Source organism: Neofelis nebulosa, chromosome 11 (assembly GCF_028018385.1).
Source record: "Neofelis nebulosa isolate mNeoNeb1 chromosome 11, mNeoNeb1.pri, whole genome shotgun sequence".
Lineage (NCBI taxonomy): Eukaryota > Metazoa > Chordata > Mammalia > Carnivora > Felidae > Neofelis > Neofelis nebulosa.
In genome coordinates, this window is record NC_080792.1 from 43875616 (window position 1) to 43947704 (window position 72089).

The 72089-nt window shown below is 36.4% G+C and overlaps 1 pseudogene; it reads left to right on the forward strand.

Moving 5' to 3' along the window:
• The first annotated feature begins 26440 nt into the window (after positions 1–26440).
• On the forward strand, positions 26441–27334 carry LOC131489788 (U2 small nuclear ribonucleoprotein B''-like; annotated as a pseudogene).
• Positions 27335–72089: the final 44755 nt, after the last annotated feature.

The following is a 72089-nucleotide window of genomic DNA, read 5'->3' on the forward strand; positions in this document are numbered from 1 at the left end:
ACTCCTTGGTTTTTTTATTTGAGACAAATGGTCCCATTTACTGAGATGGAGAAGAAAAAGAGCAATAGGGGTTTTTTTGTTTTAATTTTTTAATGTGTATTTATTTTTGAGAGGGAGATAGAGAGACAGAGCATGAGCAGGGGAGGGGCAGAGAGAGGAAGACACAGAATCCGAAGCAGGCTCCAGACTCTGAGCTGTTAGTACAGAGCCCAACCTGGGCCTCGAACTCACAAACCGTGACATCATGACCTGAGTTGAAGTCGAATGTTTAACCGACTGAGACACCCAGGTGCGCCAAGAGCAGTAGGTTTTACGTCTGTCCGTGGAAGGAGGAAGTAAAGTGAGAATTAAGAATTCCATTCGACCATACCAAAGTTTGGTTAGCTATAACACATTACAGTCACAGTTGGCAAGTAGAGAGCCATAATGAATCACAGAAACTCTGAAGATGACTAGAAAAGAAACAAAGGTAAGTTGAATCTGATCACAAATATACCATCAGTGATCAAATATCCTCCATGAGGTGTAATGAGAATGAGAGTTGTGGAAGAGGCAGGTAGCTCACCCTAGGCTCCAGAGCATCTGATGGTCTATGGTCCCTAGGAGCTCCTCCTGCTTGATAGAGAGAAAAGCACACTTCCTGCCCAGAGCTTTGGAAAATGGTAGCCTCAGAAAGAAATAAAATTAAAAACAAAAGTTTCGAGAGATTGAAAATATTTTTTAACTGCATTCTGCCCCAGAAGCTAGGTTTGTTTAAAAACCAATATATAGAAAATGTTTACAAACTTCCCACCCGATCTGGTCACCAGTAGACTAAGTATAGGACTCAGTCTAAGGAAAAATGTAGAAAACTCTTCAAGAGCAGAAGCCACTTGTTATCATCTCATTGTTTTGTTTGTTTGTTTGTTTGTTTGTCTTTCAATCTGGGAGAAAAGCTGGGAAGGGAAGACAGAAGGAAGAAAATCCCAAAAGCTAAGTTATCTCCAGCAGTGAATTCAAACTCACCAAAAGGCAAGACCAACAAAGAACAGAAGAATCTTTATGCTAATAAAAGTTGAGCAGAGGATATAAGAAAAAAGTACATGATAGCCCACATTGTGAGTCCCCCCTATCCACTATGGGTTAATAATCCTTGCACAAATCCTTAGGTTTTCTGTGTTTCCCCTGTTTATTCAGGAAGAGAGTGGGAGAAGGTCCTGCAGAGTAGCAGCTGGGGATGTGCATGCAAGCTGACATTCTGGGCGGTCTCTGAATTCCTCAGTTAAGAGTGTACTCTCACCTTGAAGTAGGAGAACGGTACAAGCCCAAAGATAACTCCCGTGGAATAATACACACTCAGCTATGAGCTATAATCTTCAACGTGTTGTATGGTTTAAATGAGCTAATGCATAATCAAGTGCTTGGAACATGTCCAGGCACATAGTAAATATTCAAGAGCTATCAGTTAACAGTATTATTTCTATTTTAGAGTTGCTGATTTCCTTGACTTCAATTATGTTTTTTCTTACTTTTATTTCTTCACGATGACACAGGCATTTACAGCTTCAAATCTGATGCCCTAGCCTGTGAGAAGTGACACTCCGCTAGAAATTATTTTAGAGCTGGTAAAAACAAGCCCTCACAGTAGAAAGCAAATGTCTGAAGACAGGAATGTGTACTAGAAAAGACAGTGTACACATGTCTAAATTCAGCTTCTCCTCATCTCACTAAATGTGGACACAAGTGCTGAAATAATACATTCAGATGCTTTCCCCTGAATGCACTGTAACAACATTTCAAACATTTTCAAAAATACTCTTTTTCTGCTTCAAGAAAGAGCTCCAAATTTTGATGATGAACAGAGATGCCCATTTGCTTGCTTGGATTTTCATCTTCACATTTGCTGAAACCTAGGTAAATGAGATTTAGGAAGACACAATACAAATAGCCTTGCACAAAAGATTTCAAATCAAATGCCTCTGGTTCTATTTCCAGCTGTCTACATGTACCTTTTTATAGTTGTCAACTTCACTATTCCTTTTAGAAAAAGGAAGGGAGTCCAGCTGCCCTGATTCATAGTTCCTCAGGCTTCACCCCAGGAATTTCTCTGCTCTGGCCAAGACTGAAAATGACTTGAGGGCCTTATGCCAGTAGCCTGTTAGTGAGCATAAATGATAACCCTAGAGATATCATCTTCAATGGTCCAGGTGCCAGGAGGGTTTGCTTTATGTATAAGTGACATAGATGTTGGCCCATATTGTATGATTTCAAAGGAATTAAAAATGACCTTTTGGGATTTCCTGAATCTCTTCTGCATATTTTCTGATCACAGAAATTTTTCATAGAAGGAATAAAAACTCAGAGACAATAACTAAAGAATCAGGGTTGGAAACAAGCATGTCTACTTAAATTCACATTCTGGTCATTTTACATATATGGGTCATATAATGACTTGTGTATATAACATAGATTATATACCATACAATGGAACCTCTCCCTAATAACATGTATTGCCATGGGAGGGGGAAAACACAACAAGGTTCCCACATCTCTGGGCTGGAGAAAACGTGGGGGAAGAAAGCAAATATCACATTGGGAAATAAGGAAAGGATGGGACAGAGGGGAGGATGAAGACAGGCATAAAGAGGGGAAATTCGGAGCATGGAAAACAGATTCGGCCTTTGTGAGATGATAGGAAGGACTTATCAGTCTTTGACCTATTCCTGATAAAGAGCTCCTGAAACCCTTGCAATTTCTTGTGATAAGAGCACTAGGAGCATCTTTGGTTCTAATATTTGATACTTGGTCCTTGACCCCAGGTTCCTGATAAAGAGCTCCTGAAATCCTTGCAATTTCCGGGGTGATAAGAATGTCTTTTGTTCTAATGAGTTGACTCTGGATGGGCTCCCAGATGGCTCCTGGATGAGGAATGGTCACTGGAAAGACTAAACCATGCTTAGAAGCTTAGAATTTTCATCCACCTCCCTCCTTCTCTGGAGAAGGGAGAAGAGCTGAAAATGGAGTTAGTGATCATCATGCCTGTGTAATGAAGCTTCCATAAAATCCTCAACAGATAGGTTTTGGAAAGCTTCCAGGTTGGCAAACACATCCATACTGAGAAGGTGATGTACCCAACTCCCTTAGAGACAGAAGTTCTTGCTCTCAGGACCCTCCCAGACCTCTACCTATGTATCCTCTCCTCTGGCTGCTCATCTACATATGCATCCTTTATAACATCCTTTAATAAACTGGTAATTTTAAGTGTTCCCCTAAGCTCTGTGAGCTGCCCTATCTAGCAAATTAATAAAACCCAAGTAGGGAGTCATGGGAACCTTCAATTTGTTACCAAGCCGGACAGCAGTAGTGACTAGCCTGGGGAACTATTCCTTATGATTGGCATCTGAGATGGGGAAGGTCTCATGGAACTAAGCCTTTAGTTGTGGGATCTGATGCTATCTCCATGGAGATACCATCTCAGTGTCAGAACTGAGTTAAATCATAGGATATCTAGCTGGTGTTGTAGAGAACTGCTTGGTGTTGGACCACACATTTGGTGACCAGAAGTGTCAGAAGTGTTCTGTGTAAGTAGTAAAGAGTAAAAGCTTGGATGAAGTGGCCCATAGAATCAGAGCTGAGAGTTGCAATTTGGGAAGTCATTGCACTCTCACTAACAGGTCAGGTATACATGTTTTCCACAGGACAGATGTGGAATGAAAGAAAGAACAATGGAACCAGCACTGAGTCTTATAAAAGGGACTTTTTCTAAGATGGCAATGGGACTCCTTCTGAGAAAGTCTGAATGAGAATGAACTTTCAAGAAATCAAGGGCAAAGAGAGAGGGCATAATCCCTTCTTTAAAAAAAAACAGCAAGTAAAGAAACCTCAGTGTCTGGTGTCTCTGAAAACCCACAGCAATGCCCATGCGTGAAAGAGCATAAAACATCCACTGTGGTTGACATAATCAAATCTATGGCATTCGTTTGGAACTTAACAACCCCTTAACCTTTCCTTCTTTCCTTAGGCACCTTTCTATATAGACTTCTAAAACCTAGGTTGCAAGATGGCATTCCACAGTAGGGTGAAATGCACAGCCCTTTACCCACTGCAAAAGTTCTGCTGCTGATGGCTGGCCCAAGTTGGTGGAGAGGAGGAATTTTGACTGAAGTTCTGAATATTAATTACATGGTACTGGACATAATGATTTATTGATCAAGGGTGAAAGGGGCTTGGGGGCAATATGCTGTCTGAAAGTGATCACTGAATCTGTCCTAGATTTCACCCAAGTGATCGGACACAACTAACCCAACAGTAAAGATATTAAGTGGATGTTATCAGGAAAGAGCAACACTGCTTACTCTCCCACTCTAAAACTCTGATTTTTTAACATAACAGCAACAACTACTTTGGTCTCAGGCTTTGATGCTGACAATTCATTGCTACTCTTTTTCTCTAAGCAGTTAATGGAAGCCCACTTAAGGACAGACTAGACCTCTCTAAAAGAAAGGCAGCTGTGGGTCACATGATGCAGTTCTCAGAGAGAAAAGAAGACCTAGGTAATAACCCTGTGCATCATCTTGTTGGGGTTGAGTAATATGTGGAAAGAGAAATGCCCTCTTCAAGGCAGGCAAAAAGAAGCAGAGGGAAAAGGGACGGAAGGACTCATTCTAGGGGTATCATGGTGAAAATACACATTATGAAAGGCACTGTGGAGATTAAATGTGTATCACACTATACCCTTTGAATTAATAAGGACATTGTTGTACCAGCTTTGGTTCCAGTGTTTACCACATTTCATCTATTGCAGCCAGCTGCACGGCTAGAAGACTAAAGAAGGTTTAATTTCAGACATTTGCAAAAGAGCGTACTAGAGTATTTGCAATAAATAGGTAGTTTGACATAAAACTCCAATTCCCTTGAGGCACCTGGGTGGCTCAGTTGTTTAGGCATCCGACTCTTGATTTTGGCTCAGGTCATGATCTCACAATTTGTGAGTTTGAGCCCTGCGCTGTGCTCTGCACTGAAGTGTGGAGCCTGCTTGGGATTCTCTTCCTCCCTCTCTCTCCGCCCCTCCCATTCTCTCTCTGTCTCTCAAAAATAAAGAAATAGAAAAAAAATAATAAAAAACTCAAATCCCCATGCATCTCAGGACAGTGCTTTTAAAGAACAGAAATAGCCCAGAGGATGCTTTCTCTTCTCCCAAGTTTTGAAATTATAAAACTTTTAGGTCTGGAAAAACATTTCCTAAACATTTCAGACTATGAGTGTGAGTCCATTATGTCTGCTCCAAGCCACATAGGCTAATCTTGTCATGAGGCTTCTGCTCACTTGTTTTTGTGTTCAGCCTGACAACCATGAACTGGCTGAAACTCGAGTCCCATATTTACCTGCTGTACTTGCCCAGCTTCTTGTCAATCTGTACTCCTACCCGGGCCACCACTGCCATCCAGCCTTCCTGCTCCCATTTTGCCTCAACAGCCTACTACCTACTAATTACAGAAGCCACTCATAGGACAGCATGAGTCAGAAGCTGCATCTCTAGCCACAGCTTCTGTCCTGGCCATCTATACCTGTGAATAGAAGAATTGCATGCTTATGGCCGCAGGGTCTCTTAGATTTGTACAAGTCTACCATACAGATGAATTGAAAAAGTTCAATCCTATCTGATTTCTAGAGGGATACAACCTAATCACATTTTTCCTGAACCAATTATCTTTTCACTAAGGCAGGAATCGGATTCTTTGCCAGTGGGCTTAACATTTTCTGCCAAAAAGTATTTTTTTTTCTCATTCCACATAAATCCTAAAAGCAAACCCTGATTTTTCTTTGCAGACTCAGATTCATTGATCATGTGACATCGTCTATTACTGGCAGTGCTATTATAAACAATGACTGACATGAAACGAATCACTAGATCTGATAGGTGCTAGTTGAGTGAGGTGATAATTCACCTTTGTTCGACCCCTGAATTTCCATTGCTTTAGGTGAGATATGTTATACACTTTATCTAAGCAGAAACACAGCCATAGAGGCAATTTGTGGGTTTTGTTGATGTTTTGAAACAGCACTGGCACTTTTCAAGACTTAATCGGAAAAACCGAAAGCTCTTGTTTTAATCAGATGGGAATTCATTTCCCCTCATTGGCACAAAACATAGTTGATGTATCTTTAAATAAAAGTTGGTGATTTCCTTTCACTTCCTGTTTCTTCTACTTGTAAATATAGATTCAATCAGATTATTACCATGACAAATTTGAATCTACGCTAATGTCTTCACCTGGCAAATATCCTTTACCAAGAAAACTTAGCTAATATCACTCATTTCACTATCACACCTTGTTCTAACACATGTAGGTTGCATATGAATAAATTCTTGCTCTCAATCATTTTTTAATGAATCTTTCTAGTTTTACTGATAAATAATTGACACGCAACACCATGTAAGTTTAGGGTATATAGCATAATGACTTTATTTATATATATTATGAAATGATTACCATAAGAAGTTAAATCCATTATCTCATATAGACACACACAAAAAAGAAAAAGAATGTTTTTTTCTTACAATGAGAATTCTTAGGATCTACTCTCTGAATAACTTTCAAATGCACCATGCAGAAGTGTTAACTATGGTTATCACATCATACATTACAACCCCAGTACTTGTTTATTTTATAGTTAGAAGTTTGTACTTTTTGACCACTTTTATCCAACTCATCCAACAGTTTCTCAAGGCATAAAAAATATTAATACACACTTTGGGTCAAATGCAGATATGAATATACATACAGGATGACATTTTGGTTTCATAACATTTATTCCATCTATAAACCTCAAGACACTGTGGGCAATGAGTTTTAAACAAGTTAAAGAATAGTCAAATGTTCATTTGGATACTTTTTTTTTCCTTACAAATCTTCACTAGATTATTTCCTAAAGAGTAGTGGATGAAGACTTTTCCATTCCATTTAGATGTTACCCAGTGAGAATTTCTGTGGCTTGTATGAAACTTAAGACCAGTCCATGCATTGGATCAGACTGACGATGGTCAAAGGCAACAAAAAGTTGACCAGAAAGTGTGTTTTCCACAGGTGAGCCATGAGAAGGGTGTGTGCATGTGCAGCCTCAGCCACAGTGTTGGCTGTTACATTGGTGCAGTGCCTGATCCCGTAGAGGATGTGACTTGAAAAGCCACAGTAAGTGGCCCAGACCTAAAATGAATCTTTCACCTATTAGTCACAGTCTAAAAAACCCACTCTTTTGGGAATAGTTCACTTAAATTAACCCCTATGATTTTTTAATAGCTCCTCTTAAAAATGCAAATTTCTCTGGCAGGGATAAAACCTCATGTCACTGACACTTCAGAAAAAGTGAGTTTATCTAATACTGCTTGTCCTGACAGGGGAAACATGGAGGCAGCAGTAGGTCACTAGCTGTCACAGGAGCATAAGTAGACTAGACAATGAAAAGCAGTACAAAAGCTGAAGATAAACTTTGCTAGCTTCACAGTTTTTCCCAAGATGGTCCTATTCAGCTGAATATGTCTCTGAGGAAAGATCACAAACTGCAACTTGTCTCAGCCTATTTTTCTTTCATAAAACTATGTTCTGTCTTGACTTCTGGGCAAGTCTATCCATGATTCCAAAACCCTAGTTGGTCTTAAATGTACCCCAAGCTTTGGGTCAGAGCAAATAGATGTGAATACCAACTTTGCCACCTGAAGACAGTATGATTTTGAACAAATTCTTCAGCCTTCCTTAACTCCAATTTGCTCAGGGATACTAATATCAACCTCTCTGGGTTGTTGTGAGGATTAAATAAAATGATGCCTATAAAGGGCTTAGCAGAGAGCCTAGAGAAGCTACTGGGAACAGAAGTAGTTACTAGATTTATCAGGGTCATGGATGGAGTGGGGAACAGGACAATGCAAGTGGTCAGGATAGTGGCCGGTAAAATGAAGAGAAAGAGGTTGAACAGACCCTTGAAAGAGGAGCAAAGATGTAAATCAGTCGTATTCATGGTGTTTGTCTTGTCTTAGGATCAATCACAGTACTGAAAATACTCTGCCTGTCTTCCCACATCCAAGAGCATCCCTGAAATTTCTTAATGGCAAACAACATTAAAGAGGCTGACCCCAACATGCCATGCAAGCTAATGGACCAACTGGAGCATTCTGCTATTGAAATAACTGTATGTGGTGTTTTCCTCCCCACCCTCTTCTCTTCACCATGGAGATAATTGCTTTGGAATAATCTATCCGCAGTCCCTATCCCTCACATCACTACCACAAGTACCACAAGCCCAAACACCACTTCCAATTACTTTTTAATGTAATTTAACCAAAAAATGAGGACTGAAGTAATTAGAAAACACATAAGAACATCACCTCAAAATAAAGGCCTCACACAGTTGATTAATAAAAAATTAATTCATCCAAATTATAAGGAATCCAGACATAAAATCATGGTTAATTTATATTTGCATGGACTTGGAAATCTATGGACAGATTCTGCTTTAAACGAATATGCAATTAGAAATATCAGTTACGCCACAGCGTGATGAATTTCATTAATGTTCTAATTTATATATCTCTGTGTTTTTTCATGTGGATACAAATGAAAAATATTAATAATTTTCACCAAGATATGTTTTTAAAAAGAAGGATCATTCTAAGAATCAATGTCCTAAGGAGAATTTTGAGATAGAAATATTTAAGCAGTAAATTATGTAGATGGCACAAAAGTGGTGGTGTCTGTGTCTGGTGACCATGATGTATAATACCAGACCAACAGCTTGTTGCTGAGGGTGGTCAGAAGCTTAGGGACCCAGGAAGTTTCTATTTCACAGAGAGACTGACATGATAATCATATATAAATTGACACTAATTGAAGTCATGATTATCTTTTCATTTGGTTTTGCAGTAGCTTATTTTCCTTCTTCCTGTCTCTACCTATTTAATTCCATCTTCATACCATGATCACACTAATTTTCCAATAAGGCATCTCCAACAAGTTTATTTCCTGTTCAAAAAACTTTGAGTGTCACCTATATAATATTGCTTCAATCTACCTGCCTTGTCCCAAATACACAAATACACTCAGCTGTCAAGAGCATTTAAATGACTCATTCTTGGGGCGCCTGGGTGGCGCAGTCGGTTAAGCGTCCGACTTCAGCCAGGTCACGATCTCGCCGTCCGTGAGTTCGAGCCCCGCGTCAGGCTCTGGGCTGATGGCTCCGAGGGTGGAGCCTGTTTCCGATTCTCTGTCTCCCTCTCTCTCTGCCCCTCCCCTGTTCATGCTCTGTCTCTCTCTGTCCCAAAAATAAATAAAAGACGTTGAAAAAAAAAAATTAAAAAAAAAAAAAATAAATAAATGACTCATTCTTCTTCATTGCCACCCCACCCCCATTCTAGGGTACTCTCTGTAGCTCCTACTTCCACTGAGTAAAGTTGAACGGAAAGACAGTACTAGTAATTACTAGTGTAGTTCCTGGTGTTAGACACCCTTGAGATCACACAGTGGTTCTACCTGATTATTTTCTTTCCATCCTGGAGACAAAGTTACAAAAAAAGACTTTATCACTTCTTACAAACATAAACTTGGACAAGTGGTAACCTCTGTATCTATGCATTCGAAATAACAACTTCTACTATTTATATGATTGCAGGGAGGATAAGTGAGCTATTTCATGCAAAGCTCTTGGTATAATACCTGGCACAGGTATTATTATTTTTTTTTTTTTGAATTTTTTTTTATTTTTGAGAGAGAGGGAGAGCATGAGTGGGGTTGAGGAAGAGAGAGAGGGAGACACAGAATCTGAAGTAGGCTCTAGGCTCTGAGCTGTCAGCACAGAGCCCGATGAGACCACGAGATCATGACCTGAGCTGAAGTCAGACGCTTAACCAACTGAGCCACCCAGGCGTCCCTTTACTCTAATTATTTATTTTGAAGCCCCCCTCCCCCACCTAAATCTTCACTCACAACAGTTAACTTACTCTTCCTCAAAGTGGTATGTGAACCTGTATCGTGAGAGGTAGACAAAGAAGCATGGTTGTCAGATTGAAGAGTTTAAACATTTTATTTTATTGGCAGTAATTGAGTTTTCTGGTAAAAAAGGGACATAAACACATCTGTAATGTTTAAAGACAATATTTAAAGCAGTGTATAAGGTATAGGAGAACAAAAAGAGATGAAATGAAGGCACACCAGTTAAGAGGTCAATAGAAAATTGCAGTAAAATGTAATTTATATCTGTCTGTTTGGCAGTGACAGAAGACATTGAAGAAGGATATAAAATATAGAAGTGAGGCAGAAAGAATAATATAATTCCTATGTTCCAAGCTTGAATAAAAACAAAATATCAGAGGATAAGGTGATGGGTGTGTACTTCATTGGGTTAAACTTCAGGAACCTCAGATTATCTATAATGGAGATGTGCAGCCAGCAGTTGGAAACAGGATTCTACATCAGAAGAAATAAATCAGTGCCAGAAACAAAATGTCACATGTATATATTGTTTGAAGCCATAGAATTGAACAAAGTCGCTGAAAACACTATAGTGTTCTGCTGAGGTAATCCAAGGCACTAGTTAAGAGGATCGAGTGTATCAGTCAGAGAGACTGTAAAAATAAGCAGAAAAGCAAAGTGTATGAAGACAAGAGAAAAGAGATTTTACAAGAACGTGTGGCAGAAACTTGGACCTGAATGTCTAAACCTGTGTTTCTTCTTTGTGGGCCCACATTTCCTCTCCCTGCCTCACAGTTTAATGTAGCCATAAAACTGGATTCTAGATAATGGAATTTGAGCCAATTCGTATACATAACTTCCACACCTGAGGCATAAAACCTGCCACTTGTGTTTCTCTAGGTTTGCGCAACTGAATGACAAGTCTGAGAGCAATCTAGACAACTTGTTGAAGATGATGAAGTGTTGAAGACAACAAAGCTGCTCTCAAACTGGGACCCAGAATGAAAGTGTGGAGCTGATCACACCAGTCCCAGACCCCACCTGGATGCCCATGGGTCCACAAAAGCCCACTAAATACTTCTATTTAGCTGCACCTGTAGTTGTACGGTTTCTTAGTCACAGCAGTGAAGCTTCCATAAGTGATACTGAAAGGCCATTTACAAGTCCTGACTGAAGAAGATGAGGGCTGAGAGGCCTGGAGATTTAAGGTTCTTCAGGAAACAGTTTCAAGAGAGTGAAGAGAAGAAACCTCTGTTTTTGCAAGTTCAAGAGTGATTGGGAAATGTAGAAATGGAAGCAATGAATGCAATTTTGGGGATGGGGAAAGATTCCTGCTAAATAAAAAGTAACAGATGGTACAAAATCCTGAGCAGAACACAGGGTGAGAAAGGCTTTGATAACTGGACGGTTTCACTTTGGGAATCCCTAGTCATCCCATAGATATTTCTGGAGTGGCTACCATGTGTCTGATGTTAGAAATACAGATATATTTGGGAAAAAGAAACACACAAATAATTATAGATTGTTAAGTTCTATGAGTGAAATGATCTGGTAAGTAATTTAAAGAGAACTAAGGGACTGTGGAAAAATCATCTTTCGATTACCCACCATCCTATATCAACACTGCTGTTACTTTAAATTGATCAATTGTGAAGGATGATGAGTGAAGCTGTAATCATTTCAGTGATTTGTCCAAAGTTATAACATTTTGACCATCCATCCTGATACCTGGCATTATCATTATAGCAAATTTAATTTCAATTAGACCGTGTTTGAACCCATATAGTTTCAGAAGATATAAAGTGGTTAAAAATTTGTTTTGCAGTGTGTTCCTTAAGAGCATATCTTGATAGAACCTTGTTGAGATACTATTCCATTGAAACAAGTGAGTACCTTTATTTTAAGAATTTTGTTTTGATAGCATGTGCTAATATTATGTGCATGCACACACATGCACATATAATGTAAACATGAATATATATTAATATTTAATAGTTAATATTGATAACAGCATGTAACAACATTGGTTGGACTGTTATTTGGCATCCTTTATCTCGGTGAAAACTTAAAATGTGCAATAACAATAACTCATACATTGCCCTCAACATATGTGAGTTTTAGAGAAAATTCTTTAGAAAGTCAGTTTTGCAATATATTTTTTACTTCATTTGCTGGAATTATAAGAGATAAATCGCAACACAGACAAAATAAGAAATAGATAATATTCCATATGTGATTGATTTACCTTTTATCTCTAGAAGCACTATTTTTCCTTTATGTGCTGTAAAGCTTTAGTCAAATGGCCAGGAATATAAACTGTTTATGGTTTTTTGGATTGGAATTACAGTTTCTTGACCTATCTTATTCAGGCTAGATCCTTGTCACAGCTTATGAATGAATAGAGAAAACTTCTGAAGATGTTTAGATTCTGATTTTCTTTTACACTGGAGCCTCAGAGAGCTTGAAAAGACATTTCTCTTCCAAACATAACTATGATTTCACAGATTATATTCATTTCCATAAAAGAATAGAGTACATTTCAAAGTAGCACTCTGATTTTCAATGGAATAAAATAATGAGTTATTTTGAGAATATCTCCAATTTTTAATATCATAAGCTTTACTTCCTTACCAAGTCTTTCAAACTAATATATAAAGAATTGAATATGTAAACAACTTCACCTGCTCTTTTCTTTTGCCTATAAGAATCTTCTCCCTGGTTTGAAATAGTTAATTTGAAGAAAATAAATCATGCCATATTTATTTGCTTTTACTATATTTACTATTTTCACTTAAATACAAGTTCCAAAAATGTAATTTACTTTGCTATTTTGTTTGCTATAATTTCAACCTCCTCTAGTATTAATTGTACATGTCACAAACTGACAGCTATAAGAACAAAAAGACTTACACAAAGATTTTTTTCAAATCTCAGGCCAAAAAAATTGTTTTAATTCTCAATATATGTTGCCTTTTCTACCCTGAAGTATTCTCCTTTTATAAATGTTCCTTAGCTGTGATGACAAAAAATTAATTATGGAGTCATAAATTTGAATTAAATATTATGTTAATATTACACATTATGTTTTTACTAGTAGTACTTTAAATTATGTTGTGCCAATTCTTATTAATCAGACATATATATATATACATATATATATATATATATATATATATGACATGTATGTGTAATGCATATAATATGTAAAACACATAAGATACTAAAAGCAGAAACATCAGTAAAACTAAGTAAGTTATGAAGATAGTTTGAAATCCCTCAATCAGATAAAGCTCCTGTAAGCTTTCCCTAGGCAAAACTAGAAGCCATTACACAGAGAGCTCTAAAAACAGATTCAGAACTATCTTATTATAACCTCTATAATGTCAGAGCCAAGACCGAATTTGAAATGGGGGCTATCACACATGCTGAAATTTCTTTTCATCAAGTTTTCCCCATCCATTGGCCTATCCTCAGTGATGTTGATAAGTTGGAGTTAAAAAGTATTTCATTAACTGCTCAGTGACCGCATATTTAAAAATAAAATATTAGAAACCTTTGAAATTCATGCCTAGATTGGATGACAACTGTAGTAGACTAGATCACTATTAAGAGAATACTTACTTCACCTATACATTCCACCTCCATACTCCTCTGCTTCTTGCTTCTTGCCTTAGGGATGGGCCATGAGACTTGTTTTAACAACAACAACAGCAACCACAAGTATATTATATCTATCTATCTATCTATCTATCCATACACACACACACACATATATATATACGCATATATATTAGCAGGATTAAAATGACCTTGCATGGTTGAGCCTGTACCCTTGCATTTTTGCCATCTCTGTGAAAAGAATATAAGAATATGCCCCAGATGTTTTTTGGTCCCAGAATTTTGAAAGACATTTGAAACAGGTCTAAATCTATTCCATAACCCAATGCCAAGCAGTCAAGCCCAGCCTAGATCTGCTGAACCATGGCCAACCTGAAGACCTATGAGTGAGAAATAAATATTTTATGTTATATACCATTGAGATTTTGCAGTTGCTTATTCTGTAGCAATATAGCTATTTAAGACAAGAACATTTGGAAAAAGGTGAGTGAGTCATAAATTTCAAAGGTGAAGGATGTAGGCAAAAGTTATTACTACTGATCTTCTAAGATCAGAAATTTTCTTTCAAGTTACCCATTATGAATGCTTTTGTTTCTCACGTGTCACTGCCTCTATGAAGCGGAGGAATGTTACATATGCTATCTCTAATCCTCACAAAAATGCTTCATATGAGATGAAACGACTTCCATTTTGTACAGGATCAAAAAAGTTAAAGGAGTTGCCCTTGTCCCCACAGGTGACACAACACAGAACAGCTGCCCTGAGTGATCAGAACTCAGGGGAAATGCATGTCAAGAAGTTACAAAGAGAGAGCCAAGTAATTTATGACAATGTGGAGAGAAGAACACTTCTGGATAATAATTGTAAAATAGTGCAGAGTAGGCAAGCATTTGTAATCTGGCACTTATCTTTCGGTCTAAAATGACAAATGAGAATATTTGTTCAAATCACTTTAGTGTTCATCACACAATCATTGTTCATGATATTCTCCAGATGAGATGTTGGTTTCATACAAATGAGAGTCACGCCATGTACAATGAGAAAAAACATATTGCAAAGATACATAAGGTATAGAGGGCCATAAACACACAAGACAGTTCTAGAATCCCTTATTCTCACAGTGCTACTCTCTCCAATTGTGCATCTCCTTCTATCTGACGTTTTACTCCTTGTTCCCAACAGGCCAATCCATCTTGAATTCTCTAATCAGAATTATGGAAGGATGCAATCTGTTTGCCTCAGTAAATTTCTACTCTTTTAGAGCTCAGGATTATTTATTATTATTTCAGAGGTCAGAACTTTGAGTACAGAATCATTGTACTAGTCTATGTTACAAGTGGGATCCTAATGGGTTAAGTCAGGTTAATTGATAGTGATCCTAACAGCCTGGGCAGTCTGTCTGAACAGGGTGCGGTGGGCAAGGCAACCAAGAGGTCCTACTGGACACCACAGATATTGACCACCCTGTCTAGTGCAAGCAGTTACGTCATACTGAAGAGCAGACCATCCTGAGGAAGAGTAGCTGACATTTATTTTCTTGCTCCTGAGTGGGTTCAGGTCTAAGCAGTCTCCTGTAGATTGAGGCACAGTCTATATTTCCAAATACTGAATGGCACAGATCAAATTGGAAGCGTGATGTTTTACTCCAATTAATTATAAAGAGCTCATGCCATGTGTAAATCTTTCTCCTATAAAATTGGAATTTCTAAACAAAACAATTGCTGTTCAAATCTGATTTTCAGTAGCTTCCAAACTAAACACGTATTCTGCAGAATCCCTATATTTTCAAACACTATGCCAAACAAAACACTTTGATGGGCAGGATCACCAGTTTGAGAGGAAAAAACTCTGTAAAATAATGGTGTTAATGGTTCTGCTGCCTGTTCCTTTAAGCTTTCTTCAGAGGCTCAGAGATTAATTTGCCGTCAGAGCAACTGACAAGCATTCATTTACCGAATAATGATTTTCTAAATTTATAATTTATCTTGTTATGTGATGTCACTAATTAGGTAAAACTATAATTTATAAGAGTGGAAATTCCTTTCAGCTAATCATTATCATTGGTTTGAGTAGTTGGAAGGGAAGTGAATATTTCTGTACACAATGCATCCAAGAGTTCAGAGACTAGACAAAAACAAAATCCAGGGTCACATATATCCTCCCCATCATCATATAAACTGCATTACGAAGGACTTATCTATAAATATAAGGCTCTGAGGAATATTAAGGAAAATATAAATGTGACCTGTATGGGTGTTAGGAGAGACTGAATAAAGGTTGTGAAATATGCTCTTGGAAGGGAAGATATATAAGAACAAAAATAATAAAACAAAGATGTTGTGAAAAGCCAGTTCAGAAAAGGAATGGAGTGGTATTATATCTAAAAGAGTTTTAATATTTCCATAGCCCATGGTTCATCATTTTCAGTGTGTGCCTTTTAAAACCAGAAGCAAAATGCAGCATGCTAAGAAATCTAATAACCAGCGTTATAAAAGTAAATCTCAACCCAGACCAAGGGTGGCCTTTACATAGTCTGAAAGTTCTGAGTTTCAGCAAAGAAAAACAAATGTACTAGTTTTCAGAAAGACTAAAATCAAAGGTGCGTCCCCAAAGCACATACACAGAGCTTACCCTCCAGTTAAATGGGAGGAAATGATTATATTAGCACAGATGCTGGCTTTCTGATTAAACTGTAAAACTAAAAGATGTTTGAAAGTATTTTAAAGCTTATTCATTTATTTTGAGAGAGAGAGAGAGAGAGAGCAGGGGAGGGGCAGAGAGAGAGGGAGAGAAAGAATCCCAAGCAAGCTCCACAGTGTCAGTACAGAGTCCAATGTAGGACTTGAACTCAGGAACCATAGGATCATGACCTGAGCTGAAATCCAGAGTCAGACGCTTAACCAACTGAGCCACCCAGGTGTCTCTGAAAGCATTTTAAAGACCACATGAGAAAGTGTGATTGGTAGCTAACAAAAGGATCTTTCTTAGTCATTTATATATAATGATTCCCATTTAAGAGGGTGAAAGACACTACATATTTTCCCCAAATTGCTGGAAAATCATTTTGTTTAAAACTGCTACATTAAAATTTGTGTCTGTGGACATTTCCTAAATAAAAACTCCAAATTCATGACATTTGTGTCAGTATGCAGGCCAGGGAGAGTGGGAATTATTTAATTCAAACAAAATATTATATTACCAGTTTAATTTTATTCTTCAGGACAGACTCTTGATACTCTTGATGACCTTTTCATTGGAATAATTGGTAATTTTGTTAATCAGTCCTGTTTTATGAGATCTTAATATGCTGCCAAAAAAAAAAAAGAAAAGAAAACTGAGCTTTATATTGCAATTCTTACTCTTTTACAGCCACATCCCTTTGAATATGTTTAGTTAGATTATAACACAAATACACATATGTTGAGAGCTATATTATATATCAACATATCAGAGACTTTTCCCAGGTTAAAACCACATGTTTACCATTTATATTCTCAAATTAGTATTCAGAAAATAGTACTTTCCCCAAATATCTATCATTCAAATAAATTGCCCAAGCTGCCCATATTACTAATAATCTGATAGTTTTCTGTTTCCTCCAAGGAGAGAGTTGAACTTCACAGATAAAAGTCACTGCTTGAAGCAATGTTTAATGTTAAAGGTCCATCTGACTAACATTTATGCATATCACTTCTAGATTCTGGGATTATTTCTAAGTCAAACTATGTAGTTTTAGGGAATATACCAACTACAAACTGTCTCTGGGTACATGTATTGGCATGTTTTATGAAAGAAACAAAACAATACAGAGCGAGGCAACATCTATTAAATCAAGTGAGGAAGACGAGATGGCCAGGCAAATAATTATAGTACAATATAATACAGTTTACAGAAGATGGATATAAGGTATTTTGGGCCCAAAGTTGGGCGCCCTCAACTCTGCTAAGCTGGGAAGGAGAGATTCTTGGGAAAGCTTTACAAAAAGATGATATTTTAGCTGAGCTGGGAAGAGTAATTGTAGTTGATTAGACAGGTAACAAGTAAAGAAGAAGAAATTCTGAGCAAAGACACCAGTCCATGGAAAATACAAAAGCCGAGGGAATAAAAGGATAAGCTTAAGAGGAAAGAGGTTTGACTTCCATTGTAGCCTCATCCACTTACTCTTTCTGCTATCTTGGGCAGCTAGGTAGCCTCTCTTTGTTTTCCTTTTAAAATGGAGAGAATGATTGTATCTCCCTCTTAAAGTTGAGCAAAGATTAAAAGAGACATATATTTTATACATCCCCTGCCATGATTCTCCCTTCCAAGTACTTCTTCCAGTCCCCATGGAGGTACTGGAGCAGGGAAAGAATAAAAGCAGAAAGCTAGAGGAGAGGTCGGTGTAGCATAGGTACTGTGAAACATGAGCATCAGAATAACAGATATCTGGATGTTTGTGGCAACAGATAGGACTGCCTATGGAAGCCTTCAAGCAGAAAAGAGATGAAATCGGATTTTTTTCTAGAATTTTAACTTTGCTGGCAGCATGAAAACCAAACGCATAAGGGAGGGGAGTGAAAGCAAGGACGCCATTGAAATAATGAGAGACATGAACAAAGGACATGCACATCAGAGTAGACTGAGGACTTAGTGCATGATTGCCTGAGGAAAGACAATAGAAGAGTGAGGTTGACAGGGAGCATGATGAGTCCAGAAACATTGCCAAATGTCTATGTCTAGCAACTCGATAAAATAAGAAACAGATAATCATACAAAATAAAGTATAATAAACTACAGACTCTTGTGTGGTTCTAAGTACCAAGGCTATAGAATCCAGAGCTGGAAGTTTTTCTTGGAAGCAAGAGCAGTAAGAGGGACAGCCTTTTAGAAGAAGCTGATCCTGAGGTGAGTTTGATAGGTGAATAAGATGCACATTCGTGATCCGTGAAATGAAGTCATAAGAGGGATTCACAGCGTAAATGCGCTAGGCTGGACTGAACGGCTGCACAGTAGAATGTGTCATCAGGTATTCCTTTATGTACTTACTTACAGAATTATTTATGTTGCACTTGATTCTATACAGGACTGGAGACAGCTAGTGGTTCCTACGTAACAAACTGCAGGTTGGAAAGAGTTAAGGATAACCTAAAATACTGTAAGGAAAGGATGCATTTGAAACACAAATTCAAATAATACAGCACAGAAGTACATAGTTTGCCAAGAGTGTGGAAGTTATTTTGCACTGGTCATTTTGAGCAAAGATACTCGGCAACTGAAAGATAACCAAGCAGAGCTTCAAGTAGGTAGCAAGTCTAGGAATAACAGATTCACTTAGTCGATGAGTTCTATCATACTCAAATTATAATCATTGATCTAGTCTTTAAAATTACCTACAGACACATTATTTTCCCAAATGTTATATTTCACATGATGGTGGTCATTAAACCACATTTTGCAGAGTCAAATTATTGCCTTTGCTATTCTTTCAGGTTAAATCTAATATTTTCGTTAACAGAGACTCAATATGGAAATATCACACTCATAAGAAGTTAAACGTTAACTGATCAAATAAACAACCCAGCCAACAACAACGAAACTACTATGCTTTTAGTCTACATCACCAAAACTAGAAATGTGAGCAGTTCAAATCATGTGACACGGTGAACGATGAACCACCAGAGATACCACACTCTGGCCAAAAAATGTATAAAGGGGACATGGTAGTTAATCTCACATATTTGAAATGACTTAATCAGAAGCTGGAATTATGTGCTTTATATGACCCCAAAGAGTAAAATATGTTTGTTGTTGGAAGTTATAGATTGATTTGCTCCAATAAAATATGTCTAAGAATTTTTTAAGAAAGTGGTCTCTATGATGGGGCGCTGGGGTGGCTCAGTTGGTTGAGCATCTGACTTCAACTCAGGTCATGATCTCACGGTTTGTGAGTTTGAGCCCCGCATTGGGCTCTGTGCTGACAGCTTGGAGCCTGGAGCCTGCTTCAGATTCTGTGTCTCCCTCTCTCTCTGCCCCATCCCCACTCATGCTCTGTGTCTCTGTCTTAAAAATAAATAAAACATTTTTAAAAAATTTAGAAAGTGGTCTCTATGAATGGAATGATTTGCGTCATATGGCATTCATGTCCACATTTCTGAAAGCTCAAAGAAAGCTGAATGACCCCTTTTCTGAGTGTTGTAGAGGGAATGCATTCCAAACTGATCCAAGGAGCTCTACTACTGACCAGCAGGAACATCTTAAGATGCATTATATTCCTTTTGAGCTTCTTTATTCATGGTAAAAATGACCCCTGCAGGGTCATTATGAGGAATACATTTGATTAAAGAATCAGAATGTGCCTAATGCATAAGGGGCACTTGACAAATGTTAGTTGAATATCAATCTGAAAGATTCCACTGGGTTTGGGTCAGGAATCACTTAGAAGATATCTCAAGGAATGAGCTATTTGCAGATATAGATAGATGATAGATAGATAGATAGATAGATAGATAGATAGATAAATAGATGATATTTTTCAGATAGATAAATCTGCATATGCCTTTTTAATGTAAGTAATTTATATCTTTCATTAAGCTTTATAGTGTTCATATACATGCATATGTTTGCAGATACTTTTTTTGTTGTTGTTTTTTTTGCCTAGTCTCAATAGAAACCTAGAGCAGAAATAGGATAGCCTGGGTAAGTGTTAAGTTCACCTGCATTCAGAAACAAGAACTAACAGTTAATTAAATAATGTAGTAGTTTATTTCTCTCTTAGATAAAAGAAATTCCTAGTAGCTCAATTATGGTATGGCAACTCCATGTTCATCAGGGTCCCCATCTCCTTTTCTTTTGCTGCTCTAAGCACTTTTAGCGTACTGTCTCACAGTTCAACATAAATGCTCATTTTTCAGGTATAAATGTTCCCTTTTAGGCACTAAGAAGGAAAAAATAAAGGGATCTAAGAACTAGCTATTTTGGAAGTTGCACACAATGCTTCCAATTACATCTCGTTGGCCAAAACTTGGCCATTGGCTATATTTATCCTCAAGTGATCCTGAGAAATAAAATATTTTGGCTGGTGGGCAAAATGCCCACTTAAAAATTGAAGTTCTTCTTGGATTAAGGGGGAATATTGGAATGGCACATCTGCCATAGGTGACTAGACTCAAATATAGACTTTTCTTTAGGAAGTATCTTTGGACTTGTTTCAACCCCTGAATAAATATAGCCTTAAATTCCCAGCATTTTATGTCATGAAGTATGGCCAAAATTATTTTTCCCTGGGAAGCTTTCAAAACAGGAGTGATCAATAATCCAAGAAGACACTAAAAAATGTCAAAAGAGTCTCAATTTAGCTGATGCTCAGAAATATGATTTGTCACCATACCCACCAAGATGAATTAGTCAAATATCATACCCTCCCTTGAAAACCAAATTAATTGACTTGTTACATGAAGTTATTAGACATAAATTATTTTGGGTTTTGAAAACCATCTGTTAATAATAATTCTTTTAGTTTTAGAATAGTAAGTCATTTTCCCTAACAATATTTAATAAATAAGATCAAATATTTACATGCAGTCCATTCCTTTTTTTTTTAATAAAACCATATCATTGGTTTACAGAAGATATTTATTTTTATTTATTTGGTTGGAGATAGTTTATTTCAAAATGGCTTCAATAGGAGTCATTAAACTGTAGTGAAGGGAAAAATAATTTCCCTCTGCCCTTTTAATTTCTGAGAACCCTGTAACAAAAGATAGACGGGGGAGAAAAACAGAAGTTTATTAACATGTATATCCAAGGTACTCATGGGAAATAATCAGGAAAAAATGAAAATGGCCAGAGGTGTCTTAGAGTTAGCTTTAAATACCATCTTCAGCAAAACAGAGAAGAGTGTGGGGGAGGCCAGCTGTGGAGAGGTAACCAGAAAAAGTATAGTAAACAGAGTAAGGTTCGTTATGCAGATTTCAAGCCAGTGTCTTCTCCATTGGTAAGAATCTCTTGTGATTTAGTCATCCTTTTCTGCCTGATCCAGAGAGAAAGACATACTTACAAAGGAAAATTTCTTTCATAAATGGAAATTTCCCTACAGGTGAGTAATTTCTAGTCTATTCTCAGAGTTTTTCCTGTAAATTCTTTCTCAAAATAATCAGCTCAAAATGACCCTTATGCCAAAGAAACATTATTTTGAGGGTGACTTGTTCTGCCACCTGCCATTCACATGACCAATGATCTAATATATAACATTGTTTTATATGGCTCAAGGTAGCCGTTTTATCTACTTAGCTGATATTTCTTCTTCCCTAGTGTGACCCTTTTGCTAGTTTTAAGTTGCAGTGTACCTATATCCATGATTATCAGGAGAAAACAAAAAAACAAACAAACAAAAAAAAACTGTAGCTTCTCTCCTCCAAAAGTAATGATTATATGGCAAAGGAAAACATTTTACTATATCTGTTTTTTAAAAATTAACATTTTCAAGTTAAGGGATTTTTAAATAACTTACAATAATTTAGAACACATTAGTCATCTAAAAGTTTATTAACGAAGAAACATCAAGCCTTGATTTTATTCTTTATGTTGTATTCATTTCATGAATTATTTTTAAAGATAAATCTGTACTGTAGTATAAATACTCCTGTCCAGTACATTTTAGGAAATATTTATGAAATATAAAAGTACCTTATTTAAAACTATAAATCTTTTTTTTTAATGTTTTTAATGTTTATTTATTTTTGAGAGAGAGAGACAGAGTGTGAGCAGGGGAGGGGCAGAGAGAGAGGGAGACACAGAATCCAAAGCAGGCTCCAGGCTCTGAGCTGTCAGCACAGACCTGACCTGAACCGATCATGACCTGAACAGAAGTCTGATGCTTAACTGACTGAGCCACCCAGGAGCCCTAAAAATGTAAATACTTTTCAGTTCACTCAAACTAATAAGGTAAATCTTGAAAAATAACCATCCCACACAGTGCTAAAAGAAATGAGCTATCAAACCATGAAAAGATATGGAGGAATCTTTTTTTTAAATAAATAAAATTTATTTATTTATTTTGAGAGAAAGAGTGTAACCAAGGGAGGGGCAGAGTTAGAGTGAGAGAGACAGAGAGAGAGAGAGAGAGAGAGAGAGAGAGAGAGAGAGAGAGAGAGAGAGAATCCCAAGCAGGCTCCATGCTGTCAGCACAGAGCCAGGTGCCAAGCTTGAACCCACAAACCATGAGCTCATGAACTGAACCGAAATCAAGAGTTGGACACTTAACCGAATGAGCCACCCAAATGCCCACCCTTTTTTTTAAAATTAAAGTTTATTTATTTATTTTGAGAGAGAGCACAAGCAGGGCAGGTGCAGAGAGAGAGAGAGAGAAGAAAAGACAAGGAGGAATCTTAAATGTATACTACTAAGTGAAAGAAGCCAATCTGAAAAGGCTATATTTTTTATAAAGATAACATAGGACATTCTGGAAAAGGCAAAACTATGGAAAGAGTAAAAAGATCAGTGGTTGCAGGGGTTTAGGGCAGAGGGAAAAGAGTAGGGACAGTAAAGAGTATTTTTAGGGCAGTAAAAATACTATAAAAGTGGATGCATGTTGTTATATATTTGTCTAACTCCACAGAATATACAAGAGCAAGAGTGAACTCTAATGTAAACTCTAGACTTTGGATGATAAGGATGTGTCAGTGCAGGTTCAGCAATGGTAACATATGTACCACTCTGGTGCCAGAAGTTGATAATAAGGCAGGCTATGCATGTGTGAGGGCAGGGTGTATATGGAAAATCTCTATATCTTCTCCTCAAGTTTGCCAAAAAAAATAATAACTAAGCCTTAATTTTTAAAAAGTTCACATTGATACACAGTAATTTTCAATTTTCTATCCAATTCTCTCCTTTATTTCATATATATTTCAATTTATTTGGAATAGAAATTTTCAGAGTGTAACAAGATAACTTTAGAGAAGCTAGAAACATTCATTATCTGAGATATGAAAATGTCTCAGAACAAAAATACATTTTAAAAGAAGCTTTAGAAACATGCTTAACATAAATGGATGTTAAATCTGCATTGAACTCAGTGTTATTAGCAAATGATAAACCTCTAAAATTAACTATATTGTCATCTGCTTAAAATGTGGAACTTCTAAGCTCTCGAAGTTTCCATTCTTTGACTTTAATGTAATACAGTGAGAAGTTCATTATAATGTAATGTTCAAAACATTACTGAGATACAAAAATTATCCCCAAGTTAAAAAATGCAGTTTGCTGTTAAGCTGACATTACAGTTTATAAACAATTTCAGATGGGAGTTCTTGAAGTTTTTAATGGCATCCATCTTCAACACAGCTCCTATTTATCTCACTGAAAGTGTATTACATTTCAAAATCTAAAATTAACCAATTGAAAACATTTACAATTAACAACATAAATACACTGCCTTAAACAGACGCTCATTATCTCTCAGGACGACTTCAATAACAATCCTAATGGATTTCCTACTCAAACTCCTTGCAACGCACAACAAAAAGTACAATAACAGGAAAAAAATTTGCAATAATATAAGGTAATTTCTCTTTGAATATGCCAAATTAGCCAAGACAATTTTATTTTTGTGTCCACTGTTATTATTTTTTTTTCTGTATGCATCTTTATTCACTATATGGAAATTCTAAGTGGAGAAAATAACAATCACCATTATTTATTGGACACCTACCAAATTCTGCTTTCTGTTTTCATCACTTTGCTGCATTATCTCATCTCATTCTTACGTTACTATAAGAAAGCCATTGCTCTTCTGAAACAGAATTCTACAGAAGTTGTTAAAATGCCCTGAACTTTCTTTGTTAATAATTAATGGCTGACTGCGATTTAGAGCCAAATATATGATTCCAAATGTGTTTTCTTAACCATTATACTGTACTGCTTTGCAGACATTCCTGAAAAATATAAATATTAAAAACCAATCGTTTTAATATATTTGTATATTTTGCTTTATAACAAAAGTCTCTTGTTTTACTCTTTTTTTAAAAAAAAAAGTTTATTTATTTATTTTGAGAGTGAGAGAGAGAGTGTGAGCAGGGAAGGGGTAGAGAGAGGAAGAAAGAATCCCAAGCAGGCTGCATGCTCCCAGCGCATAGCCTGATGTGGGGCTCAAATCCATGAACCATGAGTTCATGACCTGAGCTGAAACCAAGAGTTGGATGCTTAACTGACTGAACCATCCAGGGGCCCCAAGATTCTTTTGTTTTTAGTTATATATTTAATATTTCTAACCATTAGAGACGTGTAAGATGTAAGTTAAATGGAAATAAATTCCAACTTGTTTCCCTTGACATGACTAAGTTTCACATGGTTAAGAGATGATGGATGCTTTCACAAGATAAAAAGCTCTTGAAAATATATGAAACAAAAAGAAGAAAATATGTGAAACAAATTAAGATGATATATATCTTGTGCTAATAACCTGAATTGTTCTCATTGCAACATAGCTTTTTCCGACGGATACATTGTGCACCAACCCTATACCAGAGATTATCATACCATGTGTTGTTCTTCAAATATTGGAATATTATAAAAATTGCTTAGATTTTATACATTTATCACTTCTAATGGAGAAAGAAGTGACTTTAGGATCCCAGGGGGCCTCACCAAACATTTGTGTTTCTCGTGACCCTCTCTTGTTTAAGCTTATGACAAGTGGTTGTGTTTCTTTGATGAAACTTGAAATGCCTTTCTCATCTATTTTTATTAACTTGGAAAGAAATCGGATGAAAACGATTCTGTGCTTTGCTTTATTTTACCACCCTTCACTAAGCAATCTGTTGATAGCATTTTAAACACGATTTAGGAAGAAAAAGTTATATTAGATATAACTAACAAAAGGGGCAAGGGTAAACTAAAACACAGCTAAGATCCCATTTCTGCATTTTCAGCCATGTGAAAGCAGCAGTTTTACTTCCCCCATTGACCGTTATCCTGGGAAAAGCAGGCTTGGGTTCCTATTGATCTGCTGGTAGAGTAATTGAGGAAAGCAAAGAGAAGAATAAGACAAATATTTTAATAACTGAATTGCAGGATAGGATATGGTAAGCATCATATGATACATATTTACTAACTGCATATGGAGGTTCAGCTGAGACAGAGATCACAATTTCATATTTTTGTCATGCATAAATGATATTTCAGATTCGTCTTAAAGAAAGAGATCAAGATTGAGGTAGAAGAGAAGCAGATAAACATAAAAAGTACAACTTAACTTATGGATGTTTGGAAAATCTTAACTAGTCCTCTTGTGTCTGCGCTCAAGGAATACTCTGAAGGCTAATATGAGATAAAACTGGAAGTCTTCACATTTTTTGAGTGATGTAGTTGGACCTAAATTTTAGAAAGATTAATGTCAGCAATATGGAAATTGAACTGAGAAAGGGAGGGATGGGGAGGAGAAATGTCAGCCAAGAGGAATGATCCAAGTCAAGGAAAGAAATAAGGAAAATCTGAATTAGGATTGGATCAGTGGGACTCTAAGGAGTAGAGGACAGAATTGACGAAATCTGCCAGAAAGTACAAAAAATGGAAAACATTTTTGAATAAAAAATAGAAGATCAGCCTGGGGTTCATACGTTCAGAAAATATAAGTTACAGAAAGTCAAAATGGACCGGAGCAAATTGGCCCAGAAATAATTCATGAAATCTACTCAAGCTGAAGAAGGTGGAATCTCAGAATGAAAGTCTCCACCAAGAAGGCAACAAAATGAAGGAAAAGAGACTCACAATTAGGTGACGGGTATAACTTGATTTTATCTGCAATAAAATAAACATCTTAATGGCCTTAAAAAGGTAAAGATGGGTTTTTGGTTCTTGCGATACCAGCATAGACCTCAGGATATTGGAAGAGTTTAAGCCAAAACATGGATATCGGACCAAATTATACAACTTGTATCAACAATGTGAATGACAAAATTAAGAAAGAAGAATAGAAGAGATCCCTATATGCCCTGTCTTCTCAATTTGGTCAAGTGGTAGATATCATAGCTTTAAAGATCTGAAGATGAGGGGGTGAGGCTTTGTCATTTTTAAGGAACAAGCTCACCCACAAATGCCTTCAGACAGTTACAAGGATTTCCACTTTACGGCAAAACAATGCAAGGGGCTCAGTCGGTTAAGCGTCTAACTTTGGCTCAAGTCATGATTTCATGGTTCATGAGTTCAAGCCCTGCATGGAGCTGTCTGCTGTCAGCATAGAGCCTGCCTTGGATCCTCTGTCCCCCTCTCTCTCTGCCCCTACCCTGCTCATGCTCTCTCTCTCAAAAACAAATAAACATTAAAACAAACAAACAAGGAGAATCCAGTATGCAAAAACAGGTTCTGATACAATATCTAAAATGTGTGGCACTTTTGCTGACAAAGAAGGAAAAGGAAAAAGCAAAAACTGTGGACCAGAAAACAAAAAGCCTGGTCAGGGAACACCAAGTGCAGCAAATACCGAAGGAAATTCAAAATCAAATCCTCAGGTGCCTGATTACCTTCCAAACTGTATTTTATTCCTTACTAATCTGCCAAAGGAGACTAATGAGATAATGTTACCCATGCTGCTTAATCAGTTTCCTAGTTTCAAGAAAGAATGTTTGGTACCTGGGAGGCGTGACATGGCTTTTGTTGAATTTGCAAATGATGAACAGGCTGGAGCTGTCAGGGATGCTTTACAGGGATTTAAAATCACACCGTCCCATGCCATGAAGATCACTTATGCCAAGAAATAACATATGTTGATAGTTGTCTTTAAAGGATTTGGTGTTATTTATAGTGTTTGTTTTGATAACATTTAGTCAGGCCACTTTGACAGTTGGGGGTGAGGGGGAGTGAAAGTTAAATTTTGCGAATGATTCCAAAAAATACCTAGTCTTTGTTTTGCATCAATGAACTATGAAATAAACAGGCCTGAATTTTGTATAATAAACTTTTATTTGTATTAGAAAGAAAGAAAGAAAGAAAGAAAGAAAGAAAGAAAGAAAGAAAAAAGAAGAAAGAAGGAAATGAAGAAGGAAGGAAGGAAGAAGGAAGGAAGGAACGAAGGAAGGAATGAAGGAAGGAACGAAGGAAAACAAGTAACCAATAAAGGATCAGGATACAAAACACCCAGAGGCTTTATGTCCAAATCACTGTAACTTTTCTTTCTTTATTTTTTAAACTTTTTTTAATGTTTGTTTGTTTGTTTATTTATTTATTTATTTATTTATTTGTTTATTTTTGAGAGAGACAGAGTGCGAGCAGGGAAGGGGCAGACAAAGAGGGAGACAGACTATGAAGAAGGCTCCAGGCTCTGAGCTGCCAGCACAGAGCCTAACGCGGGGCTCAAACATACGAACCGGAAGATCATGACCTGAGCTGAAGTTAGACAGTTGGCCAACTGAGCCACCCAGGCACTCCTAGCAAAGCCTTTAAAATTGTAAGGGAGAATGATCTCAAATTATAATTTTCCATACAGACTGCTAGTCAACTGTGAAGGATGAATAATGGCATTTTCTGATATGTAAAGACTTCAAAAAATCTCCCATTGATCCATTAGCAGCAAAGAGTAACTAGAAGATATATTACAGTTAAAATAATTAATTTACTAAAGTTAAAGTAATTAATTTACTACAGTTAAAATAGTTAAACTAAGACACAGACAACACAGAAAGTACGGAATCCAATACAGGAAAGAGATACACAAAGGAAACTAACAGGAACATGGTGAAGGCAAATCCTAAAACAAAAGTTGCAAAACAGGTCTAGAGGACAATCCATCCAGACAGGAGTTGGAGGACAGTGACTTCCAAGAGGGATACTGCCAAGAAGTTAATGTTAATGATAGAGCAACTGAAGTATTTCAATGTATTTTCTGGGTCATCCGTAAGGTCAAAGAAGTTGGTGATTAATAAATTATACAGGAAACAGAGAAAATAGAAAACCAAGGCAGTCATTAATTCCAGGACAAATAAAACATTGCCTAAGAAAAGTCATTGTAATCACACTACAATATTTCTCTTAGCTCTGAATAATATTTGCATTGTCATAAATTCATGAACATTAAAAATTAATTCAACCAAAAAAAGTGATATATAAACTACATTAGGAACATCAGGGAAGAGAAAGTATTTACCTCAAAGAGAAGCAAATATATGTCTTCCATAATAGAGAGTTATTAAATAATATCTAAAACAGAAGGACCAAGAAATGATAATTTAAAAACGAGATTCATAAAGGCACAGTGTAGGGAATATGGTACTGTAATAGCATAGTATGGTGACAGGTGGCATCTACATTTGTGGTGAGCATACATAACGTATAGAGATGTCGGATCACTATGTTGAACACCTGAAACCAATGTTAACATTGTCAACTACACTCAAAGAAAACATTTTTAAATGTGATTTATAATATGGAGGCAACCAGCAGAAGTAACAGCTCTAAAGGTTAAATGTACAGCCTCAATGATGAAAAGAGGGCAATAGAAAATACTAGGCTTTTGCTGTAAGCAGAGTACAACTATTTGACTTTCAAAATTATTTACATATATAACTTTGTTTAAAGAAATAATTAAATATAGAAAAGATTCTTCACGTTTCCAAGAAGAAGATAAACAGGACTGGTAGAAGAAAAGCTAAAATCTGCAATGGATTAAGAAAACAAATGTGACTTAACATTTGTATACAATCAAGCATTGATGCTGTTTAAGTAAACATCAGATATTTTCAAACACTCGAACCTGCAGGGAATTCACCACATATAAGGTCATCTTTCAAAAATATTAATTAAGTAATTAAATGATTTTAACATAAAATGGAGCCAATCAAAAGCTCAAAGTAATGGGACAAAATGCAGGGATGATGTTTACAGAACAGAATACAATGTTATAAAATTTGACAATTAGCGTATATTAAATCCTTTTCTTAAATTGAGACTTTTGGAAAGAGGTGGTGGAAAATGTGTGAATATGGTAAAGGTCCAGGCACCTGGGTGGCTCAGTCACTTAAACATCTGACTCTTGATTTCTGACTCTCAGGATTCCTGAGTTCGAGCCCATGAGGGCTCCTGGCTCCACACTGAGAGTGCCAGGCTGAGAGTACAAAGGCTGTGTGGGATTCTCTCTCTTTCTGCCTCTCCCCCACTGGCACTTTCTCTGTCTCTCTCTCAAAAGTAAGTAAATAAATAAATAAATAAATAAATAAATAAATAAAATTTTTTTGAGTGATAAATGTGTTTCAACACCTGTCTAAAACTGAAATATGTGTTTCAGGAAATAAAACACAATGATTTCAACCTTTTAGTCTTTCTCATGTTTTTTTCTATAAAGTTAGAGGTATCTATAGAAAATATTTATTGAATTGTTTGCAATTTCTTTAGTTTCTCCTTTTTATAGTGTCTTCATTTTTTAATAAAGTAAAATAAGGTGAATAATCTTAAATTAGCCTTCATAGCGCAATCCTGTTTAGTAGCATTTTGCTTCCCTATCAGATGAGGATCTTTCCATGTGTACCTATAAAAAGAACAATATCTGAATGTAACTTAATAATAACCAGGGTTATATGGAGGGTATTTGTTTTTCTTTGTATTCTATTTGAATTCTTTATAATGAGGCTGAATTACAGAAGTCTAAACCAATAATTTTTTTTTCTCAAAGGGAAAGAAGAGGCAAAGCATAAACATCCATTAATGTCAGTGAGGAGAACCCAGTCCAAGTTTTCTGTTACGTAGGTTGGCAGTTTTTCCCAATATCTGGAATCCATGACTATATTCTGTGGTTATTGTAAGCAAGGCCCCCTCGGGTGTTTATCTTAAATTTTATCACTCTGTCCTCCCTCTGCTTACTCTATATGACAGGGCACTCTGCTGGAGTCTGTGAAGACATCGTGTCCCTCTCTGTACCCTTGAACTCCCATCTTCTCAAGATATTTTAAACTCTTTTTTTCCCTTCCTTGATACATGGTTTATTCTATCAGACTCAATCTGACTGAGAGCCCAAATGTTCAGGCACTTTCATTTTATCCACTTCTACTACAGTCTCCAATTTTCAGTCAGAAAGCTCAATGTGCCTCTCCCAATCCACTGCATCTTTGCCCTTGTCCTTTGTGCATTGCTGTCTTCCACCTGGCTTCTCACTCTCGTCAGATTGATCTGGAGGTCACCTTCTGGTAGTGTCCTAACGGGTCTTCTGCTCTGACAAGCAGGTTGATCTAATTCCTCACACACACCATAGATTAGATTCTGGCATCCATCCTGTTTCTGTGCCCTGGTGAAGTTGGATGGCTCCCCCACCCTTCCTCACTAACTCCGTCTGGTGCAGGGCACTGAGGGCAATTCCTGACGAGCCTTTGTGCCAGATAAAAAATTTCGTTAAACTTATTCAAAAGGGTATTTTTCAAGTTAATAACCAAAGGCAGAAGCAGTAGCCAAGAAAAGAAACTAAAGTAGGGTACCAGATGTAAAGACATTAAACCAGCGGAGTGAAAAGACAGAAATAAGTGGAGAGGTCACTAATGAGGAAGATGGTGTAACAGTAGAATGAAAAATAATTTCTACAGAGCTTACTAATCTACGTGGTTAAGAACATAAACTGGAGGATTGTCTCAAGCCTTAAATGGGTTAAATCTATACTTGTAGGAATGTAGAATACTTCACACAATTAGGACTCACTGTGTGAACCAGCTAAAATATGTCTTCCTCAGCTCTGGGTCTTGCTTGAAATGCTGGAATCCTTATACATAACCAAGTCTGATGTCTGGTATAACTGCTACAATGCACAAAATATCTGTTCTAGAAAGAAGTATATTGGAATAAGCATGGTGTTTAGCCTTCAGTCTCTGTTCCACTGGGTGAGACCTGAGTCCCTGTACCATCCAAGATGGGGCAGTGGAGGATCTGATTCCAGCTTGTGTATTTGCTTTGCTCTTTTAAGATACAAGCACAAGACAGATGGAGAGGCCCCTCAGCTACTGGGGAGTCCTTGTACCAATTCATCTCCCAACATACTGAGAATCTCCCAACCTCTACACAGTTTCTATCCCTGAAGAAGGGGAAGAGTTTATGGATCCCTACTTTGTCACTTTGTCATGTACAATTAATAAAGTATACTGTGCCCAGCCAAAAAAAAAAAAAAAAAAGGATACACCAGGGACCATGTACCCATTTAGGGAATCCTGTCTGGAGAAGCACAGTATTCCTCTCTGTTTTATTCTTTAGATGGATCCATGTAAGTGGGGCTGTTCTAAATATCAGCATACACACCTCTCATAGACTCTTTGGTTTGCTCATAATTGGTTCCTGACGCTGAAAGCAGCACATTCAAGTCTTTTCTCTAATAGGAAGAGAGTTTTTCAATGTGTATGATATGGTAAGCTATAGTCAAGAAAGCAGGTGGGACTTCCCTCCTCAGGCTGATAGTTGTTTTGTCTTCCCTTGGCAGCTATCCCAACTCTATCTCACAGATGCCACAAATAACAACACATTGCCATCTAGCTCTGAATATACCTGCATTCCTCTACAGCAAATGCCTCACAAGAATTGTTTGCATAGACAATCTGCATTTTCTCATCTCCCATTCTTTATCTCTTTTTTTTAAATATGAAATTTATTGTCACATTGGTTTCCATACAACACCCAGTGCTCATCCCAACAGGTGCCCTCCTCCATGCCCATCACCCACTTTCTCCTCCCTCCCACCCCCCCATCAATCCTCAGTTTGTTCTCAGTTTTTAAGTTTCTTATGGTTTGCCTCCCTCCCTCTCTAACTTTCCGCCCCCCTCCTCCATGGTCTTCTGTCGGGATAGAAGGAACATACTTAAACATCATAAAAGCCATTTATGAAAAGCCCACAGCTAATATCATCTTCAATGGGGAAAAACTGAGAGCTTTCCCCCGATATAAGGAACACGACAGGGATGTCCACTCTCTCATTCTTTCTTGAATCTCATCTAATCAGGCTGTCTCCAGAATTCCACAGATCACTTTAATGGAGGCTGCCAACACTTTCATATTAATAAATACAATATTTAATGAGACTATTGAGATATATTTTGAGACATCGAGAGGGTTACTTTTACATGAAATTCAATGTGAATAGTGCCCTCAGAATGCTTACAAAACAGTGACCCTGGTATAATTTTCTAAGACTTATTTAAAAAAATTTTTTAAGTTTATTTACTTATTTTGAGAGAGACAGAGACAGTACAAGTGTGTGTGTGTGGGGGGGGGGGGGCAGAGAGAAAGGAGAGAGAGAGAATTCCAAGCAGGCTCTGTGCTACCAGCGCAGAGCTTGACATGGGGTTCGAACTCACAAAACCATGACAACATGACCTGAGCAGAAACCAAGAGTTGGATGCTTAACCAACTGAGCCAGCCAGGCGCCCCTTAGGACTTAATTTTTAAAGTTAATATTAATCCATTAAGTTGCATCAATGTTGTTGCACATGGCTAGGTGTATTTATTTCACTGTTGAATATTTGGTTGTCTGAATATATTTCGTTATCCATTCTTTTTTTTCCTTCATGTTCTCTTGTTTTTTTGTATTAAAGATGTCTCTAACTTTTTAGTAAAATATTCTTGTACATGACTTCTGGTATATATATGCAATGTTTTCTCTTGAGTCATTTGGTATGGGGATGTTCATCTTTACAAGATAATGGCAAAATATTTTCCAAAATTATTATTTATAGCAATTTACAAGAAGTATTTTTTAATCCACATCTTCAACATGTTGCAGCATCAGACTAATATTTTTTTTTTGCAAATTGAATGGGTATGAAATGATATTTATTTATAATCTTGATTTGCATTTCTCTGATCATAAAAGAGGTAGAACATCGCTCCACATGTTTGCTGGCCAAATGCAATTTACCTTCTGCGAAATGCATGTTCACATATTTTGCCCACTTTCCTAGTAAGCTTGATATTTCCATTAACTTAAAGATTTTATTTATGTTCCTGACCTAAGGTTTTGTCAATCATGTAAGTCATAAATATATTATCTCAGCTTTTAAATTATATTTTTAATTTCTTTATGTGTTATGATAAACTATCTAAAATGTAGAAATCAGGCAAAAATATGGGGAGCATAACTTTCCAATATCATTCAGGGGCAAAGACCACTCAATAGCTATGTAGGAGAATATATACTTAGCTAAACCCACTATGTATGATTATTTGAAGGTTTGGGATTGACAAGTTTCATGTTAACCTGCATATGTTGGTCTTGCACAGAAAAAATAATTTCAACTCACTGAAACAGATAACTCCTAAAACTATAGGACAAATCAAGATTGTTCTATTCATGCTAGGCATTAGCCAGCTTTGTATCTCATTCTGCAAATTTATCCTAATATGTCTTTATTAAATTACATATTGGATTAGATTTAACCATAGAAGCTGAACCAGTAAAATACATATATATATATATATATATATATATATATATATATATATACACACATATATATATACATATATATAGTTATACATATAAACATATATACAATTACATATATACAGTTTTATACACACACACACACACATACATACACACACACACACACACACACACACAGTTTTTTATATACAGTTATATATATTGGGGTGCCTGGGTGGTTCAGTTGGTTAAGCATCTGATTCTTGATTTTGGCTTAGGTCATGATCTCTCAGTTTGTAGAATTTAGCTTTGCATTGGGCTTTGCCCTGACAGCACAGAGCCTGCTTGGGATTCTCCCCACCCCCTCTCTCTGCCCCTCCTGTGCACACTCTCTCTTTCTCTCTCTCTCAAATTAAATAAATAAATAAGTAAACGTTATATACAGTTACATATACAGTTATGTAGAGTTTATATACATACATATATCATATATATGCATAAACACACATATTTACACATACCCATATACACAAACATGTATCTATGTTTTTGAAATACCCTTTCAATTGACTTTAATGTTATAATGCTTCTGTCATTATTTAATAAGTTAAACAGAATGTTTAAATGTGCTCATTTACATGAAATCTATGATTTTAAAAATTGCACTCATGATTTCTGGAACTTCTACTAAGCTAAGTAATTTGACCAGATGCAGCTCAGCAAACTCTCTTGCCAAAGAAGTGCACATATGCCAAGACCAGGTAGGTGTTTTCTTGCATGGTGCCTTGCATGGTGAACTCCAAGCTGCAAAGGAATTTTAGCTTTATCTTTTTATTTTTGTTTTTATTTTATTGTAAATGTTATTTTGGGGGGTGCCTGGGTGGCTCAGTCAGTTAAGCATCAGACTTTGGTTCAGGTCATGATCTCACAGTTTGTGGGTTCAAGCCCCAGGTCGGGCTCTGTGCTGACAGCTCAGAGCCTGGAGCCTGCTTCAGATTCTGTGTCTCCCTCCCTCTCCGCCCTTCCCCCACTCACACTCTGTGTCTTTCTCTCTCTCTCTCAAAAATAAATAAACATTTAAAAAGTTTTTAATGTTATTTTGTGTTTTATTTGCTTTTGGTGCAAACACTAATAATTGAGGATTTGGTTTTCTCCTTAAGTATTTTGTAGAATACACTAATGATGGCATCTGGACCTGGAATTTACTTTTTAGGTAAGTTTTCAATTATAAATTCAGTTTTAATAGATGGTTATTCATGTAACCTATTTCTTCTAGAGAGAGAATTCTTACCTGTATAATGAGATTTGTTCATTTTATAAAAGTTTTCAATTTACTGGCATAAAGTTGTCAATTATATGCCCTTTATTATCTTTCAATTTTTTTTAAATTCACCAATTCTTTTGTTTACAAAAGCCAAAGAATATTTTATGTAGTACTCTCTGGAAAGCTAAGGTAATAAATTTTGCTACTATTTATGCATTGAAAAGACCACTAAGCATAGTTAGAAGGAAGACCTCCCTAATTCAATAAAAAAAGATTTCCTTCTTTGAGAGAAATACTATTTTTAATATCAGTTACATATGAATGAGTTGCAGTATATAATTCTTCACATATAGTCAATAGTTTTTAAATTTATATGAGAAATTAAATGCTGAGCCTATTCTCAGCCACATCCCTCTCCATTCCCTCATTAGCATCTGTCCCAATATTAGTGAAGACATCTTCCCACTCTGAAGAGAAAGCTAGTGTTTAAAATTATTCATGTTTCATTAAAACATAGCCCCTACTCACTACCCAGCTATTTCTTTGGTGCCCAACTAATTAGTCAATGATTGGTTCTTCCAACAGGACTTTCAAAAGAATTGTCAAGGGTAAGATGTTCTTAGTACAGCCCATACCGGTCACCCTGATTTCTCTGACATCCTATGGACACAGGTGAAAAAACTCCTGCAGAAACTCACTTCCTAGGATTGCCATGTGTCCCCATGTTCTCACAAATCCACTTAAGACAATTTCTGTATACCAAATAACCATAGGGAAGAAGGGGGAGCTATTAAATGGACTGCTTGGCTAGGCTGATAAAGCTTCCTATTCCACATTGCACTCCAAGTTTGAATAGATGTTGAAAAAGCCCCTCTGGTGCTTCCCTTATCTATTCTTCGATGTTCATCTTTCATGTAGACCAGAGTTTCTGACCTGTATAATCTTCCTTCTCTCTGATGAACTTTTAACATTGTTCACAATGTAGGTCTAGTGGCAATAAGTTTCCTTGAATTTTGTTTTCTGAGGAAAGTCTTTATTTCTCTTTCACTTTTGAAGGATAATGTAACAGGATACAGAATTCTATATTGGTGGATTTTTTTTCTCTCAACACTGAATATTTCTTTCCATTAGTTTCCAATGAAAGCTTCCAATAATTCTTCCCCACTCCATATGTGCATGAGACACCTGATATCAAGTGGTGCGTGAGTTTAGCTTTCCTTTGCCTCTGGGCTGTCCCCAAAACTTGTTCTAGAAAATAGAATGCAATGAGAGTGATGTCTGGGGACATCTAAGCCTAGGCCTTAAGGAAACAGGGAACTTTCGGGGCACCTGGGTGGCTCAGTTGGTTGAGCGTCCGACTTTGGCTCAGGTTATGACCTCGTGGCCTGTGAGTTCAAGCCCCGTGTTGGGCTCTGTGCTGACAGCTCAGAACCTGGAGTCTGCTTCCGATTCTGTGTCTCCCTCTCTTTCTGCCCCTCCCCTGCTCATGGTCTGTCTGTCAAAAATAAAAATACATATTTAAAAAAAAAATTTTAAAAAAAGGAAACAGGGAACTTTCATTTTCTGCTTTTTGGAACCAAATCAGTAACTGCAAGAAACTAAAGTTATGGGTGTGGGGGAGGAGGGAATAAAAGGAGAAGAACCAAAGTGTTCCTAATGATAGATTCCAGAGAATACCCAGCACCAACTGCAAATCATGTGAAGAGTCATCTTTGACCTACGTCAGTAGATTCCCCGGATGACTTGGAGCAGAAAAATCATCTGAGCTCAAACCACACAATCAGAAGAGATAAGAAAATGCTTGCTATTTTAAGCCATCTGAGTGGTTAGAATTGCTATGTAACAGTAGAAAACTAAAATATAGGCTAATTTAATATATGACTTTAAATTTTCTTATCATCAGGATGGCTTCAAATAGAAATTCTAAAAATTCTGCTTCCCCTTCCCCACACAAAAAATTAAGTTAAACCTAAAGCTGTCTTGAGATAATTTTTTAAGAGGATCCATGGGAAATTCTTTATGAATAGGCTAATATTTGTTATAGTTTTCTGTGCATTGCCAGGACTGTAGGACAAAACACGAAAGAAAAAAATAGAGAAAAAGTCCATGAGGTAAGATTAAAACTCTTGGCTACAGTGAAAGAAGTTTTATTGCCTGGGAAAGTACATAAAATATTTACATGAGTATAGTAACAAAATATATTTAGGGTTTGGTTTCTTTTCTAGTATGATCATAATTCTTATCAGTAAGATGAATCAAAGTTATATACCAAAATTCACAAGTATTTAATCTATGTTAGTCACAGAAAAATAAGAGAAAAGTCTAAAAAAATAGAATGCCCTGAGGTTTGGGGAAAATATACAAATAAATTCTTATTCAAAACTTTAGTTACTTATTGTATTTACAATTGTAACTGTATTAGAAGAACATGAGCAAGAAGAAGTCATGCATTATGGAGCACAGAACATTTTGGAAAACAGAAAATTATAAAACAGAGCAATATTAATAATTAGAACTTAAAACATCAGTCTAATTCTGATATTCGCTGGATGACTATATAAAATTAAATGACTTTGAAAAATTGATTTTTGACAGGTTCAATATTGAATTGAGAAGCCCAGGGGTACCTGGGTAGCTCAGTCAGTTTAAGATATGACTTTTGATCTCGGCTCAGGTCATGATGTCAAGGTTTGTGAGTTCAAGTCCCACATCAGACTCTGCACTAAGGGCATGGGATCTCTCTCTCTCTCTGCCCCTCACCTGCTTGTGTTCTCTCTCTCAAAAATAAATAAATAAATAAATAAATAAATAAATAAATAAATAAATACATACATACATACATAAATACATAAATAAATAAGCTTAAAAAAAAGAATTCCTATAAATTGAGAAGCCCATAAAAAGGAAACAGGGTCAAACATGCCATAGCACCATCTCCTTTAGACTTTCTATAGACATTGCATTTGCTTATTCGAACAATTCTGTCAATCTCATATGAAAGTCATTTCCAACATTGACTGACAGCATGTGGACAGGAAACACCTCAGTCTAAAGCCTTTTGACTCATAGTTCTGATGGAGAGGTAAGTGAAGGTACCAAAGCAGTAAATTATCATTGAGCGAGAGGGGATATGACTCTAAACAAGAAAAGCATATTCATAGAGAGCATAGTGAAGTGTTTTATGACATAAATGAGATATGTTGGAAAAAACAAACAGCATGCCCATCCATTTGGACAGGATTACATTTAGAGAAAATTTTCAGAGCTTGTGAGAAATATTGGCAGCGCTGTACAAAGAGCCTTCAAACCACTATTCAGCCTCTGTTTAGTTCTGCTAGTCAAAAAATTTTAAATTCACATGCTCTTTGACCTACATATTGGATTTCAAAGAGTTTATATATAGGAATACACAAACAAACATTTTTCAGGGTGTCTGTATTAGGATGTTTATTGCAACACTCTTTGTAGTGACATAAAAATGAAAGAACAAAACATTCATCAGTAAGGGGCTTTAAAATAAATGATGATATACAATAGAATGGGATAATATGGTATTATGAGGAAGAGCTATATGTACAGATATGGACTCTAAGAATCATTCTAAGGGGGAAAGTAAAATGGAGAAATATAGATATAGTGTAATTATTTTGGGGGAAAATGTAAACAAATATATGAATATCTGTATCTGTAGATACATGTATAGATAGATATACACATTTATTTTACAATAAAAGATGACTAAAAGATTCCTAATGGCAGTTGCCACTGGGGAGGAGGTCTAAGGAGGATAGAGAAGAGAGATGGAGTAGAGAAGCTGTCACTTCTAAGCAGCCAAAATAACTCAGATGGGAGAGCATTCGACTGGAGAAGATACCACTTTTAATTTTGTGCTTCTGTATATTGGTTCAGTATTTTGAACTACTAGCTTGTATTATTTTTTTATCAATAAAAATTATCTGGTGCAAAAATAGGGGACCACATGTCTTCTTTGAAATTATCTATGTTAAAAATATTTTGTTAAATATACAAATAATAATTATGGAAGTTCAAACACAGGCACAATTAGCATGAAGTAACCAGACAAAGAAAACAAAACAGACAAAACTAGACAAAATTTCACCTTAAAGCAGGTAAACATAGGTAGTAATACTATCAGCAAAATGAAAGGAATGAAGAGTACAGCGCTCAGGGCTGCAGGTATTCTTGAGGATGAAGTTAGAATTCTCAGTCAGGTAAGTGCATTCAAGAGGCTTCTGTCACATTGATAACAGCTTGTTTCTTAACATGGTCTGTGGGTATACAGTTGTTCATTTATTATTCTTGTTTAAATATTGCCTTTAGATTTTATGTATTCTCTTATATATATTACGTGTGTCATATGTATATACTTATGACACATGTAATATTATATATTATATAACATATAACACATGTATTATATATATATGTGTGTGTATATATATGTGTGTGTGTATATATATTGTAGTTTGTTTGTTTGCTTTAGCACAGCGCTGTTTCAAAAATCGTTGGTTGATTAGTTTTCATGACCAGTCATTCTGAGTATGTGTTGTCTTCTTGACATTACCTGAAATATATCACTTCTAACCCATGTCGTCATATGAGGTAGGAACTATTAAAATCCTATCATATAAATGAAGAAACAGAGGCTAAAGAGTAGAAGCAATTTTCTCAAGGTCATTCAGTAAGGTGTTTGTATTTAATTAAAAGTTGTTCTGACTTCACTGTCCAATGTTCTAAACATAGGAGAGACTGCCCATTAAAGATACAAATGCACAAAGTGCTTCCAATTTGCTATTTCTAACTCATTGTTTGATGCTTTATGGCTCCTACATCTGGATAATTCTATCATGTGTCATGAAAAATTATATGTAATTTCATCAATCACAAGTTGGCAGTTAACCATGATAACATTATGTAAATAGCAAACATTTAGCAATCAAGGTACTAAATAAAATGTAAGACCTAAAATAGAATTAAGAAAGTGCATTTTGACTCTTAAGGTAATGCTTTGGATCATAGAAACCGAAGATTATAATTTGATCTTTCACTGAAGTATTTAAAATAATATTATTTAAAATTAAATAATTGTATATAATTTTAATTTTATATTTTAATAATTAAAATATTATTTAAAAGTGATCTTATTGGGACATACACATGAAGTTATTTATTTCACTATTTGTAGGATTTCACACAGCAGACTTTCATTTTCCCTCAGACAGTGTATTCTCTTCTTTTCTCATCCACCTTCTAAATGGGCCTTTCTTCAACACCCTTTTGATGAAAATTCCTATTCTTTTAGTTCAAGCTGTCAGTTTCCTCATTGCCAGAGATATCTTACAAATCATAGTGGAAGTCAGATTTACTCATTTGTACAATACTGTACAGCCCAGTTTTGCAACTAGGAAGCTACTCACCAGCTGTGTGACTTTTGGTGTTCACCTCTTAGTACAACTCATGTGTTTATTTGGGTTCTCCCCAAATCCTGCTGCCCACACGGCTCTCTGCAGCATCCAGGGCCCAGCCACAGGTCCATGTCATTGCTTTGTACCCTCAGGCATAGGATTAGGACATCTGATGCAAAATACTAATTCATCTTCTGGGAGATACACTTCTAGATATGAGTCTTGAGAACATTTATGGGCTGCCTATATTTTAAAAGTGTCTGTGTTGGTTTTTTTCTTCCATGTTAAAGCAAGTTACACATCCACTTTATAAAATTCTAAGTGAATTGTGAGATATTCTAGGTTAAACAGTTAAGAGAAGAGCCAGACTAGGACTGTGACCCAGAGACCCTACCTGTACGCACAGATTACTGCGTGGCCAAAATAGCTGTTTTGTCTACCTTAGCAAGCAATCCAGAGATCCCTCATGATTGCTTCAACCTTAGGATTGGAATTGATTGTGAAAGCAGCTGAAGTTTTTTAGTTATTCTGCCTCCAACTTGGGTGATGACTTATTACTGCAGCTATAAATGCTCTAGGTCCAGAAAGTTCACAAATAATCAACTGTTTCTCACGTAGCAAATACTTATGATGGCCAGATAATAAGCACATGGGTGTCTGAGCACCCATGTTGTATAAAACAACAGAGGAGACACTATTGTGCAAATACAAGAGAGATGGGAGAGAAAAAATATAGAAAAGACATAGTCCCTATCCTTCAGAATCATACAATGTCAGCCCATTGACAATTGACTGTATCAGGATATTTTGTCAAATAGCCTAGCAACTATTTTTCTATCTTTTTTTTATAATTTATTTTGAGAGAGAAGAGAGAGCATGCATGGAAGGGACCAAGAGAATCCCAAGCAGACTCCCCATTGCCAGGGCGGAGCGCTACCTGGGGCTCAAACTCACAACACATGCGATCGTGATCTGAGCCAAAACCAAGAGTCTGATGCTTAACTGACTCAGCACCCAGGTGCCCATCTATCTTTTTTATATTATACCCCATGATTTAAAATTTTCACCCATTCCATCTATCTAAAGAACAATAACAACAAAATAGTGTTGATGACTAGCATCTTTATGTATGTGTGTTATGTATGTGTGTGTATGGGGGTATGTGTGTATTACATAATGGTTCTCATGATCATAAATAATGTGTGGTTTTGTCATATTCATTTTCTCTAGTGTTTGAAATTTTTAGTTGTGTTCAAACCATGCCATTGAAATGTACGTTGACTCAAATGTGAATAATGCAAACCTACTTTTTGTTTTTGGGTGGTTTTGTAGTCAACTTTTAAAAGACCTGCTTTCACAAACTTTAGGAAAATAAACTTAAATAGCTAAATAAAATAATAGACTTAATTCAGCTTCAATTAAAATTACTGATTAATTCTCTGAGAAAACAGGCTATATAACAACTACATAGCAAAGATCAGGTGAGGAGCAATGTTAAATCTTACTAGTTTACTGAAATTTATGTGGTAGCCATTAGGAGCTAACAAAATTTGTAAAATAATAATTCATGGGTGGACTGAAACACCGGATCCAGCAGATTGAATTTGGCTAAGGCCAAATTGAAAGCAAGTGGAGGGTTTACATACATCACTCAAATATTCTTAATTTACCAACTGTATGATTCTATTTCTGTTGAGGTATATTAACCCTATTTTAGTTACAATTACAGCTTTGTTAAAAATAAAAGCAGGAGGAAAGGTTTAAAAGGGGTAAGAAGAAGGGAATATTCAAATTCAGCTTGCTCCCATTGGGTCTATAGAATACGGGTGGGATAAATTAAAAGAAAGTCACTTGCAATAATCTATTTATTTATTTATATTATCCATGCCATGTGTCAATTCTCCAACACAAGAGATAAGAAGATAAGAAGTGTTTTCACCTCCATCCCTGGCCCCTCATACCTCTTTTTGTTTGTTTGTTTTTTCCTACTGAGACAGGAGATTGATCCTGACAAGGTGAGGTGACACTACTGCCCAGGGACTGTCCTTTTATTTCCCTTTAACTAAGTCTGTCTCTGACATCTTAGGGCCCAAAAGATACTGAGGATTCTACATAGTATTACTGTGTCATTGATTTTCTGCCTGCTAGATTTGTCAATTACTTGGTGAAGGATGTTGAAGCCTCCAACTATGAGAGTGGATTCATCGACTTCTTGCAGTTCTATCAGTTTTTGCCTCATATATTTTGAAACTTGTTGTTAGGGGCATACATGTTAAGGATTGTTATGTCTCCTTGGAAAACTAAGCCCTTTATTATTATGTAATGCCTTCTTTATCCCTAATAAGGTTCCTTAATCTGATGTTTGCTTTGTCTGAAAAAAAGCTACAGTAGCTTTCTTTTTTATTAGTGCTAGCATGGTATGACTTTTTCCATTAAAAGTGAATTTCCTATAGAAAATGTGTACTTGTATCTTGTTTTTCCACCCACTTTTTATTGGTAATTTAGGCCTTTAACATATAAAGTGATTATTTATAAAATTAATATCTGCCATGAATGCAATTGCTTTGTATTTATTACACTTATTCTTTTTTCTTTTTTAAAAAACTTTATCTTCTTTTGCTTTCCTCTCTGATTTTAACTGAGAGTTTTGTATGTTCCATTTTTTTCTCCTGTCTTAGCATATCAATTATACTTTGCTTTCGTTTAGTATTTGCCTTGGAGTTTGCAATATACATTTACAACTAACGTAAGTGCTTTGAAATATTACTTCATGGGTAAGTACATGAACCTTATACAAGTATTCCTAATTCCCCCCTTCCAACCCTTGTTAACAGTGCCGTCATTCATTTCACGTATCCATACGATATTATCACCCACTACATGTCACTATTACTTCTTTGAATAGTAATCTATTAGATTAGATAAAAATAAGAAAACCAAAGGTTTTATTTTACCTTCATTTATTTCTTCTGTGATACTCTTCCTGTCTTTATGTGGATCTTAGTCTCTGATCATATCATTTTATTTCTCTCAGAAGAACTTATTTTAATTTTTTTAATGTTTATTTTTGAAAGGGAGAGAGTGCACATGTGTGCAGGGTAGGGCACAGAGTGACAGAGACAGACATCTGCGAGGTCAGTGCAAAGCCGGAAGTGGGGCTCCATCCTAGAAATCATAAGATCATGACCTGAGCCGAAGTCCAACGCTCAACCAACTGAGCCACCTAGGTGCCCCAAGAACTTATTTCAACATTTCTTACAAAGCAGGTCCATTGGCAACAAATTCTCTTAGTTTTTGTTGCCTGTGAAAGTCTATTTCTTCTTCCCTTAAAAGAAAAAATTTCACAAAAAAAAAAAATTTTAAAAAAAAAAAAAAAAAAAAAAAAGAGGGGCGCCTGGGTGGCGCAGTCGGTTAAGCGGCCGACTTCAGCCAGGTCACGATCTCGCGGTCCGTGAGTTCGAGCCCCGCGTCGGGCTCTGTGCTGACAGCTCGGAGCCTGGAGCCTGTTTCCGATTCTGTGTCTCCCTCTCTCTCTGCCCCTCCCCCGTTCATGCTCTGTCTCTCTCTGTCCCAAAAATAAATAAAAAACGTTGAAAAAAAAAATTTAAAAAAAAAAAAAGAAAAAAAAAAAAAAAAGAAAAAATTTCACTAAAAACAAAATTCTAATTTAGTGGGTTTCTTCTGTCAATGCTTTAAATATTTTATTCCAGTCTCTTCTGCTTTCTTGTTTCATGTAATTCTTATTCATGTTCCTCTTTAGGTAAGATGTTCTCTTCTTTGAAGAATTTCTCTCTAAATATGGTATGCTTAAACTTGGATTTTTGTTATTTACCATGTTTATATTCTCTGAACTTCCTGGATTTGTGGTTTGGTTTCTGTGATCAATTATGGAAAACTCAGAGCAATTATTATTCAAAATATATCTCCTGGTCCTTTCTTTCTTGCTTCTTCTTCTGAAATTCCCATTACATAGATGTTACATCATTTGTAATTTGTGCCGCATATTGTTATTTTTATTTTAATTTATTAAATTTAAATTAAATTTTATTTTATTTTAATTGTTATTGTTATATTATTTTTTTGTCATTTGTTTTTCTTTTTGCATTTCAGTTTTGGGATTTTTTACTGACATATGTTTGAGCTTATTGATTATTTCCAGCAAAGATATGCTTTAATGTTTGTATTTATATTTTTGGTTGCCAGCTTTTCCTTTTGGTTCCTTATTACGTGCTTTCACCCATCTGCTTACATTGCCCATCAATTCCTACACACAGTCTACTTTTTCCATTATGGCTCTTAGCACATTAATTGTAATTGTTTTAAATTCCTGGTCTGGTAGTTCTAAAATATCTGTCATGTCTGAGTCTGGTTCTCATGCTTTGTCTCCCCAGGATTTTTTTTTAACCTTTTAGCATGCCCTGTAATATTTTGTTGCAAAGTGGACATAATGTATTGAGTAATAGGAACTGAAGTAGCTAAGTTGTTAGTATGGGTTTCATGTTTATCTGTCTAGGAGACAGGCTGTGTTCGCCTTTTACTGTAGCTGTGTATGTAGCTTCAGTTTTACTAATGTCCATGTTTTTATCTCCCCTGTTGGCTTTGGGTTTTCATTTGGATTTCTCATTCTTAAGCAGAATTTAAGCCTTTCAGTTCATTGTTGCAATTCATTATTGTGATACAGGAGACCTGTTGCTGTGGCATTAAGTTGTAGGGAAAGATTAGATCTCAGTATCTGAGTGGGTGTGTGCCTCCAAGACATGACCTTCACAAGTGCTTCTCAGCTTTGCACCTCCCCTCCCTTGTCTGATCCAAGAAGGCTTACAAGGGTTAGAGGTGGGTAATTTTCCTTTCTTCAAGCCATATTAGGCTCTGGTGAAGTTCTTTGCCTCACTGAGTATGTACTTGTTGTGGGCAATGCTCTGGGCCTATTTAAGAATGGTTACCTTTCCCTCCTTCTGTCCCAGCATAAGGAGATTTTTCTCTAATCTTTACCTGAGAATCTAGTGGTACTCCTGGAGGTAATGCCTGGGGAAGTGCTGGTGTCCCCTTAGCCTAGGTATCTGGGTGACTATAACTCAAAAGTTATAATCTTCAGCCTCCAGGAATTCATTAGAGTTACTGTTTGAGTAACTTCCAGTTATTGGCCCCAACATCTGCTTCCGACAAACTTATCTGTATTCCCTGCACCCACCTATTTCTCCAGTTTCGGGGAAGGCTCTTTGTTCTGTGACCTCAATTCTCTTGTGAATCTAAGAATAGTCATTGATTTTCAGTTTTCTCAGTTTTGTTCTTGTCGTCAGGATAGGAGTGATGGCTTCCCTGCTCTTTACATGTTTGAGTGGAAACTGGCAGTCATCTAATTGTGTCCTAAAGTATCTTCTACGAAGCTAGATGCCATGTACTTTTGTTTTATCCCAATGATTTACCATAGGTTGAGAACTTGAGACCAATTTAACAAAGGGAGAATAATTTTTGCCTATTCCATCCATCATATTAACTGAAAATTAAATGAATCCCTGCGTGAGATAAAGATTTGGTTATGCATGTACACACAATCAGCTTAGGACAACTTTTTGTTCCAGAAAACAATAAAGATACTGAAGATTCCTGGGGTCAGTTCAAAAGTATGAGAGGCAACAGAGGGGGCTTACACTGACCTAAATTGAGAAACTTAGAACACAGAAGAAAATTATTGAAGTTGATTAAAACATACAAATATCTTTTAAGAGCCCTGACTTCATCAATAAAAAAAGAAAGAAGGATGGAAGAAATTGAGAAAGACAAAAGAAAGACAGAACTTAGACAAAAGAAAGAGAAGGAAAAAAAGAAGAAAGGGAGGGAGGAAATAAGGGAGGAAAGAAAGGAAGAGATGAGAACAGTAGAGAAGGGAAAAGTTGGGAACAACTCCATTGGAGATTACTAGAGGCATCAGCTCATTACTCTGAAAATTTATAACAAAATGTTTAGATATAAGCATCAATTTTGCCTTTTCAGGATTAATAATATTTCAGGATAACAAATTAGCTTTAGTATAAAAGAAAATTTCTTCTATGTACAATATTTGAAGATGATAAGCATACATAATGGATTAAAAAGGTATCACTTTGCAATTTCTAATGAAATAGTTGCTTAAAGAATTCAAGCAATGGTCAATCAATGGATGGTAAACCACTGGGGAAAAGCTGATGCAAAATGAGAGCATAAGCTGCCATAAGCACATAACCTCATGGAACAATACTTTTGATGATTTTAAGTATAAAGATAAAATTGCTCCCACCTTGAGTATAAATTCTAGGGTGCCAGGATCTGATACTTCTGAGGTAATTAATTGTGCCAGTCATATACAGCAAAGGCTTTATGTCACCTCACTATTCTGGTGCCATAGAGCCCTTGAAGAATGACTTCATCATATTCCAACATACATTCACTTAATCTCCACAGTCAATGAATTTTTAAATATCTATTTCAGCCAATGCTCTTAGGTTGCAGGATATATAGATATGAATTGAGTTGGTAGGATTTTTGGTTCATGAATACAATGGTAGCTTCAGATCCTTAACATATTTTCAAAATATTTCCATGATTATGTTTAACAATATAGTTCTCATATAAACATTAAGTGAACAGATCTTTCATTGTTTTGCCAGGTTACCACTATTCTGTTACTATAACAGTCGTTTTTCTAATCAAGAGGCCAGTATAAGTTGGAGCCTGCTGACAGAGATATTCCAAGCTTGCAGAGAGGAAATTGCTTTACCTAAAATTTTATAATTTAATTTGCTGACAGGACTCAGTAAGATTTGGTGCAAAAGAAAAAAAAAAATCCAAAATGGTGTCCTGTTTATCTTCCTCTGAACAACCTGCTCTTAAAATATTAATTTACCAAACATTTATTGAGTACTCCATAACCTTTTTTGTTGATGGCAAAGATGAAAAAAATATACATGTAAATGGCACGCCACTGACATATACCCATTTCAGAGAAATAGTGCTACATTGCTCAAATAAATGAACAGCTCCATCTCAGTGAAAGTGTGTCAGAGTTATCATAACATAGTTTTATTTTGCAATTTAAATAGTTAGGTTATTCTTAATAATTAATTCCCTATTTCTATTACAGGCCTCTACTCCCTATATAGCAACCTTTATCAGTATAACATCAAAACCTATTAATACTGATTTTCTTTCTCTGGTGAATTCCAGACAGCTCTATTCAAGACTGAAAACAAGCTACTCCATGTCATTCCTGGTGGATCTTACTGTTAAAATTGTTGTCATTTTATTCATTCTATGGAAGCATGAATCTCCTTTTAATGTAGATACAGCAAAATTTTTGAAAATTCTGTTATTTAAGTGGATAGCACAATTCATCAGGGTTAGTTAAATGTAAATAGCTTTGAAGTAGCCTAACTAGACAGTTATTATAAAAAAAATATAAACTAATGTGGAAGAATAGAATATCCCCCCAAAATGCCATAATATTTTCCTTTTCAACTTGCAGTGTGTATATCTAATTGATTAAGTGGCTCATGAGAACTGTTAATAGACAATGAAATAATTAGCAAAGGCTGCAGAAATTTCACAGTCACACATTTATACAATATTAGCATGTAATGGCTTAATGGTACCCTACGAGCTATCAAATACCTATTTTTAAAGGTGTAATCACAGTTTTATAAAATAGATTCTAATGATACTAATCAATTTTGTGCATGCCATTTGGAACTATTTTAGGGAACTATTAAAACACACATATACCTACAACTTAGGGAAAGGAAGTGTGGTAACATGAAAGACCTAGAAAATTTCAAAAGAGACAAGCAATTATGAGATAAGTCTAAAATTCTGGGCATTGCTCCATTTGCAACTTCTACAATGCATAACTTTGAATTGGCCTTATAATGTGAAGTAGGAAATATTTCTGTTCAATTACCTTCTTTCTGAAATATTCTGTGGCTTCGTATATATTATATATATGTTATATATATATATGATAAATGCATATCTGGATAAATTTAGGATATATATTTATAGGGAGAGTATATATAATATATGTATTTATTCTAAATAATATATATACCATAAATAATATAATATATATTATATATATATTTTATATATATATATATATATATATATATATATATATATATCCTACACTGTTACTACATTGGTTTTTTTGCGATATAATTGACACACTATGTTAGTTTCTGGTGTACAACATAATGATTCTACACATGTACACACTGCAAAATGATCACACAATAATCCTACTAATTTTTAAAAGAGAAAGGAAATGTGAGCAGGGAAGGGGAGAGGGAGAGAGAATCCCAAGCAGGCTCTGCACTGTCAACACGGAGCCAAACATGGGGCTCGGACCCATGAACTGTGAGATCATGACCTCAGCCAAGATCAAGAGCTGATTGCCAAACAAACTGAGCCACCCAGATGCCCCTGTGTGGCTTTATACTTAAAACTATATGCCATCAATCATACAGCTTACCAAATTTACTTGAGACACAAATGGAAGTGTCTTACTGACAGATACAGATTTATCAAATCTTCTTGCTTCCATTTATGGAGGAATCCAGGAAATGAAAATTTCAGTTTAAATAATGTTTATATAATTTGAACAATGAATAGGGCCACTCTATTTGACCTTGGACATGAATCAAGTATAGTCCAAGGATTTTTAACCATGAAATCGGCATAAGGAACCCATGCAATTCAACAAACTTAACCATTAATTGAGCACTTTTACTGGAAAATGCCCCTGATAAGATAGTACACTAAATTTTCTCTCAGTCTGGTTTTCATAAGCTTAAAATAATTCAGTTGTTCTATAAGTAATATAGCAAAATCATCCAATAATAATCAGGTTTTAGAATCAGCAAACACAGTTTCTGATAATCATTGGATGATCACATTGAGCAGTAATAAATCTCTTTGACGGTTTCTTCATCAGGAAACTGGGATAAATAATATAATCTAATTTATGTGGCTATCATGAGGATTATTTTTGTATTTATGCATGTAAAGTTCATAGCATGGTGACTGGCACATAGTAAGTCCACAATTATTATTACCTATTATATGATTTCGATACAGTTATGTTTAAATGCTTACTAAGGATGAGATTAAATAAAGTACAAGTAATATTGAAGCAAAATTCACTATGGAGTTCATTTTATTTATTTATTTTTAAGTTTATTTGTTTAGTTTGAGAGAGGAGAGAGGGTGAGTGTGCAGAGGGGAGGGGCAGAGAGAGAGGGAAAGGAAGAATCCCAAGTAAGCTCCAGTGTGGAGCCTGGCATGGGGCTCAAACTCACGAACCATGAGATCATGATGTGAGATGAAATCAAGAGTCCAATGCCTAACTGACTGACCCATGCAGGTGCCCACAGCGGAATCTATTTTAACAAGTGTTATCCACCTTATATAAGGATGATTCAAGTGAGAAACTTCACAATTGAATCTTCACCCGCTTAATTTCTTATGCCCACATGTGGGCTCTTTATTTCATGCTGTGGTGGTACCAGTCAGACTGAGTTCATGTCCAGGTTCCAAGAGGAGAAGAATACATTGTAACTGTGTGTAACTGACACACAGCCCCTTGTCCACACTCATAGTACCCTTTTATCTTTACTCACAGTGAAAATGCAGGCCTTCTCTGGAGGAACTTACTCATTGTTCCTGGCCAGAACCCTGTTGGACTAAACATGCTGAAGGAGTCTGCTTGGAGGAGAGAGATTAATTCCTGCTGGTTATGTTAGGGAACGTTGCCTAGAGAAGTGAGCACATGGCACACCTGAACAAGGGTACGAAGTCAAGAAAAGATAATAGGCAGGGAGAGAAAAATTCTTGTCGGAAAATGATTGTGAGTAGGAAAGAGGGCAGTTCTGTGCGCAGAGTGCGGAAAGAACTTTAGTGTAGCTGACAACTAGAAATGATGGCAGAGTGGAGTAATAAAGGCTAGAAAAGTAAGTTTGAGGAAATTTGAGCCACATAGTAAGAAGCTCAATCTGTATTTGATCGAAAATGCACTACATTGGAAGACTATCCATATAAACATATTACTTCTCAACTTGGGGGATGAAGCCTCCATTTGCCTGTTAAGACTAAACAGAGTTTTGTTTAATCAAAGACCTTTACAAACTAATAGCCAATTATTTGTGAGATTTGAATGCAATTTATGAATTGTCTTGTGCTAAAAAATTTTACACATATTGTTTTCTTGAGTCCTTACAATAACCCCCACGAAGTAGATACTGATTTTATTCTATCAACAGCCAAATACACTGATATTTAGGGAAGTAATATAACTTGCCCCAATTTACCAGGTAATTGTGGCAAAATCATAACTAGAACACTAGTTTATCAGAGGCCAGAGCCCATTTATACATTGCATTTACTAGGTAGAGATTTTGCATTGGTGATTTGTTTATAAGTAGATAAAATAGTTTGATTTTAGAATTAATATCACTAAACTCTTATATAAAAACCATGAGCCTGATAATTATTTTTTATTTTTTGTTTAATGTTTTTTTGTTTTTGAGAGAGACAGAGACAGAGTGCAAGCAGGGGAGGGGCAGAGAGAGAGGGAGACACAGAACCCTAAGCAGGCTCCAGGCTCTGAGCTGTTAGCACAGAGCCTGATGTGGGGCTCGAACTCATGAACTGCAAGATCATGACCTGAGCTGAAGTCAGATGCTTAACCAACTGAGTCACCCAGGTGCCCCAAGCGCTCATCAACTGGCATTTGGTACCCAAGAATGAATTTATCATTATCCTGGGTCTTCTCTCTGTATATTTATACCAGATACTCAGTATCTTACCTCTAAGGCATATTGTTATAGCTCCAACTTAAGAGTAGATTTTAAAAATTGCCTTCAAAAAGAATAACTAAGAGAGGTATATTATGTTATGATAAAAATACACATTTTCCATTTAAAGCAAATAATAATTTTCAAAGTAAAAAAGATGGACTATGTTGAAAATGTAATCTCAGTTGGTTAAATTTAAGAAACAGTGAGAGGGGAACAGACTTCACTGCAAGCACATTTCCCAGGCCTGAAACAGTTTCACTTGATTATGCATTAAATTCATTTCCATTCACTTTCTACCATTTTTTTCCCTCTCATATTGAAGTATCAATTCGTCATGTTAAGGTATGTCCTTCTTTGAAATAGTCCATTTTATTTGTTCTGCCACTTAAAATGCCTCATGTCCTGGAACATATTCTCAGTGATTTTTGGAAGGGACCTATTTATTTTCCTATATTCCTTTGTTCCTTCAAGTATTAATCAGATTCTCTTGCATCACATCTCTTTCTCATCTGTATAGTCTCTTTCCTTTGGGTGTGAACATGTCCTTTAGGAATCTTAGGGGTAGCTAATCATATCACGAAGGAGGGGGAGACTGCATATCACATATAAAACAACCATATAAACACGAACAAATGCCAATGTACTTTCAAAACTTGAATTAAAAATAATAAAAACATTTTCCTAAAATGCATTTAATGCTACTACAATTTTTCATATGCTTCAACACTTTTTCTCTTGAACACCAATAAATGCTACTAAGCTTTACTATTCTTCCTCAATGCAGCATAAAACAAGCAATATATACTCTTTTTGAATAAATTATCTGGAAATAATTGAAACCAACAGAAAAGTTGAAAAACACTACAAAGAACTCCCTTATCAACCTCACCTGGATACCTTCGCCTTCAACATTTCACTTTATTTGTTCTCACTCTGCCTGATTCGCCCTCACCTTCTTTCTATTATTACTATTAATGGTAATTGTAGTGGCCTTTTCTGAATCAAATGAGAGCAAGCCCTAGATATAATACATTATCACTTCACTTAGGTGTACTTTCTTAGCACAAAGACAACCCTTTTTGATCCTCATAAACCCTTGAAGTCAGAAAAACAACTCTGGGGCACATAGGTGGCTCAGTCAGTTAAGGCCAAGTTGATTTCAGCTTAGGTTTTGATCCCAAGGTGATGGGATCTAGCCCCACATCAGGCTCTGTGCTCAGTGTGAAGCCTGCTTAAGATTCTGTCTCTCTCTGCCCCTCTCTCCTGCCTTTTTGCTCTCTCTTTCTCTAAAAGAAAAAAGGAAAAAAAAAAAAGAAAGAAAGCAACTCTTACATGTCACCATCCAATCTCTATTCAAAGTTCAATAGCTTTCACCAAAAAAATCTTTATTTTCTTTCTATTCTGGGATCCCATCCATGAAAATGCGTATCATGTTGGTTTTGTTTCCTCCAGTCTGACAGTTTCATGGTTTTTCCCTGTCTTTCTTATCCTTGATAGTTTTAAAGAACACAGGCCACATATTTTGTAGGATGATCCTTACTCTTCCTGATCATGCTGATAGCTCAGTGGGTCTCACCTGGGACAAATTTGCTCCCCAAGGGTCATTAGGCTTGTCTGGATACATTTATGGACTATCAGAACTAGAGGGTAGGGGAAGGTACTGCTGACATGTAGCGGACAGAGGTCAGGGATGCTGCCGGACAACCACCATGTTCAGAAGAACCCTCAACAACCAAGAATTATCTGGTCCAAACTGTCAATAGTTCCAAGGTTTACAAACCCTGTGTCACATACTATTCATAGATAACCCTTCAAGGACAGTAGGAGAAAGAAAAATAACAATATAATTTCACTATGAACATGGGATGTAAAATTTAAAATATTACTAAAACAAATCCAAGAATAAATACAATTGTTAAGACTTCATGACCAAGTTGGGTTTCTCCCAAGAAAGCAAAGTTAGTATAACTTTAGCAAATATACAATTTCAAAATTTATAAAGTATAAAACCTTGGACAAGATTAAAAACAGATTAGACCCACTTAAGGAATATAGTAAACAACTCTTAAGACAATTCAGTAGAAATTATCCAGAATTCAGCATACACAGAAAGAAAAGAAGAGCTGGAAAATACTGAGATGTTAAGAGATGTCGAGATTGGGGCGCCTGGGTGGCGCAGTCGGTTAAGCGTCCGACTTCAGCCAGGTCACGATCTCGCGGTCCGTGAGTTCGAGCCCCGCGTCAGGCTCTGGGCTGATGGCTCGGAGCCTGGAGCCTGTTTCCGATTCTGTGTCTCCCTCTCTCTCTGCCCCTCCCCCGTTCATGCTCTGTCTCTCTCTGTCCCAAAAATAAATAAAAAATGTTGAAAAAAATTTAAATAAAAAAAAGAGATGTCGAGATAAAACATGGAATGATAGGGTCTAACATACCAAAGTTTCAAAAGTAGAGAAAAATTTATATTTGAAGATGTAATGGCTAAAAATATTCCAGAAATAATGAAAGACACTCAGATATAAGAATCCAAACAAGTCCAAAAAAGATTAAGGGGAGAGAAATTCACAACTGGACACTTCAGAACACCAAATGAAAGTTTGTCAAGGACATATTGAGAGAAAAAAGAGGTACTCTTTCAAGGAGCAACAATTAGATTGACTGCTGACTTATCAATAACAATAATCGAAGCCAGATACTAAGGGAAAATTATCGTCAACCAAGAACTGAATAGCTGGGAAACAATCTTTTAAGTACCAGGGCAGAAGGGGAACATCTTCAGCCAAACAAAAGGACTGAAAAGTACTTCATTTCACTGAAGAAGAAATTGCAATGGCCAAAAAAGGAAAAGATCAGACATATAAAAAGATACTCAGACGTATTAGTAACAAGGAAAATATAAACCGAGAACAAAACAAGAAATCATTGCATAGGTAGCAGCCTGGAATACATTTTCAAACAATCAATGTAACCATGAAAGTATAAACAATTAACAAACAAAACATTTATACACGTCTGGTGAAGGATTAAATGTATGCAAATATTTGGGGAAATACTTTACCATCACTTTATTTTTGAAGATGCACGTACTGTGTGACCCCACAATTCAACTCCTATGTTAGTAAAATTAAAAAGATTTCAAATGGGTACAAGTGGATAGGTATAAATGTCCATAGGTATATTATTGGAAAGAGCAAAAAGCTAGAAACATAGAAACATTTGTATTGAACAACAATAATGGAATGAATAAATGAATTCTGGGATATTCCTTAATGAAATAACAAACAATGGTGAAAAGGAATGAATTATAACTACACGCACAGCTGAATCTTCGAAAAATCTTGTACAGGAAAGAAAACCATGTTGCAGAAAGATACATAAGTATGAGGGTGCCTGGGTGGCTCAGTCGGTTGAGCGTCCGACGTCGGCTCAGATCATGATCTTGCGGTTCGTGAGTTTGAGCCCCAAGTCAGGCTCTGTGCTGACGGCTCGGAGCCTGGAGCCTGCTTCAGATGCTGTGTCTCCCTCTCTCTCTGCCCCTCCCCTGCTCATGCTCTGTCTCTCTCAGTCTCAAAAATAAATAAAACATTGAAAACAATTTTTAGAAAAAAAAAGATACATAAGTATGATTCTATTTAAATAAGTTTCAAAATTGTCCAATATTAACCAACAAAGACTAGGAATAGTAATATATATGGGGAAAGATATTTTTTTGAAAAAGCAAAGAGACTGCAAAGACAAAATCAGGATAGTGGTCACCTCTGAGCAGGATAGAATAAGAATTGTGATCGAGAAGAGCACAACTGGAAACTTCAGAATGTTCAAAATATTCCTTTTTCTTAGAGTTGCAGCGTGTGTGGGGTATTCGACTGTGTTCGGACACCTTATGCCCGGCATACATTATTCCGTCTCTGGACAAGGCATTACATACGCAGCACCTCATCTGATTTTCACAACTATCATATTTTCTCTTGTGAAAAAAACTTTCTAAGGCTGAAAGTTTTTTTTTTCTTTCTAATCCAGATAAATAAGAGAAATATCTTCTCGAATTTCATAAAAATGTCTTTGTTGACATTACAAATTGGATTTCATTGAGCACTTTGATTTGGGGGAAATCTGTCATTCTAACAAAGTTGTGTTCTTCCCTTTCTATCAGAAAAAGTCTGATTTCATCTTTCAATTCGAATAAATGCATTGATACATGTCCCTTTGACAAGATTTTCACTTCTTGGCTCTACTTCTAAAACAGATGAATTGAAAAGACATGACAGCCCGCCATGGTCATGTTGCTTGCACAAAATAAGGTGCTGGAAGCTTAGGATTTCTCACTGAAACTCTGCTTTGATCTCATTGAATGCTCACTTATGACAGGTAAGTTCTTTGATCCTATTGGGGAATGAAAAAATAGTTTGAATTGTCACATTATTGGTGGCCCCAAAGATTCTTCACCCTGGGGACAATACCTCAGAGTAAGATTCAAGGTAGAGAGAGTCCTCATTTCTAAAGTCATCATAGTCTGATTGTCAGGAATTTTGCATGCCAACCATTAAACCCGTCGTTATAAAAAAATTAGATTAGATAAAGTTACAGTTACATACGTTATGTTTAAAACAAAGGTGATAATTATGCAAAAATATTTTAAATGATTTTGCTATGTTTCTCTGTATTCTCTGCTCTGAAAATTGTTTCTGCTTGTCGTGTGTATATAGTAGAAATGCTGTGTAAAGTCATGGTATCGTGCATCTCGTTTTAACTCTGCATTCAGTGACTTCATTCTCTATCATTAATCATTTTTCAGTCTATTGGATCTCTCAGATTCTGAGAGATGTGTCTTGAATTGCCCCAATATGACAATTATCACATTTTCCTCATGTTATTCTGTCTTCACTTCATATATTCTGATGTTGTGCTGTTTTGTAGGTAATGATTAATGATGGTTAAATCTTTTTTTGGTGAATTATACTTACTAGTGTGAAACAGAAATCTTTTTCTTATGGAATATCTTACCTTACTTTTTACTTTCTCTGGTATTAATATTTCTATTTTGATATTTTAAAAATATTATGAAATCTATTTTACATATTATAAACCACATAACAGCTATCTTTTTTCCCCCAATATGAGAATCTCCACCCTTTCCTAAGAACATGTAACACTTTTACATGTATCTTCATCCCTAATATGTTTGATCTAACATCTGCTTCAACAATTTTGCTGCAATACATTTTCAGATGATTATTTTGAAGTCCTTTTCAAGTTCCATCTCCAGCACGTGTTGTCAAACTAGGTTAAGTTTCCTCATTATGCATTAATTATTATTGTGAACCATCAAGAAAAAAAACATGGAGAGTTTCTCATCTTGAAAACACATCTTGAAATAGAATGACAGTTTTAATTAACAACGGAGCCCAAGTATCAATAATTCTCCAGAAACTCCTTCAGTCCCAACAATGATTGCTACCAAGAAAGTAACTGCTTAGGTTAGCACTACTGCTTAGGTCAATTCTGGAACTCTGACAGTGTCTGAAAGCTGACAATCTTGAAATCAAAGCGTAGTCCCTGTAAGACCTCTTTCATCACTCATGCAAACCTTTCAGAGATGCTGTACTGAAAATGGTTTTCACAGCACCATTAAAGCAGTAATGTCCCTCATCATTTGAACTGCAGCCACACATCTGTTTTAAGGATATTGTCACTCTTTTGAGCTTTCCCATAGCTTAATATGTAATCTATATTCTGAGTTTCAAAGGCACATTTTTTTTTCTATAAACATGAGGTTACTCGCACTGCTCTCTGCAGATGTATTATAACTGGCAGCATGAATTATATATTTAAGCCTATGACCCAGTAGTATTAATTAGCATTATTTTAATTCACACATCAAGAAAATACTAGTACTGTGAAAAGCTTTTTTGCCTACCATGCAAAAGCCTATCGTTCACAAACTAAAACCAAAGCCAGTTTAACACTGCAAGATTCTTCCCCCTTATAATGCTATAAACGTGCTACTATGCATACAGTTTATTGCAGTTGCGTTTCCATAGACCCCTTTGTGTTAGGGATGTCTATAGTTCAACAATAAACTGGGCATCAGAAATCCTGGCACGTAGCCCCCGCTCCAGTACCGGATAAAAACGTGACCGCAGGGAAATCACTTAAAGTGTCACACCTACACTCCAACATGTATGGATTCTTCAGTGATGTTTAGTTTTTTGGGGTTCAGTGTGTTTTTTCTCTCCAAAAGCTTTGTGCATCCTTCTCTCTCCACCTGGCCAAACCTCCACCCCCTTGCCAATCTGGATGCCTGCATCGTTGTTTTTAGCCTCTACTCATTTACCTCCTTTCTGAAGCCCTTCCTTGTTCAACCAAGAAGTGATTGATAGCCTATTCCTTGTGATAAAGTGAAAAGTCCTAAAGAGCAGGTACGGTGGATTCTCACTTTTACACCTCTGGGGCTTAGCCTAATGCTTTAAACCTGGTGGACACTTAAAAGTATTTATTTGATGACAAATCAACGAATGCATGAGCATATATGTGTGCATGAACACCTTGTAATTAAGACCATGTGACTAGGAAATAATTTTGGTTAAATTCTTTTTCCCCCTTTTTTTTTTCTGGTATATAGAAAAAATATCACCCAGTGGACAATTGGGCTTCATTTTGGATTTATGCATGCTTGAGACATTACACTTTTGTGATGCTCACACCCTACCTTTAATTTAACTAGCTTAGTGTTAAATCAGTGTTAATGCAGGAGGAAACATTCTGCTTTAAATAAACAAGAAACAATGGGCCCAGCACTTAGAAAAATGGTAATAAGACTAAGCTTGGATCCATGCATTCAGAGCTCCTTCTCTGGTCTTTTTATTATGGAAACTAGAATGAATGGCCAACCTTTGCCAACCTCAAACTAAATTCTTCAGTGCTAAGAGATTAAGGTGAGTGTATTTACATTTTAATTAGCAAAATGAATTAAAGCCTTCTGTATTAAAAGGAGCGCCATGTTAATGGAGAAATGACAGCTATCAGGTTATTATTTTGTGTCAGGGAACTTGCCAAAAACACCCCACAATTGAATACACAGTCTGGCTGGCTCAGTGTAAAGTGGCTTCCAACCCAGACACAGGTGGTCATTGTCTGTACCCTAGGAACTCATCAGGGGGAAAAGAAAGTCCAACGCATTATTTGATAGCAATAGGAGATGCCGAATTGCCCAGATGTCATCTTAAGGTCTATACCAAGTGATAAGTACCCAAAGAAAAATAATACATTTTATCCAAATAGAACTCCTTAGTTTTGTTATTTTCATTATTGATGTGATCTTTCTTAATGAGCTATAACACAGATAGATTATCTACTGACTAATTAAAATAATTTTACAAATATCATTTTGTGGTAATTTTCAGTTCATGTATGCAGAACAATTTTAATTAGTAGGGATGGATTCAACTTACTTGATGTTTATAAGACATGTTAAAAGATAAAAGTGGTATGTTGACAGCAGGGTTTTTTTTTTGGATTTTTTTAAAACCTTTTTGGATAATAAACAAGTTCATTAAATAAGTTTAATAACTGTAAATATACTTTAATGAAGACATTGATAAAATGGGAAAAATGTGTAACATGCAAAAAAAATGTGATTATCAATGTTGACAGATCCAACATACTTAGATTATTCTAAGTATTTCAGTAGCATTATACATTCTGATTGTTATTCAGAAGCATATTAATATTGTCATTAGGAATCACAATCTGACAGCCCCAGGAGAGGAGAAAATTATGCAGACTAACAATTATAAAGAAAAAGCTATTGTCATGTTGATATCAATAGCAATATCAAATTAAAGTTACTTCTGGAATTTATGGTTAACACATTGTTCACCTTTTTGGCAATTAGAATTCCAATTAACTGATGTTAATAATTTAATATTGAAACAACCAACACAGTTTTTTAATCACAACCTGAGAACTCATACCTTCGATTGAAGGACCTATTAAGAGGAAAAAAAATGACATTTTATGTAGAAAGGTATTATATACCAGTGTTTATTCCCAGACTGTTATTACTATCTTAAGAAATTTATCTTCAAATTTTATCAAAGTATTTGGGTAGTTAGACAACAAATCAAGTTAAAGAGTAAACAAATGGTTCACTGTTATCCTCTGAATATTGGGATTATGGATTGTTTTTATGTCTTTTTTAACCTATTTTTGAGAAATCATCTTTTTCTACAATGACCATGTAGTGTTTTATCACATGAGTAAAATATTTCAAGATTGTTTTTAGAAATCTTGAAAAGCGAGGTGCCTGAGTGACTCAGTTGGTTGAGCATTTAACGCTTGATCTCAGCTCAAGGCATGATCTCACTGATTGTGAGTTCAAGCCCCATATTGGGCTCTGTGCTGGTAGTGCAGAGTCTGCTTGGGATTCTCTCTCTCTCTCTCTGTCTCCCTCTTCTTCTGACCCTTCCCATCTTGTGCTGTCTCTCTCTCTCTCTCAAAATAAATAAATAAACTTAAAAACACGATTTAAAAAATCTTGAAAGGCTATATACTTTTGGAATTTTTTTCCCTTAGTTTGATTGTACCTGGATTGATGAGAACACTCTTCTTAGGCTACTTCTGGAAACGATAATCCCACTAATGAGGAAACAAAGGTGTCAGAAGGTACCATGGTTCTAGTTGACTTCTCCTATATTCACCTCATATGGCATTTTAATTACAATTAGTTTATCTATGTACTGATCTAGACGCAGCCAATCCTTGTGATTCAGCTGCTCAGAGTCCTGTGATCAGACACCAAGTAGAACTACATAGACTTGACTTTGCTGCTTTTCCTAGTCAGCAGGCATTCACCTAACCAAGCCAGCTGTCTTGCTGTTGCTTTCACTTGGTCCAGAGGAATAACAGGAAAAATGAGTCTAACGCTTTTTGTCCAGAGACCAGGCTAAAGGAGCAGGAGCACTATTTTTGTGGTCCAGGATAGGAGAAGGTCTTAGAGGTCAGACTTTTGTATCCCGAACCTTTCAGGTAACAAGTGCAAATTATAACCAAGAGACAAAGCCAAATATCATAGCCACAGAGCAAAGTACAGAAGGAACCATTATAAGATAAGTACAAGAAGTTTTCAGGGAGAGAACAGCAGAAGACCTGGAATCAAAGGACAAGGCAGGGGGAAAAAACCCAAAACATCAGCTATAAAATATGAGAGGTACTGGGAACTCTTTCTTCCTAAATGCTGACCTTGTTACCTGGAGGAAGCACTTCATATTCACAGGTGCAGAATCAGGCAGAAAATGGATGGGTTAGCACAAATCCATCTCTATCCCTAGAGCTGTTCAAATCACTTTCAATGGTGGTTTTTATATGGTATACAAAGCACGGCATTTAATTATGTAAACTTGCAGGTGGGTCCTTCACAATCCTTTTAGTGATCTATTTATTTTTGAAAGATTTTATTTTTAAGTAATCTCTATACCCAATATGGCGCTTGAACTTACAAACACAAGATCGAGAGTCGCGCACTCTGCCAATTGAGCCAGCCAGGCACCCCATGGTCTATTTACTTTTCTGCAATCCCACTGCACTCATTAGATGCATTTAAGGACAGGTGTGAGAATAAGAAATGAGATATTGTTTCATAGGAAAGTCTGTACCTATGAAATGATACTACCATTCCTTTAATCAATCCAATGCATAGCTCTTGCAACTGCATAAGAATCTGCTACAGGTGGGAAAGTGTCTTGGGCAAAATAAAGGATTGAAGAATGAGAAACATATCCTGGGCAAAGCTTACTTTAACAAAAAGAAGTAGAAAAAGAAAAGTGCAGACTTGGACATTGGTGTTTGTACACAACTCCTATATCGGTATCTGTATAAACAGTGTGAAATGTTGAACGCTGCTTCTGGCTTCTCAGAAAGAAACCTTAGAGAAACACCCTCATGTAGGGGTCCTGGGCTAGTAATGTGTGCTGTGAGAAATCCACAACACGAGACACCTGGTTTGTATTACACTTTCTGCACAGTTGATGATGCTCTCTTTTCTCTTCCACTGTAATTACTGCGCCCGTTTTGGTGGCTCTTAGTTACAAAGATTATTTGTAGCAAGTGTATATGTAGCATTATGATGCAGGTGTACTGTCTTTGTCTGCTGTGATTTCATTTGTTTGAGCGACAAAATAGATACGATTAAACTCCTGCTTCAAACCAACACAGATTGCATCCTCACAGCGCCGATTTTGGTGAGTCCATCTTAAGCTTCAGCATAAATAAATAAAAATGTAATCTATTCTCATGCAATTTATTACTGCCTAATATGATCACAAGAGGAATAAAATTCCTCAGCTTTTCTCACACTGGGATTTTTTTTAAGTTGCCATTTACTCAATTATAAGATTGAGACCCAAGTGGGATCAATCTCTGATATTCTTTCCTCAGAAGGGTTTTGTTTTCCTTCCCTCATCTTTGGTAATAACCTCTGATTCTATTTCATAATGGCATTGAAAGGAAGTGACTATATAAGCTGAGAGCAAATAATTGTATTATTCTTTAAATGAGCCCATTGAAATGGCAAGGAAGGGACATTATAAATCTTTTTTACTGGGATATATATTGAGTTTTTATAGGCCCAAGTTTGTGAAATGCTACACCATATTACCATTTTCAGGATCCCACCGAGGGCTACCACAGTAATAGTAATCACAATAATTATAGACGTGGAGACCAACTATCTTCTAATCATTCAGCTGTCTCTAAGCAACCAGCTTTAATAAGACTAACAACTGCCACCTCATATATCCATGTAAAAGTAAGACTCACAGAATTTAGTCATTACAGAACTAATGCCTTAAACTCTCCAACCTCTGATGAATTTGTCATTTATTTCCAATGTCTGAGATCTAAACTAGCTTTTCCAATTCATAGTGGTGATCATTTGTTCCCTTTGTGCCAAATACTTGATGGTTAATTCAAATGTAATTTTTGCTAAAAGTCAGTCATGGGGCTTATTAAATTCAAAACAAATTATTCTTCCCAAACATAAGATTTCTATTGGGAGTTAGAATGTATATAACCATATGCCATTGAACGGTTACCATATGACACATCAACATGCCTTCCAATTTTAAGCCATGGGGATCTATTCTTTATGCCATGTCTCATGTATAACTCCTTCAGCAGTTTTGACTGAATTAACAGGACAGTTAGCCAAAAAATTTTTAAAGGGTGCCACTTTAGATAAAGTCTGTGGGAAAGTTGTTAGCATATCGCTGACCAATACCTTCTGTCCCTTAAAATCTGAGTCAGAGTAATTAACCCTAGAAACTATAAGCATATTCTTTAATATCAGCTGAACTTGCATCTGTGTAATACTTTATTTTTTTTCTAGCTCTTTCACATACAGAATCTCATTTGATTCTGAATCAACCCTGTAAATTAAGCAGGGCAGAATCTTTACTTTGAATTTTCAGGTAGGAAAATGAGACACATGGTTTACCCAAGGTCAATAGGGCAGAACCAGGGCCAGTACTCATGGGGCCTGATTCCCATCCATTCCTCTTCTGGAAATATCACATTGAGTTATTTCCTCTACAGCCAGGGCTCAGGTGTTGGGGAGGGGAAGCAGAGTCTATGCTCTGTGAACTTACCAGGCTGGATCACCTGTTTCTTCCGGGTTCACGCACTACCTCACTTGGTCCCAAAGCTGTATGTCAGATTGGAAAACTTACGTTTTTTTCCAGTACCATGCCTGTGAGAGTCTTCGCTTTTGGCTACCTGTAATCTACCCAGTACTGGATCCGGTAGTGTCTATGAAATCTTTCTTTGTTTAGTTAATGTGGACAGGTCTGCAGGGACCTTGCTTTTTATTACATGGCTCACTCACTGGGAAACGATGTCTCGCCAATTGTGCTGCACTGTTCATGGTCTACTTAAGTAATAGTGACATTTGGTCGAAGAAAAGCATCCCTTTGGCCACCCTTCTCTCTGTCAATACAACTGTGTATTCACAGGGGAAGTCAAACTGGGATTTATGCTCTGCTTCTGCACTCCCTTTTTTACTGTTGAAAAATCTCAAATAGAATAGTGGCAAGTGGTCATAAATGCAGTCATATCCCACATTTGTCTACATAATTAAATCTATTTGAACTAGCTACACTAGAAATGCACTGAAGGCCAACTTTATGTTAGCAAATCTACAACAGGTCCCAGGTCAAGTGTGACTGTGAGGGAAATATAGTTTATCTGCAGTAGGCTTTTCTGTCCTGTACTCTGCTTATATAGACTTCACAGTGCCTTTGGATCTCTCCTAATCTATAATTGCAGGTAAGACTTTTTCGCAGGGACTCATCAGAATCTGCTAATTTAACTAATTCTCACTGAAATGTTAATTCTCAGTTAACAGTGTTAGTTGCTCAGGTAAAATATTTGAGTCTTGAGAGAGGTTTTGGAACTTGATCCCATCCCAAGATATGATTTCCAGTGATAGAACTTTTGGTAATCTATCATGGAAATGTCACATATGTTAGGGCACAGTTGGCCACTCATCCTTCATGTAACATCATGCAGGTAGTTCTTAATGCCCCTATGGTAAGAATCATATATAAAGTTTTATATTTTTATAAAATACAGTTTCTCATGGTATGGGAGAGAAGCACATATGTTCTAGCTGAGGACTGAATCAGAAAATTATGTAGAAACTACTATTTTCCCTGATGAAGCATTTTTTAAAAAGTTTTAGACATACTTCCTAATTTATTTTTCTGATTTCCTAATCTATTTATCTGATACGGAATTTTTGGCTTCAAATTTTTAGCAAAATTAACCCACCCTCACTTTCTAGTTCCTCCTTTATTTATCTTTGACAGGCATAAATAGTAGTTAAGGTGAGTTACCTTTGAAAGGAGGCAGCTATGGTAGCCAAATGTCTCTAACACATTATATGATTACCAAACCATGTTACATGTCTACACCCTATACGACCCGACCCCTATTATCAGGTTTGCTGAGCTTTCTTTCAAATGCAAAGGTTTACAAGTCTTCAGCTTACTCGTTGAGTCCTGCCTTCAATCTCATTCCATTGTGTCTTCTCCAAGGCAGTGAACCCAGCAATCCATCATTTATTCAGTAACCATTTGAGGTAATTCTGTGTGGTAGGTTCTTCGGGTATGAAGTATGTATACAATATATACCTTGCTTTCTAATAGCTTATATCATTTAGTATTCACACCCAGCATCCAAAGTAAAATATAAAAGTGAATTATGCATGCCACTGTCATAGATCATGAACAAGGAGAACTTGACACGAAAGAATATACATAATTTTACCATAAACGGAAAGTAAATGAGAAAAACAGGCAGACAGAATAGGATAAGGGAAAACATGGCTATGTAGAGGTGCATTAAAAGTGCAATGGTCCCCAAACCTGGAATCCATTAAAATACCCAGAGAGATTCTTAAAATTTTTACTTTGTGTTCTGGGTTCTATTCAAAAAACAGTGAATCATGAGCTTAGCAAGATGGGGCCCAAAAATTCATATTAAATAGAAATTGTATTGCTAGCCTGACCAGCTTTTGAAACCAATGATCTAATTTGTTGGGTACATATATTATTTCAGAAATTATTTACTGACCCCCTAATATGTGTCAGACATGGTTTTCAGATGCTTGCTTAAAATAGACAAAGATCCTGGTTTTGGTAGCTTACGTCCTGGTGATGTGAGACAGTACAATACATGGGTTAACTAAATTGTTCTGTACAAAAATCTTATCAAGTCTTCATTTCCTGTATGAAGAAAGCTAAGGCACAAAGAGTTTAAATAATTAATCTAAAGTTACATAACTAGCAGGAGGGGGACCTGGAATTCTCAAAAGCGATCTAATTGCAGAGCTCTCATGCATGGCTGGCTACATAATTTACAAAATGAAAACGCAGGACCACTCATTCAAAAGGCAAGAAAAACTGTTGTTAAAGGTACTAAAATATAAACTGTCTTCCTTTCTTCCAAACTTGTGATGTTTTTTATTTGCTACATAATGTCATTCTAAGAAAAACAAAATTAGATTGTAAATGGTGACATGACTGTTACCATTCATCTTTATATTATATAATGCCAGTTTTCAATGCAAATATAAGAGCACTTAGTTTATATGCAGGATCCCTGAAATTACACAATTTATATTTCATGCTTATCCATTCTTTCCAAAATAGCAGAAATGCTGCAGAAAACTAACTCAACTGTCTTTATTTCACTTCTTGATAGACACACATATTCCACCAGCACTCTCTACCTTCAGCTCATGGATGAGTAAGGAAGGATGGAAAGAAAAGAGAACTATGGCTGCCCTTTCTTTCTCTTTCCTTCTACATCACTATTCTCCATGTAAGTGGTTTGCTAATAAGGGCAAATAATTCAAATAAGAAAAAATACAATGGGGTTCCTTTGTCACTCATGTGTCTTAGAGTCATTGTCTTCTTTCTGTGTTTGAAAAAAGTTCTAGTTCAAATGGAAAGTGTGGCCAGCCTTAGCTGTCAGCACCCACATTTAGTCAGTTGCAGACAAGCAATATGTTTCCCTTTTGCTCACTTTGAGTCTGGCTGAACTTGCAACACATCGTGCAACCACCAGGATTCTGTGCTCAAGGTGCCTTATGAATGCTATATAGGAAAGAGTGGAAAGGAACAGTGGACATGTATATTACGCATATCTTCTCTACTTACAGACATGCTTCATTGTCCCACAGGACTTCAACAAAGCACCACGTTAAAGATGAAATTGGGTAAAATTTCAAGAGGGCTATAGCAGAGCATTAAACAAGCATGACCCCCCCCCCAGCCCTTCTGTGTATATGTATGTGTTTGTATATGTATGTGTATATGTATATGTATATGTATATGTATATGTATATGTATATGTGTATGTGTGTATATGTATATACACAGGTCATATACCCATGACGTCACCCTACCTGTCCTTAACCACCTCTCCATACCGCATCCAACATGAGGTGGTTTCAGCTTGATGCACCATCTTTGTCATTCTTGTCTTGGTTAATTGCTGTTTATAAATATCCTTTTGTATAGTGTATGTAGTATAGTGCCCGCAATTAAAGCTAGTACTCTAGATCTGGTGTTCTCAGGACTCAAAGCATCATCATTTCCTTGCTTAGACACTCACACTAAATGCATGCCTAGTTTCCTAATTTGCGTAGCTGCAGTGTTTCATCTCATTCTCTTCCTTCAATGTCCATCCCCTCTACTTAGCATAACACTACCTGTATTACCACATGCAAGTTCTCTTCAAAGTGCTTTACATAATGCTTCTTAATCCTCATAGCAATGCTGTAAAGTATATGCTATTTGTGGTAGGCAGAATAGTGGCCTCCCAAAGATGTTCATGTCCAGTCCTCAGAACTGTAAAGATGTTACATTATATGGCAAGGGGGAATCAATATTGCACATGCAATTAAGCTTGCTAACCAACTGATCTTAAAATAGGGAGATTATTCTAGATTATCTGGGTGGACCCAATGTAATTACAAGAGTCCTTAAAAGTGGAAGAGGGGGCAGAAGAAAGGTTGGAATGATTCAATGTGAAAAAGATTCAACTCACTATAGCTGACTTTGAAGATGGGGGGGGGGGCAACCATGATCCAAGAAATATGGGAAGTCTCTAGAAGCTCTCCAGACAAGAATGCAGACCTGCCAACACCTAGGTTTTAGCCCAGTGAAGCCTGCATCAGACTCTGACCCACCAAACAAGTGCCTTACATTTGTAGCTCTTATTACAGTTCTATTGGATAGTGATGATGTAGAACATTGCTTTACAAATAGTAGCTTAATGAATATTTTTAAATAAATGATTGCTTTCAACAAATATTAGTCTCTTCTGTGGAGCATTTTATGATGTAATGATCTCACCATTTAGCACATACCTGAACCTCCACTAATGACGAGCAAATGGAGAACATGAGACAGATCGTATTTTTGCAGCAACCTCAGACAAGCAGCTTTCTGGACATTTTGCATCCCCCATCTGTTTGTTTGTTGTTGTTGTTTCAAATTTGCTCCCAGAAGATATTTATCTCTCTAAAATATGACAACTATATGTCACAGCTATTGTCAAGGGGACATGTAAGTCTTGAAGACATTTGTCAGTGTGCTGGACATTATTGCCTTTCTGAATGCATTGCTGGAAAATTTTTTTAAAGAAAAAAAAATAGAGGATCTAAGTAAGCCTTTTTAGCACTTGCAAAGAAAACATCAAGTAAGAGCTGTTAACTTTGTTGTAGACCAAGCAATTAGCTGAAGTTGATAATTATTTAAGAAGCTTATTATAACTGCAAACATGGTAGCCCGTATTCCCAGGTTAAACAAATGGGTGTCTTTCCTAAGCCTGGCTTTTGGCTTGCTTGTTTAGATTTTACAGTCTTGCAGTATTCTGTGCAATACACACAATTTTGTTACATCTCTTGTTTCTTTATCACATGTTCTCTCGTCTCTGTTAGCACTCCTCTCACCTCTGCCAGGGCCTGGAAGCGATAGGCAGTTTTCACTACAAAGAAGCTACCGATGCAATATTCTCTGCATAATTTATATGTGCAGCAGGGGGAAATTACCAGCATAATTCCATTGTGCCGCTTCCACAGTTATACTCAACTGCTCTTCCCTAAAGGCACCAGCACTTTCATTTCCAAACATTGCGTTTTCTGCCTCTGTCTCTCATCCCCTGCTTATATATTGGGTTGCTTCCCCCTGTCCAGGAGGTCAATCCAAGAGGGTTTTTGGCCTGGTCTCTGATCTTCAGTCTTTTGGTTTGTTGTGACATCACAGGTTAGCATGAAACACAGAAGAAAACATGTTGCTCTCACCTTCAATCTTTGCTTTTTTATGAAGAATCATAAAATGTGCAAGCTCCAAATTGCATTGTGAGGATAATTTTTTTATCCATTTTCTATAACTTTGACTTTAGACATTGATATTAAAAATAACATTATCATGGCTAATAACCATCTTATATGACTGAATTTAAATGAAATCTGATCTATAAAGCTGATCACATTGATCTTGCCTGTTGAAATCCTCCCCGTGTAAACACTCTGTGTTTTTTTCTGAAGATAATCCCCAAACCAGGTCATCTCTCTTTCCTCTGCCTTCCTATTGTCTTTTGGGTTTTCTTATTCTGTGTCCAACATAGCCATCGGCGTACTGTGATTCATATATATGAAACAGTATTATTTCTTCCTGTAGTTCAACTGAAATTTCCTCTATCAGATTCCTCCTTCCCATTAATTGATGGGTCTGTTAAATAAGTCTTCACCAGTTGTCAGACGTTTTCAGTTACTGTCATTACTAGCATAGGCCCATTTTGATACTTAAGACTCAATTCTTTTATTTAATAAAAGCTTCTACCTCAAACAATGACCAATTCATTTCCTCCTTCTGGCAACAGAGGCTAATGCACTGCCACTTTTTGGCAAAGAGGGAAGGACAGGAGTAGTCTGGCTCTGAGAAAATGTCTCCTCCTGCCCTCTCCTGGGCAGTAATCCTTCCAGTGTTGGAGACTAGAAGGGACAGAGAGAGGCAGCAGAGACACACTTCCCTGACCTAGGAGGGGGGTCCCTGGCCTAACTCTTTTTCTGGCAAATTTAATCTCATACTGATGGTTTCTGCTGATGTGGAGGTCTATGGCAAAGGCAACTTCATGGAAATGTGATTTGTACAGTTGCTCACAGCCCCACTTAGAAGGGCCTTTTACTTCATGAAATGTCTTGTTGTTACCATCTTGAAATTCTCACTGTTTGAACAAGAGGCCCATATTTTCTTTTTTTTTTTTTAATTTTTTTTTTCAACGTTTTTTTTTTTTTTTTTTTTTTTATTTTTGGGACAGAGAGAGACAGAGCATGAACGGGGGAGGGGCAGAGAGAGAGGGAGACACAGAATCGGAAACAGGCTCCAGGCTCCAAGCCATCAGCCCAGAGCCTGACGCGGGGCTCGAACTCACGGACCGCGAGATCGTGACCTGGCTGAAGCCGGACGCTTAACCGACTGCGCCACCCAGGCGCCCCAAGGCCCATATTTTCATTTTCACTGGGCCCTATGAACTACGTAGCTGGCCTTTTCTCTGAGAAGGTGTTGATCTTGCTTTTCTTTGAATGCTATTCAATTCCATTAGGCACCATGCTTGATTAAGGTAAACCCTAAAGAGGGAAACTTTTTTCCTTTGCCTATGCCAGCCATAATACTCCCTTGTTCTGTATTGGGCATGCTATTTCTTGACCTGGGTGGTCATGAGGCTACTATCCTCAAGCATTCTTCTTCACATTAGCTATTAGAAGTAATCAGTATAATTTTCTATAACTTCTAAGGATCGCTAAGAACTTGGATAGATGGGAGTTGTCTGCATCCTCTTTCCAGATACAATATAACATAATTTCTTCATTTTAATAAGAAATAGGAACTTGAATCAACACAAATAAGTTTTCAACGATTGAAATATTTTTATTATGGCAATTTTAGCAAATTATTTTAATTCCTTGTGAGTTAGATGTCAAAAATCATACCACTGTTCTATCAGTCATAATTATTTAATAGTCTATGAGATGATAAATTGCTTAGTTCTTCTTTTAGTTAGCTGAAAATGAAGAATCAGAACAATCTAACTTGTAAATGTATATGTTAGATGTTCATTAGATTCATTCCCTTTTTTAATTTCCTCAAATATATTTCAATGTGTTCCTTTGTTTGATAGCCCAGAGGAATTGGTACCAAAAGCAATGCACCATAGGAAGACACAGAATAGGTTAAAGATATGGGTGTGTTTTGTTTTTTTTTTGTAAATTTGGAAAAGGTAATTTGGTGTACTGTTGAATTAAATCACACTGTGCTACATAAAACAAAAACTCAGGTCCGTAAGTGGTAAGATACTTCAGAAGATCCCATAACTAGTTGATTCTTCCAACATGAAATTAATATTTAGTGAGCCCCTTATACATCAAGCTAGAGAGAGAGAGATTCTGAGTTAAACAAGATACACTTCCTACATTCATAGGACTTAAAGTCTAATGGCAGATGTTGGCTTTTTAACTCAAATTTTCTATTTTATCATGAAGTCCAAAAGAAGCATGAGGTTTCTGACGGTCTAAAATAATTGGTGATGCAAAATGGAGAGACAGAATGGATACAGAAGATATCAAAGTAATGAAGTCATAACATCTTAAAAAATAATAAAAAATAAAGTCACAACACATTAAGAAACCGAGATGAGCACTTTACTTCTCATTCTCAATTTACAAATGAAGGCACTAAGCTCAGACCTAAGAAAGGTAAGTGGTTTTCCCAAAGTCCCTTTGTAACATGGATTCCATTGCTTTTTCCCTACCCAGAATGCAGTCCTCCTCCATTTATAATGACACCCTAACTTTGCTTTGAGAAATCAGTCCTCACACACTGACTGTATCTTGTGGTCACTGTCAATAATCAAGGAAAACTGCTCTCCTCAGCTAAGTACAGGTATGCATCCCAAGCCAAGATAAGCAGCCTCTTCCTGCAATTGGTAATGATTGAAAATAACTCCTCTCTACAGTTTTCCTAAGGAAACTCTATTGTTCTTGATACTTAGTTGTGATAGACTAAGAATGACCATAAATGATTTACAACCCATCCAAATACAAAGTACCTATTTCTCCATCCTTTGAATCTGGGATGCCTTGTGACTTGTTTTGGCCAACAGAATGTAGCTAAAATGATGATGTACAACTGGCAGACCTAGTCACCACAGAACTCTTCAGCTTCTGCTCTCACTGTTTGGGAACGCTATCACCATGTGAAAAAATGCAGGGTATTCTCCTTGAGGATGGGAAACTATGTGGAGAGAGAAGTCCAGCTAAGAGCCACCCCCAACAAGGTGATTGAGGCCATCTTTTATTCAACCTACTCACCAATTAACTGCAGCCACATAAGAGATTCAGACAAGATAGGTCAAGAAAAAGTGAATTATTCTAATGAACAGCTAACACATCCATTTCTAAGTTGGGTTGTTTCCAATTCTCATTTTCAATTAAATGAAAAAAAAAACCTAATCAAGTTATCATCTGATAGATTATTAAATATGTGGGGCTGATAGACCATTAGTATGATTTTTGGCACATAACTAGAAAGGAATTTAAATAATTTGAGTGTAGCCCAAATTACTGACCCATAGAATCATGAACAAATAAAATGGTGGTTGTTATAAGCCACTATATTTTGGTACTGTTTCTGCCATGTCCAAAATTTTCTCCAATTATTATTTTTCCTCCATAAGCTGTTATATTTCAATGAATTTCTTTTTTGGTTAGGAAGCCAGAGTCAGATTTTCTTGCTTACAATAAAATAACCCTCAAGGTACACTTGGATTAAAAGGAATAACCTCCTCGGTTTCCCAGCTAACAACCCGGGATTCTTTTCACATACTTTCTGTTGATTTCCAAAAAATTCACAGGTTTTACAGAAATCAAATGCATATAACCAAAAGTGCTTTGGGGACAAAGTGAGAAGTCTGTGAGAATCGAAAGAGGAACAAATTAAAATAACTCAGAGATGCACTATGTTAGTCCTGTGTCAACATGATCATCCTAGGACTCTCTAATTTCCCCCGGAGCTGCTGGCACTCCATGATTATTTGAGGAAT